General features: G+C 40.6%; 2 protein-coding genes across 7 annotated transcripts; both read right to left on the bottom strand.

Moving 5' to 3' along the window:
* Positions 1-8,333: 8,333 nt before the first annotated feature.
* Positions 8,334-37,175, bottom strand: LOC106608077 (galectin-3). 6 transcript variants are annotated; one of them, XM_014205766.2, is made up of 7 exons: positions 37,094-37,153; positions 36,739-36,811; positions 34,095-34,105; positions 33,113-33,853; positions 32,923-33,011; positions 32,475-32,646; positions 8,334-8,954 (listed from the first exon to the last, which is right to left on the bottom strand). In XM_014205766.2, exons 3-7 carry the CDS (start codon positions 34,098-34,100, stop codon positions 8,796-8,798), a joined length of 1,167 nt encoding a protein of 388 aa, XP_014061241.2. In that variant the 5' UTR covers positions 34,101-34,105; positions 36,739-36,811; positions 37,094-37,153; the 3' UTR covers positions 8,334-8,795. The 6 variants fall into 6 exon arrangements, 4 of the variants coding, with proteins under 4 accessions (XP_014061241.2, XP_014061246.2, XP_014061240.2 ...); XM_014205771.2 differs by having other exon boundaries at positions 33,113-33,805; XM_014205765.2 differs by lacking the exon at positions 36,739-36,811 and having other exon boundaries at positions 37,094-37,172.
* Positions 37,176-49,384: 12,209 nt separating this feature from the next.
* Positions 49,385-50,046, bottom strand: LOC123743335 (galectin-3-like). The gene is made up of 2 exons (XM_045719531.1): positions 49,917-50,046; positions 49,385-49,640 (listed from the first exon to the last, which is right to left on the bottom strand). The coding sequence occupies exons 1-2, from the start codon at positions 49,958-49,960 to the stop codon at positions 49,385-49,387; spliced, it is 300 nt and encodes a 99-aa protein (XP_045575487.1). The 5' UTR covers positions 49,961-50,046.
* Between the last annotated feature and the right edge of the window lie 11,064 nt (positions 50,047-61,110).

Here is a 61,110-nt window from a genome sequence, read left to right as displayed (position 1 = left end):
GATGAGAGGTAGCGGATAACTGAAACCCACCGTGATAGAATTTAGACCTCTATAGTCAATGCACGGACGCAAACCCCCCTCCTTCTTCTTCACAAAAAGAAGCTTGAGGAGACAGGTGATTTGGATGGCCGAATGTATCCCTGCCTCAAGGACTCAGTGACGTATGTCTCCATAGCCACTGTCTCCTCTTGAGACAGGGGATGCACGTGACTCCTGGGAAGCGCAGCGTGAACCTGGAGGTTTATCGCACAATCTCCTCGTCGATGAGGTGGTAATTGAGTCGCCTTCGTTTTACTGAAGGCGATAGCCAAATCGCCTGTATCGACTAGCGCCTAAAGCTGGGAGTGAGGGGAAAACTCAGGAAAGGAAACTAACGCATGCATATGGCCGACAGGGGGCTCTGGGTGAGGCTGGTGCTGACTCACCTGAGATGTCGAAGGAGTGCTCTGCCTGCCCTCTGGACTCCCGGACGAGCTTCTCCAGCACCGGTCAGCAGTTTGCCCTCTGCGACCACAGTGGGTGCAGGAGAAGGCTCCCCCTCCAGTCTTCCTGGCTGCAGCCCCTATCTCCATGGGCGTTGGAGCAGGAGGGCTGGGAGGTGGAATGAACAGGGCCTGGTTCAGACGCCCGCAGCCGGCCAGCAGGTTGTCCAGTCTGATGGACAAATCAATGAGCTGGTCCAGGGTGATGGTGGTATACCGACATGCTAGCTCCCGGTGGACGTCCTCCCTCAGACTACAGCGGTAGTGATCAATCAGGGCCCTCTCATTCCACCCCGCTCCAGCGGCCAGGGTCCGGAACTCCAACGCAAAGTCCTGCACGCTCCTCGTCTCCTGTTTCAGGTGGAACAATCGCTCACCCGCCGCTTTACCCTCCGGTGGATGATCGAATACAGCACGGAAGCGGCGGGTGAACTCCTGGTTGTGGTCCCTGGCCGAGTCCGGACCGTCCCAAATGGCGTTGGCCCATTCCAGGGCTCTACCAGTGAGACACGAGACGAGGACGCTGACGCTCTCCTCTCCCGAGGGAGGGGGGCGAACGGTCGCTAGGTACAGCTCCAGCTGGAGTAGGAACCCCTTACACCCAGCGGCCGTCCCATCGTACTCCCTCGGAGGGCGCGAGTTTAACCCCACTGGTACTGGGTGCTGTCGGCGCTGGTAGGGGCGCAGGCTGTTGAGCAGCCGCGTTAGTGGGGGAGGGAGCGCTTCTCTCCCAGCTCTCCAAACGTGCCAACACCTGGTCCATGGCGGTGCCCAGACGATGGAAGATGGTGGAGTGTTGGGCAAGCCATTCCTCCATGGACGGGGTTGGCGCTTCAGCTCCTGCTGACTCCATTCTGTGGTGCGGGATTCTGTCAGGAACTCAAAGCAGCAGGAGGGGTGAAGTCAGGCGCAGGAGACCAAGATCCGTGAACACACGTTTTAATAGGCAATAGACCAAACTGCCACCAACATGTAAGGCAGGGCGAAAATACAACACAGTAGAGCCCGAAAAAGCAGAGTAGGGGCGTAGCCCAAAACTCGTAGCCTTACTATACAAAAATGCAGAGGGAAATGCCTAAAACCCCAACCTAACCAAACCAGACAAAAACAATCCCGCACAATACCCAAACCTAAACAGAGAGACTAAATACCCCCCCACTAACGATCTAACACAACACAGGTGCACACATGAACCAGACCTCACCAAAAGAAAAAATGAAAAGAGGATCGGTGGCAGCTAGTAGGCCGGCGACGACGACTGCCGAGCGCCGCCCAAACGAGGAGAGGCGCCACCTTCAGTCGACGTTGTGACACTGGTATGGAAAATCTGTATCAATATCACTTGCGTTTTTTCGATCCGATATCAATATCATATCAGTTTGAATGAATAACATTGCAACTGTGTGGACTTTACTTCCACGGCTTAGTGAACTTCATACAACTGTGTGGACTTTACTTCCACGGCTTAGTGAACTTCATACAACTGTGTGGACTTTACTTCCACGGCTTAGTGAACTTCATACAACTGTGTGGACTTTACTTCCATGGCTTTGTAAACTTCATACAACTGTGTGGACTTTACTTCCATGGCTTAGTGAACTACATACAACTGTGTGGACTTTACTTCCATGGCTTAGTGAACTACATACAACTGTGTGGACTTTACTTCCATGGCTTAGTGAACTACATACAACTGTGTGGACTTTACTTCCATGGCTTAGTGAACTTCATTCAACTGTGTGGACTTTACTTCCATGGCTTAGTGAACTTCATACAACTGTGTGGACTTTACTTCCATGTCTTAGTGAACTTCATACAACTGTGTGGACTTTACTTCCACGGCTTAGTGAACTTCATACAACTGTGTGGACTTTACTTCCATGGCTTAGTGAACTTCATACAACTGTGTGGACTTTACTTTCACGGCTTAGTGAACTTCATACAACTGTGTGGACTTTACTTTCACGGCTTAGTGAACTTCATACAACTGTGTGGACTTTACTTCCACGGCTTTGTGAACTTCCTACAACTGTTTGCTGGTTGCCCATTGGGCCAAGTTTGAATGTTCTGGGGGCTTACCCAACAAGTTAGAATACAATGAGAAGCCTGTTGATGGCCCAGTTAAGTATGCTAAGTTGAGAACCTGTGAGAACAGTCATGTATTTAGGAACAGTCATGTATGTATGCTCTTTTACATAATAATGTTGGTTAACAGCAAGGATGAACCGATATCACCACATTCCTTGCTCATATCGATATCAAATCGAATTATTGGTGTGGGTATCCACCACTTTTCAACCTTTTTGTTGTGCCCTATGCAGGTGCAGACTTATCCGTCTGCACAGTATGTTGCCACTAGCTGCTCTGATAAGAACATCAGCGTCTTTGACACTATGTTTGGACCCTCTGGTAACACATCATGCCATACTGTATACTGCACACACACACCACAACACAACATACATACACAGTATGAAAACAGCCAGCTGCCAGCTCAGTATCTCTGAGTATCTCTCTCTTCCTGTTCTCAGAAGTAGTGACTGGGATGAAGTTCACCAACGACTGTAAACATCTCATGTCTGGGGACAGGCATGACCCCCCTGTCATAGTGGCAGGAACATGTGTGTCTTTGTGTCTGTCAAAGCTGTCATGGTGGCTAGATATATCTCCCTGATCGCTGGATCTTTGTGTGGCGTCTGGCTCCAGAGCTGGCAATGAATATGAGAAAAGTCTTTCCCAGCTCAGACAAACCCCCCTCACACCCCTCTGCAACACCTCCACACTCAGGTAAAGGATTGGATATCTCAAGTCTATCCTGGACCTGAGAAAGCTAGACGCCTTCTCCATCACCGGCTCCTCCCATAAAAAAGGCTCTGCCTCAAGGTTCAGAGAGAAGCAGGGAGCACCTCCAGCCTGCACAGGGCCTCTGTGAGTAAAGAGGGAGAGAGAAGCAGGGAGCACCTCCAGCCTGCACGGGGCCTCTGTGAGTAAAGAGGGAGAGAGAAACAGGGAGCACCTCCAGCCTGTACGGGGCCTCTGTGAGTAAAGAGGGAGAGAGAAGCAGGGAGCACCTCCAGCCTGCACGGGGCCTCTGTGAGTAAAGAGGGAGAGAGAAGCAGGGAGCACCTCCAGCCTGCACGGGGCCTCTGTGAGTAAAGAGGGAGAGAGAAGCAGGGAGCACCTCCAGCCTGCACGGGGCCTCTGTGAGTAAAGAGGGAGAGAGAAGCAGGGAGCACCTCCAGCCTGCACGGGGCCTCTGTGAGTAAAGAGGGAGAGAGAAGCAGGGAGCACCTCCAGCCTGCACGGGGCCTCTGTGAGTAAAGAGGGAGAGAGAAGCAGGGAGCACATCTAGCCTGCACGGGGCCTCTGTGAGTTAAGAGGGAGAGAGAGGGGGAGGTACCTTAATAGAGGTCATATCTATAGCCAATAGATCACTAATAGATCCTCAACCCCACTCTGCTGACCCCTAACCCTAACACCCCTAACCCTGACCCTGACCTGGGCTCCCAGGGGACTGATGGAGGTGTGCTGTACCCTGAGGGGAGCGAAGACGCTGCCAGTGGATGGTGCAGGTAATCCACACTCACACATAAGGACACATATATTATGCAGATAAACACACCACTTCTACCTTCAGAATTCCGCCTTTTATTTTCCTCTTTATCTGTCCTCTTGCTGTCTCTGTGTTTCTCTCTATTTTTTGCCCTGCTGTACCAATGTGGTGCCTAAATATTCCTTCTGCCTTTTCGCTGTTCTCTCCTCTCTCAATTCTATTCAATTTAAGGCGTTTTATTGGCATGGGAAACATATGTTAACGTTGCCAAAGCAAGTGAAATAGATAATAAACATAAGTGAAATAAACAATGAAAATGAACAGTAAACATTACACTCACAGAAGTTCCAAAAGAATAAAGACATTTCAAATGTCATATTATGTATATATACAGTGTTGTAATGATGTGCAAATAGTTAAAGTACAAAAAGGGAAAATAAATAAACATAAATATATGTATTTACAATGGTGTTTGTTCTTCAATGGTCGCCATTTTCTTGTGGCAACAGGTTACAAATATTTCTGCTGTGATGGCACACTGTGGTATTTCACCCAGTAGATATGGGAGTTTATCAAAATTGGGTTTGTTTTCAAATTCTTTGTGGGTCTGTGTAATCTGAGGCAAATATGTGTCTCTAATATGGTCATACATTTGGCAGGAGGTTAGGAAGTGCAGCTCAGTTTCCACCTCATTTTGTGGGCAGTGTGCACATAGCCCATCTTCTCTTGAGAGCCAGGTCTGCCTACGGCGGCCTTTCTCAATAGCAAGGCTATGCTCACTGAGTCTGTACACAGCATTCTAGTTTGCTCATTTTGCTCTGTCTGTCTGTCTGTCTGTCTGTCTGTCTGTCTGTCTGTCTGTCTGTCTGTCTGTCTGTCTGTCTGTCTGTCTGTCTGTCTGTCTGTCTGTCTGTCTGTCTGTCTGTCTGTCTGTCTGTCTGTCTGTCTGTCTGTCTGTCTGTCTGTCTGTCTGTCTGTCTGTCTGTCTGTCTGTCTGTCTGTCTGTCTGTCTGTCTGTCTGTCTGTCTGTCTGTCTCTCTCTCTCTCTCTCTCTCTCTCTCTCTCTCTCTCTCTGTCTCTCTGTCTGTTTGTCTGAGTCACCCCATGGCCTGGGTAGGGGGAAACGTTACCCGAAGAGCGAGGACAGCCAGGACAGTGCCTGTTCTGTAGTGCTGGACAGTCATAGCCAGCTAGCTAACATAGCATCCCTCTCTGTTTGAGCTGGGTGTTTGCGTAGGCTAAACTAACTAGCCTTATTCGCTAGATAAGTTAAAAAAATATATATAGTACCAAATGTAGCTATCTTCATTTTAGTCATTTAGCAGACACTCTTATCCAGAGCAATTTACAGTAGTGAATACATACATTTCATGTCATGCATTTTTTTTTGGTACTGGCCCCCCATGGGAATCAAACCCACAACCCTGGCATTGCACACAACATGCTGGCATTGCAAACACCATGCTCTACCAACTGAGCCACAGGGAAGACCACTATCTCTCTCTTTCTCTCTCTTGCTTCTCCTTAATTTTGGAAGAAATACATTTGTTTCAAACTGTTCAACTGTTGTCTTGCTCTCTCTTTGAGTGAGCTACTCACCACATTTGATGCAGTGCTAGCTAGCTATAACTTATTCTTTCAGTACTAGATTCATTCTCTGATCTTTTGATTGGGTGGACAACATGTCAGTTCATGCTGCAGGAGCTCTGATAGGCTGGAGGATGTCATAATGTCTGTGTAAGTCTATGGAAGGGGGTGAGAGCCAGGAGCCTCCTAGGTTTTGTATTGAAGTCATTGTACCCAGATGAGGATAAAAGCTAGCCGTCCTCCGGCTACCTACACCATGGTGCGACCCTACATTGGAAGATAGAAGTGTCTAGTAACGACGAGGCGATGAGGAAAGTCTATGACCCACTAGATGACAGTCACCATGAGACCTTCCTTAACTTGCACTTTCAAAAACTGGCTGAGCCCAGCAATATGGCTAAGAGAGAACACAGGCACACACTCACATTTTGTACGTAGAGGTGATATTTTACCCCTTAAACTATGGGTTGAAATGATTTGCCGCCTCCCCAGCGGAGCACAGCAGAGCTCTCAGTAGCAATATGTCAGCACCATTCCTGGCCAGAAGCTCAAACAACATGTAACGGGACAGACAAGGGATCCTTTAAAGGGAGATTCTCCTACTTACCCAGAGTCAGATCAACTTGTGGATACCATTTTTATGTCTCTACTTGCAGTATGAAGGAATTTAGAGGTAGATTTGTGAGCCAATGCTAACTGGCATTAGCGCAGTGACTGGAAGTCTACTGGTAAGGTAAAATACGCTGTGTCACATTAAGACATTATCACACATACTTCTTGAAGCGCATTTATACTTTCACATGTACGCAACAACAACAATGCTTTTTTTCATTGTCTAGAGTTGCGTTCACACTGCCTAGTACAGAACTGTACACTGTTACCAGGTGATGTTCCACTCTCTACAGGAGAATCCCTCTGTTTGCCAAAGCCCATGAGAGGGAGCAGAGGCCTTTGGTGTCCAAGGTGAGGCCCCTGATCGAGGGGGCACAGGGGAAGGGCCACGAAGACAGGGAGAGGTCCATGTCCCCAGGGAGAAAGCAGAAGGGGAGAAAGTAAGTAGCTATAGAGAGGATAAAAGACTCTTTACACAGGTTATTTGTTTTGTTGTAAAAAAGGTATAATATATTTGTAAAAAAGCATTATACAAAGGAAATGTGATTGATTGCTTGATTGATTGACTGAATTTATTGATATTTAAAAGTAGTAAGCTGCTCCAGCCGGATACATAAAAAAATGATCTAGGATAAAAACACAATAAAGGCTTATTTCCATTGTGGTCCTCATTTTTCAGCAAGATGACAGAAGGGCAAGACCGACACTACACATGCACTCAATGCAACTAAAACAACAACAATAGCAATTTACAACAATGGATTGTTGAAGCTTCTCTCCACGTGTCAGGCTGGAGGTGTGTGCTCCAGAGAGGGGCCCTGTGCTGCGCTTCCACCCCCAGAAGAAGAGGCCTCTTGGGGATCACCTGTGGAGGATGTCAAGCCCCCTGGACAGAGCTCCAGCCTTCCTGGACCGAGAAATGGTGGACTAGAAAAGTCCCAGTCTGCACAGAACCTGGCCACAGAGGGTGTTGCTCAGTTCCTCTGATGTTCAGTACAGCACATACAGTACATTCTACTACTGTAGGTAATAATAACCTAGCCTCAGAGGACGAGTACAACAGCTTCACAAGACACATGATCTTGGAGGTGATATTTGTAAACACCTGTCTAACACTGACATTCTGTCTAATTGACAGTAAGCAGTAAAATCATTGTACTTCTATCTAGCCAGTGTATTTCTACTTTACTGCTGCTCTACCCACCCGTAGCTCCCCGCTCCCCCAACCCCTCCAGTAATAGAGGAGAAAGTTTACATTAACTGACACTTTTGTGCAATGGAGTACTGATACTTTTCTCAACTGATCGTACTATTTGTCTTACTCTACTTGTGTTTCAGAATGGATGCTGAATGTCTATTTCTCCTGATTTTACTGATTTGATTTGATTTACTAGGATCCCTATTAGCCGACGCAAATGGCAACAGCTAGTCTTACTGGGGTCTGACACATAACGAAAAAGACAATACAGACAAAAGACTACAATTTACATAAATGTAAAAACATGAACATGTAGTATGTGTGTGTGCATCTATCAGTTACACGTACCTGCCATTAACGTGTGTGTGTGTGTGTGTGTGTGTGTGTGTGTGTGTGTGTGTGCGCGTGTGTGTGTGTTTTACACATACCTGTGAGTACATACAACAAGTAGGTCACATGGGGAGAGGCGTGGTGCCGTGAGGTGTTGCTTTATTTGTTTTTTGAACCCAGGTTTGCTGTTCACTTGCGCTATATAAGATGTGAGTTCTGTGCGCTCATGGCTCTGAATAATACTGTATGTTTCCTTGAATTTGTTATGTACCTGAGGACTGTGAAAAGACCCCTGGTGGCATGTCTGGTGGGGTAAGTGTGCGTGTCAGTGCTGTGTGTAAGTTGACAATACAAACAATTAGGAATTTCCAAAACAACGTTTGTTATAAAAACAAGAAGTGACGCAGTCAGTCTCCTCGATTCTTAGCCAAGAGAGAGAGGCATACATAGTATTAATATCAGCCTTCTGATTGTAATGGGATGTTAGTTGTGTGCATTGAATCCTGACAGTCAAGTCAGTCTTGATATTGCTGATATTGAGGTCTGATACAATAAAAGATGTAAAACTTCATTCAATTTAATGGTTTTATTTCGTACAATTTTTGTTATTTACTACCCCTGTAGGGCACTGAATGCCCTCATACGTAGACCTTCAGTGAATCAGTGTAATGCACTGTATCTACTGATACCTTGAGTCAGAAAGGCATCATAAGCATAAAGTATGTTTATTTACATAGACGTTCAACAGAAAATAGATATAAAATATTATACACATTTAAATGAAATGGCATTGCTTAATTCTTAGTCCTTCATACCTTGTAAATTTCACACATTTGCAAAAGGATAGTTTTTTTGTAGAGTTAGTGGGCATTAATGCAGTATTATGTTTGCAGCTCGTCACTATCATAATCATCACCATTATCACCATCATAATCAGAAAAAAGTTGCAAAGACTAACTGCAGATTGATGCCATGTTATGCATGTAGCCTATGCTGAGTGTTGTATAATATAGCGATGTCATGGGTATGGTTGTCATGGTATCGTGTCTACGTTGACAGAGGTGATGATGACATCATGGAGGATGTTGATGCGATCGATCTGGTTGAGTTCTCTGATGCGGTGTTTAAACTCAAACAGCTGAGTTCCGTTCACAGCCACCTTAAACTCGCCGGACGTAACCAAAATCTTCATCTGAAACACAGGACAGAAACACTGGTGGCCAGATTGTCTTTGCAAAATAACCTGGTTAGATAAAGGTCTGTGAAAGCTACATCTGACCACCTCTCAGACACTCAACTGTACATGGACTCAACAAAAGCTTTCATCAGAAAAATACAAATGATTGATGTAGAGGATATCAGACAGTGCTGATCTATAACCCACTTTAACTACTTTATCCCTGTATTCACCATTACTAGTAGAGAACTGGCCATTGGTAACATTAACAATAGAGATGTTAGTCAGCACAGTATTGGTTGTTAGTCAGTACAGTATAGGTTAGAATTGTTAGTCAGTACAGTATAGGTTGTTAGTCAGTACAGTATAGGTTAGAGTTGTTAGTCAGTACAGTATAGGTTGTTAGTCAGTACAGTATAGGTTAGAGTTGTTAGTCAGTACATTATAGGTTGTTAGTCAGTACAGTATTGGTTGTTAGTCAGTACAGTATAGGTTAGAGTTGTTAGTCAGTACAGTATAGGTTAGAGTTGTTAGTCAGTACAGTATAGGTTAGAGTTGTTAGTCAGTACAGTATAGGTTAGAGTTGTTAGTCAGTACAGTATAGGTTAGAGATGTTAGTCAGTACAGTATCGGTTAGAGTTGTTAGTCAGTACAGTATTGGATGTTAGTCAGTACAGTATAGGTTAGAGTTGTTAGTCTGAACAGTATAGGTTAGAGTTGTTAGTCAGTACAGTATAGGTTGTTAGTCTGAACAGTATCGGTTAGAGTTGTTAGTCAGTACAGTATAGGTTGTTAGTCAGTACAGTATAGGTTGTTAGTACAGTATAGGTTAGAGATGTTAGTCAGTACAGTATCGGTTAGAGTTGTTAGTCAGTACAGTATAGGTTAGAGTTGTTAGTCAGTACAGTATAGGTTGTTAGTCAGTACAGTATAGGTTGTTAGTCAGTACAGTATAGGTTAGAGATGTTAGTCAGTACAGGTTAGAGTTGTTAGTCAGTACAGTATAGGTTGTTAGTCAGTACAGTATAGGTTGTTAGTCAGTACAGTACAGGTTAGAGTTGTTAGTCAGTACAGTACAGGTTAGAGTTGTTAGTCAGTACAGTATAGGTTGTTCGTCAGTACAGTATCGGTTAGAGTCGTTAGTCAGTACAGTATAGGTTGTTAGGTATAGGTTGTTAGTCTGAACAGTATAGGTTAGGTTGTTAGTCAGTACAGTACAGGTTAGAGTTGTTAGTCAGTACAGTATAGGTTGTTAGTCAGCACAGTATAGGTTAGAGTTGTTAGTAAGTACAGTATAGGTTGATAGTCATAACAGTACAGGATAGAGTTGTTAGTCAGTACAGTATAGGTTAGAGTTGTTAGTCAGTAAAGTATAGGTTGTTAGTCAGTCCAGTATCGGTTAGAGTTGTTAGCCAGTACAGTATAGGTTAGAGTTGTTAGTCAGTACACTATCAGTTAGAGTTGTTAGTCAGTACAGTATAGGTTAGAGTTGTTAGTCAGTACAGTATAGGTTAGAGTTGTTAGTCTGTACAGTATAGGTTGTTAGTCATTACAGTATTGGTTAGAGTTGTTAGTCAGTACAGTACAGGTTGTTAGTCAGTACAGTAAAGGTTGTTAGTCTGAACAGTATCGGTTAGAGTTGTTAGTCAGTACAGTATAGGTTGTTAGTCAGTACAGTATAGGTTGTTAGTACAGTATAGGTTAGAGATGTTAGTCAGTACAGTATCGGTTAGAGTTGTTAGTCAGTACAGTATAGGTTAGAGTTGTTAGTCAGTACAGTATAGGTTGTCAGTCAGTACAGTATAGGTTGTTAGTCAGTACAGTATAGGTTAGAGATGTTAGTCAGTACAGGTTAGAGTTGTTAGTCAGTACAGTATAGGTTGTTAGTCAGTACAGTATAGGTTGTTAGTCAGTACAGTACAGGTTAGAGTTGTTAGGCAGTACAGTACAGGTTAGAGTTGTTAGTCAGTACAGTATAGGTTGTTCGTCAGTACAGTATCGGTTAGAGTCGTTAGTCAGTACAGTATAGGTTGTTAGGTATAGGTTGTTAGTCTGAACAGTATAGGTTAGGTTGTTAGTCAGTACAGTACAGGTTAGAGTTGTTAGTCAGTAGAGTATAGGTTGTTAGTCAGCACAGTATAGGTTAGAGTTGTTAGTAAGTACAGTATAGGTTGATAGTCATAACAGTACAGGATAGAGTTGTTAGTCAGTACAGTATCAGTTAGAGTTCTTAGTCAGTACAGTATAGGTTTGTTAGTCAGTCCAGTATAGGTTAGAGTTGTTAGCCAGTACAGTATAGGTTAGAGTTGTTAGTCAGTACACTATCAGTTAGAGTTGTTAGTCAGTACAGTATAGGTTAGAGTTGTTAGTCAGTACAGTATAGGTTAGAGTTGTTAGTCTGTACAGTATAGGTTGTTAGTCATTACAGTATTGGTTAGAGTTGTTAGTCTGTACAGTATAGGTTGTTAGTCTGAACAGTATAGGTTAGAGTTGTTAGACAGTACAGTACAAGTTGTTAGTCAGTATAGTATAGGTTGTTAGTCAGTATAGTATATGTTGTTAGTCAGTACAGTATAGGTTGTTAGTCAGTACAGTATAGGTTAGAGTTGTTAGTCAGTACAGTATAGGTTGTTAGTCAGTACAGTATAGGTTAGAGTTGTTAGTCAGTACAGTATAGGTTGTTAGTCAGTACAGTATAGGTTGTTAGTCAGCACAGTATCGGTTGTTAGTCAGTACAGTATCGGTTAGAGTTGTTAGTCAGTACAGTACAGGTTGTTACTCAGTACAGTATAGGTTGTTAGTCAGTACAGTATCGGTTAGAGTTGTTAGTCAGTACAGTATAGGTTGTTAGTCAGTATAGTATAGGTTGTTAGTCAGTACAGTATAGGTTGTTAGTCAGTACAGTATAGGTTGTTAGTCTGAATAGTATAGGTTAGAGTTGTTAGTCAGTACAGTATAGGTTGTTAGTCAGTACAGTATAGGTAAGAGTTGTTAGTCAGTACAGTATAGGTTGTTAGTCAGTACAGTATCGGTTAGAGTTGTTAGTCAGTACAGTATAGGTTGTTAGTCAGTACAGTATAGGTTGTTAGTCAGTACAGTATAGGTTGTTAGTCAGTACAGTATCGGTTGATTTTTAGTCAGTACAGTATCGGTTAGAGTTGTTAGTCAGTACAGTATAGGTTGTTAGTCAGTACAGTATAGGTTAGAGTTGTTAGTCAGTACAGTATAGGTTGTTAGTCAGTACAGTATAGGCTGTTAGTCAGTACAGTATAGGTTAGAGTTGTTAGTCAGTACAGTATAGGTTGTTAGTCAGTACAGTATAGGTTGTTAGTCAGTACAGTATAGGTTAGAGTTGTTAGTCAGTACAGTATAGGTTAGAGTTGTTAGTCAGTACAGTATAGGTTGTTAGTCAGTACAGTATAGGTTAGAGTTGTTAGTCAGTACAGTATAGGTTGTTAGTCAGTACACTATAGGTTGTTAGTCAGTACAGTACAGGTTAGAGTTGTTAGTCAGTACAGTATAGGTTAGAGTTCTTAGTCAGTAAAGTATAGGTTGTTAGTCAGTCCAGTATCGGTTAGAGTTGTTAGTCAGTACACTATCGGTTAGAGTTGTTAGTCAGTACAGTATAGGTTAGAGTTGTTAGTCAGTACAGTATAGGTTAGAGTTGTTAGTCAGTACAGTATAGGTTATTAGTCAGTACAATATCGGTTAGAGTTGTTAGTCAGTACAGTACAGGTTGTTAGTCAGTACAGTATAGGTTGTTAGTCAGTACAGTATAGGTTAGAGTTGTTAGTCAGTACAGTATATGATAGAGTTGTTAGTCTGTACAGTATAGGTTGTTAGTCAGTACAGTATTGGTTAGAGTTGTTAGTCAGTACAGTACAGGTTGTTAGTCAGTACAGTAAAGGTTGTTAGTCTGAACAGTATAGGTTAGAGTTGTTAGTCAGTACAGTATAGGTTGTTAGTCAGTACAGTATTGGTTAGAGTTGTTAGTCTGTACAGTATAGGTTGTTAGTCAGTACAGTATCGGTTAGAGTTGTTAGACAGTACAGTACAAGTTGTTAGTCAGTATAGTATAGGTTGTTAGTCAGTATAGTATAGGTTGTTAGTCAGTACAGTATAGGTTGTTAGTCAGTACAGTATAGGTTAGAGTTGTTAGTCAGTACAGTATAGGTTGTTAGTCAGTACAGTATAGGTTAGAGTTGTTAGTCAGTACAGTACTGGTTGTTAGTCAGTACAGTATAGGTTGTTAGTCAATACAGTATCGGTTGTTAGTCAGTACAGTATCGGTTAGAGTTGTTAGTCAGTACAGTACAGTTTGTTAGTCAGTACAGTATAGGTTGTTAGTCAGTATAGTATAGGTTGTTAGTCAGTACAGTATAGGTTGTTAGTCAGTACAGTATAGGTTAGAGTTGTTAGTAAGTACAGTATATGTTAGAGTTGTTAGTCTGTACAGTATAGGTTGTTAGTCAGTACAGTATGGATTAGAGTTGTTAGTCAGTACAGTACAGGTTGTTAGTCAGTACAGTAAAGGTTGTTAGTCTGAACAGTATAGGTTAGAGGTGTTAGTCAGTACAGTATAGGTTGTTAGTCAGTACAGTATTGGTTAGAGTTGTTAGTCTGTACAGTATAGGTTGTTAGTCAGTACAGTATCGGTTAGAGTTGTTAGACAGTACAGTACAAGTTGTTAGTCAGTATAGTATAGGTTGTTAGTCAGTACAGTATAGGTTGTTAGTCAGTACAGTATCGGTTAGAGTTGTTAGTCAGTACAGTATAGGTTGTTAGTCAGTATAGTATAGGTTGTTAGTCAGTACAGTATAGGTTGTTAGTCAGTACAGTATAGGTTGTTAGTCAGTACAGTACAGGTATTTAGTCAGTACAGTATCGGTTGTTAGTCAGTACAGTATCGGTTAGAGTTGTTAGTCAGTACAGTATAGGTTGTTAGTCTGTACACTACAGGGTGTTAGTCAGTACAGTATAGGTATTTAGTCAGTACAGTATCGGTTAGAGTTGTTTGTCAGAACAGTATAGGTTGTTAGTCAGTACAGTATAGGTTAGAGTTGTTAGTCAGTACAGTATAGGTTGTTAGTCAGTACAGTATAGGTTGTTAGTCAGTACAGTATCGGTTAGAGTTGTTAGACAGTACAGTACAAGTTGTTAGTCAGTATAGTATAGGTTGTTAGTCAGTATAGTATATGTTGTTAGTCAGTACAGTATAGGTTGTTAGTCAGTACAGTATAGGTTAGAGTTGTTAGTCAGTACAGTATAGGTTGTTAGTCAGTACAGTATAGGTTAGAGTTGTTAGTCAGTACAGTATAGGTTGTTAGTCAGTACAGTATAGGTTGTTAGTCAGTACAGTATCGGTTGTTAGTCAGTACAGTATCGGTTAGAGTTGTTAGTCAGTACAGTATAGGTTGTTAGTCAGTATAGTATAGGTTGTTAGTCAGTACAGTATAGGTTGTTAGTCAGTACAGTATAGGTTGTTAGTCTGAATAGTATAGGTTAGAGTTGTTAGTCAGTACAGTATAGGTTGTTAGTCAGTACAGTACAGGTATTTAGTCAGTACAGTATAGGTTGTTAGTCAGTACAGTATCGGTTGTTAGTCAGTACAGTATCGGTTAGAGTTGTTAGTCAGTACAGTATAGGTTGTTAGTCAGTACAGTATAGGTTAGAGTTGTTAATCAGCAAAGTATAGGTTGTTAGTCAGTACAGTATAGGTTAGAGTTGTTAGTCAGTACAGTATAGGATGTTAGTCAGTACAGTATAGGTTGTTAGTCAGTACAGTATAGGTTAGAGTTGTTAGTCAGTACAGTATAGGTTAGAGTTGTTAGTCAGTACAGTATAGGTTGTTAGTCAGTACAGTATAGGTTAGAGTTGTTAGTCAGTACAGTATAGGTTGTTAGTCAGTACACTATAGGTTAGAGTTGTTAGTCAGTACAGTATAGGTTAGAGTTGTTAGTCAGTACAGTATAGGTTGTTAGTCAGTACAGTATAGGTTAGAGATGTTAGTCAGTACAGGTTAGAGTTGTTAGTCAGTACAGTATAGGTTGTTAGTCAGTACAGTACAGGTTAGAGTTGTTAGTCAGTACAGTATAGGTTAGAGTTCTTAGTCAGTAAAGTATAGGTTGTTAGTCAGTCCAGTATCGGTTAGAGTTGTTAGTCAGTACACTATCGGTTAGAGTTGTTAGTCAGTACAGTAAAGGTTAGAGTTGTTAGTCAGTACAGTATAGGTTAGAGTTGTTAGTCAGTACAGTATAGGTTATTAGTCAGTACAATATCGGTTAGAGTTGTTAGTCAGTACAGTACAGGTTGTTAGTCAGTACAGTATAGGTTGTTAGTCAGTACAGTATAGGTTAGAGTTGTTAGTCAGTACAGTATAGGTTAGAGTTGTTAGTCTGTACAGTATAGGTTGTTAGTCAGTACAGTATTGGTTAGAGTTGTTAGTCAGTACAGTACAGGTTGTTAGTCAGTACAGTAAAGGTTGTTAGTCTGAACAGTATAGGTTAGAGTTGTTAGTCAGTACAGTATAGGTTGTTAGTCAGTACAGTATTGGTTAGAGTTGTTAGTCTGTACAGTATAGGTTGTTAGTCAGTACAGTATCGGTTAGAGTTGTTAGACAGTACAGTACAAGTTGTTAGTCAGTATAGTACAGGTTGTTAGTCAGTATAGTATAGGTTGTTAGTCAGTACAGTATAGGTTGTTAGTCAGTACAGTATAGGTTAGAGTTGTTAGTCAGTACAGTATAGGTTGTTAGTCAGTACAGTATAGGTTAGAGTTGTTAGTCAGTACAGTACTGGTTGTTAGTCAGTACAGTATAGGTTGTTAGTCAATACAGTATCGGTTGTTAGTCAGTACAGTATCGGTTAGAGTTGTTAGTCAGTACAGTACAGGTTGTTAGTCAGTACAGTATAGGTTGTTAGTCAGTATAGTATAGGTTAGAGATGTTAGTCAGTACAGTATATGTTAGAGTTGTTAGTCTGTACAGTATAGGTTGTTAGTCAGTACAGTATGGGTTAGAGTTGTTAGTTAGTACAGTACAGGTTGTTAGTCAGTACAGTAAAGGTTGTTAGTCTGAACAGTATAGGTTAGAGGTGTTAGTCAGTACAGTATAGGTTGTTAGTCAGTACAGTATTGGTTAGAGTTGTTAGTCTGTACAGTATAGGTTGTTAGTCAGTACAGTATCGGTTAGAGTTGTTAGACAGTACAGTACAAGTTGTTAGTCAGTATAGTATAGGTTGTTAGTCAGTACAGTATAGGTTGTTAGTCAGTACAGTATCGGTTAGAGTTGTTAGTCAGTACAGTATAGGTTGTTAGTCAGTACACTATAGGTTAGAGTTGTTAGTCAGTACAGTATAGGTTAGAGTTGTTAGTCAGTACAGTATAGGTTGTTAGTCAGTACAGTATAGGTTAGAGATGTTAGTCAGTACAGGTTAGAGTTGTTAGTCAGTACAGTATAGGTTGTTAGTCAGTACAGTACAGGTTAGAGTTGTTAGTCAGTACAGTATAGGTTAGAGTTCTTAGTCAGTAAAGTATAGGTTGTTAGTCAGTCCAGTATCGGTTAGAGTTGTTAGTCAGTACACTATCGGTTAGAGTTGTTAGTCAGTACAGTAAAGGTTAGAGTTGTTAGTCAGTACAGTATAGGTTAGAGTTGTTAGTCAGTACAGTATAGGTTATTAGTCAGTACAATATCGGTTAGAGTTGTTAGTCAGTACAGTACAGGTTGTTAGTCAGTACAGTATAGGTTGTTAGTCAGTACAGTATAGGTTAGAGTTGTTAGTCAGTACAGTATAGGTTAGAGTTGTTAGTCTGTACAGTATAGGTTGTTAGTCAGTACAGTATTGGTTAGAGTTGTTAGTCAGTACAGTACAGGTTGTTAGTCAGTACAGTAAAGGTTGTTAGTCTGAACAGTATAGGTTAGAGTTGTTAGTCAGTACAGTATAGGTTGTTAGTCAGTACAGTATTGGTTAGAGTTGTTAGTCTGTACAGTATAGGTTGTTAGTCAGTACAGTATCGGTTAGAGTTGTTAGACAGTACAGTACAAGTTGTTAGTCAGTATAGTATAGGTTGTTAGTCAGTATAGTATAGGTTGTTAGTCAGTACAGTATAGGTTGTTAGTCAGTACAGTATAGGTTAGAGTTGTTAGTCAGTACAGTATAGGTTGTTAGTCAGTACAGTATAGGTTAGAGTTGTTAGTCAGTACAGTACTGGTTGTTAGTCAGTACAGTATAGGTTCTTAGTCAATACAGTATCGGTTGTTAGTCAGTACAGTATCGGTTAGAGTTGTTAGTCAGTACAGTACAGGTTGTTAGTCAGTACAGTATAGGTTGTTAGTCAGTATAGTATAGGTTGTTAGTCAGTACAGTATAGGTTGTTAGTCAGTACAGTATAGGTTAGAGTTGTTAGTCAGTACAGTATATGTTAGAGTTGTTAGTCTGTACAGTATAGGTTGTTAGTCAGTACAGTATGGGTTAGAGTTGTTAGTTAGTACAGTACAGGTTGTTAGTCAGTACAGTAAAGGTTGTTAGTCTGAACAGTATAGGTTAGAGGTGTTAGTCAGTACAGTATAGGTTGTTAGTCAGTACAGTATTGGTTAGAGTTGTTAGTCTGTACAGTATAGGTTGTTAGTCAGTACAGTATCGGTTAGAGTTGTTAGACAGTACAGTACAAGTTGTTAGTCAGTATAGTATAGGTTGTTAGTCAGTACAGTATAGGTTGTTAGTCAGTACAGTATCGGTTAGAGTTGTTAGTCAGTACAGTATAGGTTGTTAGTCAGTAAACTATAGGTTAGAGTTGTTAGTCAGTACAGTATAGGTTAGAGTTGTTAGTCAGTACAGTATAGGTTGTTAGTCAGTACAGTATAGGTTAGAGATGTTAGTCAGTACAGGTTAGAGTTGTTAGTCAGTACAGTATAGGTTGTTAGTCAGTACAGTACAGGTTAGAGTTGTTAGTCAGTACAGTATAGGTTAGAGTTCTTAGTCAGTAAAGTATAGGTTGTTAGTCAGTCCAGTATCGGTTAGAGTTGTTAGTCAGTACACTATCGGTTAGAGTTGTTAGTCAGTACAGTAAAGGTTAGAGTTGTTAGTCAGTACAGTATAGGTTATTAGTCAGTACAATATCGGTTAGAGTTGTTAGTCAGTACAGTATCGGTTGTTAGTCAGTACAGTATAGGTTGTTAGTCAGTACAGTATAGGTTAGAGTTGTTAGTCAGTACAGTATAGGTTAGAGTTGTTAGTCTGTACAGTATAGGTTGTTAGTCAGTACAGTATTGGTTAGAGTTGTTAGTCAGTACAGTACAGGTTGTTAGTCAGTACAGTATTGGTTAGAGTTGTTAGTCTGTACAGTATAGGTTGTTAGTCAGTACAGTATCGGTTAGAGTTGTTAGACAGTACAGTACAAGTTGTTAGTCAGTATAGTATAGGTTGTTAGTCAGTATAGTATAGGTTGTTAGTCAGTACAGTATAGGTTGTTAGTCAGTACAGTATAGGTTGTTAGTCAGTACAGTATAGGTTAGAGTTGTTAGTCAGTACAGTATATGTTAGAGTTGTTAGTCTGTACAGTATAGGTTGTTAGTCAGTACAGTATGGGTTAGAGTTGTTAGACAGTACAGTACAAGTTGTTAGTCAGTATAGTATAGGTTGTTAGTCAGTATAGTATAGGTTGTTAGTCAGTATAGTATAGGTTGTTAGTCAGTACAGTATAGGTTGTTAGTCAGTACAGTATAGGTTAGAGTTGTTAGTCAGTACAGTATAGGTTGTTAGTCAGTACAGTATAGGTTAGAGTTGTTAGTCAGTACAGTACTGGTTGTTAGTCAGTACAGTATAGGTTGTTAGTCAATACAGTATCGGTTGTTAGTCAGTACAGTATCGGTTAGAGTTGTTAGTCAGTACAGTACAGGTTGTTAGTCAGTACAGTATAGGTTGTTAGTCAGTATAGTATAGGTTGTTAGTCAGTACAGTATAGGTTGTTAGTCAGTACAGTATAGGTTAGAGTTGTTAGTCAGTACAGTATATGTTAGAGTTGTTAGTCTGTACAGTATAGGTTGTTAGTCAGTACAGTATGGGTTAGAGTTGTTAGTTAGTACAGTACAGGTTGTTAGTCAGTACAGTAAAGGTTGTTAGTCTGAACAGTATAGGTTAGAGGTGTTAGTCAGTACAGTATAGGTTGTTAGTCAGTACAGTATTGGTTAGAGTTGTTAGTCTGTACAGTATAGGTTGTTAGTCAGTACAGTATCGGTTAGAGTTGTTAGACAGTACAGTACAAGTTGTTAGTCAGTATAGTATAGGTTGTTAGTCAGTACAGTATAGGTTGTTAGTCAGTACAGTATCGGTTAGAGTTGTTAGTCAGTACAGTATAGGTTGTTAGTCAGTATAGTATAGGTTGTTAGTCAGTACAGTATAGGTTGTTAGTCAGTACAGTATAGGTTGTTAGTCAGTACAGTACAGGTATTTAGTCAGTACAGTATCGGTTGTTAGTCAGTACAGTATCGGTTAGAGTTGTTAGTCAGTACAGTATAGGTTGTTAGTCAGTACAGTATAGGGTGTTAGTCAGTACAGTATAGGTATTTAGTCAGTACAGTATCGGTTAGAGTTGTTAGTCAGAACAGTATAGGTTGTTAGTCAGTACAGTATAGGTTGTTAGTCAGTACAGTATAGGTTGTTAGTCAGTACAGTATAGGTTAGAGTTGTTAGTCAGTACAGTATAGGTTAGAGTTGTTAGTCAGTACAGTATAGGTTGTTAGTCAGTACAGTATAGGTTAGAGTTGTTAGTCAGTACAGTATAGGTTGTTAGTCAGTACACTATAGGTTAGAGTTGTTAGTCAGTACAGTATAGGTTAGAGTTGTTAGTCAGTACAGTATAGGTTGTTAGTCAGTACAGTATAGGTTAGAGTTGTTAGTCAGTACAGTATAGGTTGTTAGTCAGTACAGTATTGGTTGTTAGTCAGTACAGTATAGGTTAGAGTTGTTAGTCAGTACAGTATAGGTTAGAGTTGTTAGTCAGTACAGTATAGGTTAGAGTTGTTAGTCAGTACAGTATAGGTTAGAGATGTTAGTCAGTACAGTATAGGTTAGAGATGTTAGTCAGTACAGTATCGGTTAGAGTTGTTAGTCAGTACAGTATTGGATGTTAGTCAGTACAGTATAGGTTAGAGTTGTTAGTCTGAACAGTATAGGTTAGAGTTGTTAGTCAGTACAGTATAGGTTGTTAGTCTGAACAGTATCGGTTAGAGTTGTTAGTCAGTACAGTATAGGTTGTTAGTCAGTACAGTATAGGTTGTTAGTACAGTATAGGTTAGAGATGTTAGTCAGTACAGTATCGGTTAGAGTTGTTAGTCAGTACAGTATAGGTTAGAGTTGTTAGTCAGTACAGTATAGGTTGTTAGTCAGTACAGTATAGGTTGTTAGTCAGTACAGTATAGGTTAGAGATGTTAGTCAGTACAGGTTAGAGTTGTTAGTCAGTACAGTATAGGTTGTTAGTCAGTACAGTATAGGTTGTTAGTCAGTACAGTACAGGTTAGAGTTGTTAGTCAGTACAGTACAGGTTAGAGTTGTTAGTCAGTACAGTATAGGTTGTTCGTCAGTACAGTATCGGTTAGAGTCGTTAGTCAGTACAGTATAGGTTGTTAGGTATAGGTTGTTAGTCTGAACAGTATAGGTTAGGTTGTTAGTCAGTACAGTACAGGTTAGAGTTGTTAGTCAGTACAGTATAGGTTGTTAGTCAGCACAGTATAGGTTAGAGTTGTTAGTAAGTACAGTATAGGTTGATAGTCATAACAGTACAGGATAGAGTTGTTAGTCAGTACAGTATAGGTTAGAGTTGTTAGTCAGTAAAGTATAGGTTAGGTGTTAGTCAGTCCAGTATCGGTTAGAGTTGTTAGCCAGTACAGTATAGGTTAGAGTTGTTAGTCAGTACACTATCAGTTAGAGTTGTTAGTCAGTACAGTATAGGTTAGAGTTGTTAGTCAGTACAGTATAGGTTAGAGTTGTTAGTCTGTACAGTATAGGTTGTTAGTCATTACAGTATTGGTTAGAGTTGTTAGTCAGTACAGTACAGGTTGTTAGTCAGTACAGTAAAGGTTGTTAGTCTGAACAGTATCGGTTAGAGTTGTTAGTCAGTACAGTATAGGTTGTTAGTCAGTACAGTATAGGTTGTTAGTACAGTATAGGTTAGAGATGTTAGTCAGTACAGTATCGGTTAGAGTTGTTAGTCAGTACAGTATAGGTTAGAGTTGTTAGTCAGTACAGTATAGGTTGTCAGTCAGTACAGTATAGGTTGTTAGTCAGTACAGTATAGGTTAGAGATGTTAGTCAGTACAGGTTAGAGTTGTTAGTCAGTACAGTATAGGTTGTTAGTCAGTACAGTATAGGTTGTTAGTCAGTACAGTACAGGTTAGAGTTGTTAGGCAGTACAGTACAGGTTAGAGTTGTTAGTCAGTACAGTATAGGTTGTTCGTCAGTACAGTATCGGTTAGAGTCGTTAGTCAGTACAGTATAGGTTGTTAGGTATAGGTTGTTAGTCTGAACAGTATAGGTTAGGTTGTTAGTCAGTACAGTACAGGTTAGAGTTGTTAGTCAGTACAGTATAGGTTGTTAGTCAGCACAGTATAGGTTAGAGTTGTTAGTAAGTACAGTATAGGTTGATAGTCATAACAGTACAGGATAGAGTTGTTAGTCAGTACAGTATAGGTTAGAGTTCTTAGTCAGTAAAGTATAGGTTGTTAGTCAGTCCAGTATCGGTTAGAGTTGTTAGCCAGTACAGTATAGGTTAGAGTGTTAGTCAGTACACTATCAGTTAGAGTTGTTAGTCAGTACAGTATAGGTTAGAGTTGTTAGTCAGTACAGTATAGGTTAGAGTTGTTAGTCTGTACAGTATAGGTTGTTAGTCATTACAGTATTGGTTAGAGTTGTTAGTCTGTACAGTATAGGTTGTTAGTCAGTACAGTATCGGTTAGAGTTGTTAGACAGTACAGTACAAGTTGTTAGTCAGTATAGTATAGGTTGTTAGTCAGTATAGTATATGTTGTTAGTCAGTACAGTATAGGTTGTTAGTCAGTACAGTATAGGTTAGAGTTGTTAGTCAGTACAGTATAGGTTGTTAGTCAGTACAGTATAGGTTAGAGTTGTTAGTCAGTACAGTATAGGTTGTTAGTCAGTACAGTATAGGTTGTTAGTCAGTACAGTATCGGTTGTTAGTCAGTACAGTATCGGTTAGAGTTGTTAGTCAGTACAGTACAGGTTGTTAGTCAGTACAGTATATGTTGTTAGTCAGTACAGTATCGGTTAGAGTTGTTAGTCAGTACAGTATAGGTTGTTAGTCAGTATAGTATAGGTTGTTAGTCAGTACAGTATAGGTTGTTAGTCAGTACAGTATAGGTTGTTAGTCTGAATAGTATAGGTTAGAGTTGTTAGTCAGTACAGTATAGGTTGTTAGTCAGTACAGTACAGGTATTTAGTCAGTACAGTATAGGTTGTTAGTCAGTACAGTATCGGTTAGAGTTGTTAGTCAGTACAGTATAGGTTGTTAGTCAGTACAGTATAGGTTGTTAGTCAGTACAGTATAGGTTGTTAGTCAGTACAGTATAGGTATTTAGTCAGTACAGTATCGGTTAGAGTTGTTAGTCAGTACAGTATAGGTTGTTAGTCAGTACAGTATAGGTTAGAGTTGTTAGTCAGTACAGTATAGGTTGTTAGTCAGTACAGTATAGGCTGTTAGTCAGTACAGTATAGGTTAGAGTTGTTAGTCAGTACAGTATAGGATGTTAGTCAGTACAGTATAGGTTGTTAGTCAGTACAGTATAGGTTAGAGTTGTTAGTCAGTACAGTATAGGTTAGAGTTGTTAGTCAGTACAGTATAGGTTGTTAGTCAGTACAGTATAGGTTAGAGTTGTTAGTCAGTACAGTATAGGTTGTTAGTCAGTACACTATAGGTTGTTAGTCAGTACAGTACAGGTTAGAGTTGTTAGTCAGTACAGTATAGGTTAGAGTTCTTAGTCAGTAAAGTATAGGTTGTTAGTCAGTCCAGTATCGGTTAGAGTTGTTAGTCAGTACACTATCGGTTAGAGTTGTTAGTCAGTACAGTATAGGTTAGAGTTGTTAGTCAGTACAGTATAGGTTAGAGTTGTTAGTCAGTACAGTATAGGTTATTAGTCAGTACAATATCGGTTAGAGTTGTTAGTCAGTACAGTATAGGTTGTTAGTCAGTACAGTATAGGTTGTTAGTCAGTACAGTATAGGTTAGAGTTGTTAGTCAGTACAGTATATGTTAGAGTTGTTAGTCTGTACAGTATAGGTTGTTAGTCAGTACAGTATTGGTTAGAGTTGTTAGTCAGTACAGTACAGGTTGTTAGTCAGTACAGTAAAGGTTGTTAGTCTGAACAGTATAGGTTAGAGTTGTTAGTCAGTACAGTATAGGTTGTTAGTCAGTACAGTATTGGTTAGAGTTGTTAGTCTGTACAGTATAGGTTGTTAGTCAGTACAGTATCGGTTAGAGTTGTTAGACAGTACAGTACAAGTTGTTAGTCAGTATAGTATAGGTTGTTAGTCAGTATAGTATAGGTTGTTAGTCAGTACAGTATAGGTTGTTAGTCAGTACAGTATAGGTTAGAGTTGTTAGTCAGTACAGTATAGGTTGTTAGTCAGTACAGTATAGGTTAGAGTTGTTAGTCAGTACAGTACTGGTTGTTAGTCAGTACAGTATAGGTTGTTAGTCAATACAGTATCGGTTGTTAGTCAGTACAGTATCGGGTTAGAGTTGTTAGTCAGTACAGTACAGTTTGTTAGTCAGTACAGTATAGGTTGTTAGTCAGTATAGTATAGGTTGTTAGTCAGTACAGTATAGGTTGTTAGTCAGTACAGTATAGGTTAGAGTTGTTAGTCAGTACAGTATATGTTAGAGTTGTTAGTCTGTACAGTATAGGTTGTTAGTCAGTACAGTATGGATTAGAGTTGTTAGTCAGTACAGTACAGGTTGTTAGTCAGTACAGTAAAGGTTGTTAGTCTGAACAGTATAGGTTAGAGGTGTTAGTCAGTACAGTATAGGTTGTTAGTCAGTACAGTATTGGTTAGAGTTGTTAGTCTGTACAGTATAGGTTGTTAGTCAGTACAGTATCGGTTAGAGTTGTTAGACAGTACAGTACAAGTTGTTAGTCAGTATAGTATAGGTTGTTAGTCAGTACAGTATAGGTTGTTAGTCAGTACAGTATCGGTTAGGTTGTTAGTCAGTACAGTATCGGTTAGGTTGTTAGTCAGTATAGTATAGGTTGTTAGTCAGTACAGTATAGGTTGTTAGTCAGTACAGTATAGGTTGTTAGTCAGTACAGTACAGGTTTAGTCAGTACAGTATCGGTTGTTAGTCAGTACAGTATCGGGTTAGGTTGTTAGTCAGTACAGTATAGGTTGTTAGTCTGTACACTACAGGGTGTTAGTCAGTACAGTATAGGTATTTAGTCAGTACAGTATCGGTTAGAGTTGTTTGTCAGAACAGTATAGGTTGTTAGTCAGTACAGTATAGGTTAGAGTTGTTAGTCAGTACAGTATAGGTTGTTAGTCAGTACAGTATAGGTTGTTAGTCAGTACAGTATCGGTTAGAGTTGTTAGACAGTACAGTACAAGTTGTTAGTCAGTATAGTATAGGTTGTTAGTCAGTATAGTATAGGTTGTTAGTCAGTACAGTATAGGTTGTTAGTCAGTACAGTATAGGTTAGAGTTGTTAGTCAGTACAGTATAGGTTGTTAGTCAGTACAGTATAGGTTAGAGTTGTTAGTCAGTACAGTATAGGTTGTTAGTCAGTACAGTATAGGTTGTTAGTCGGTACAGTATCGGTTGTTAGTCAGTACAGTATCGGTTAGAGTTGTTAGTCAGTACAGTATAGGTTGTTAGTCAGTACAGTATAGGTTGTTAGTCAGTACAGTATAGGTTGTTAGTCAGTACAGTATAGGTTGTTAGTCTGAATAGTATAGGTTAGAGTTGTTAGTCAGTACAGTATAGGTTGTTAGTCAGTACAGTACAGGTATTTAGTCAGTACAGTATAGGTTGTTAGTCAGTACAGTATCGGTTGTTAGTCAGTACAGTATCGGTTAGAGTTGTTAGTCAGTACAGTATAGGTTGTTAGTCAGTACAGTATAGGTTAGAGTTGTTAATCAGTACAGTATAGGTTGTTAGTCAGTACAGTATAGGTTAGAGTTGTTAGTCAGTACAGTATAGGATGTTAGTCAGTACAGTATAGGTTGTTAGTCAGTACAGTATAGGTTAGAGTTGTTAGTCAGTACAGTATAGGTTAGAGTTGTTAGTCAGTACAGTATAGGTTGTTAGTCAGTACAGTATAGGTTAGAGTTGTTAGTCAGTACAGTATAGGTTGTTAGTCAGTACACTATAGGTTAGAGTTGTTAGTCAGTACAGTATAGGTTAGAGTTGTTAGTCAGTACAGTATAGGTTGTTAGTCAGTACAGTATAGGTTAGAGATGTTAGTCAGTACAGGTTAGAGTTGTTAATCAGTACAGTATAGGTTGTTAGTCAGTACAGTACAGGTTAGAGTTGTTAGTCAGTACAGTATAGGTTAGAGTTCTTAGTCAGTAAAGTATAGGTTGTTAGTCAGTCCAGTATCGGTTAGAGTTGTTAGTCAGTACACTATCGGTTAGAGTTGTTAGTCAGTACAGTAAAGGTTAGAGTTGTTAGTCAGTACAGTATAGGTTAGAGTTGTTAGTCAGTACAGTATAGGTTCTTAGTCAGTACAATATCGGTTAGAGTTGTTAGTCAGTACAGTACAGGTTGTTAGTCAGTACAGTATAGGTTGTTAGTCAGTACAGTATAGGTTAGAGTTGTTAGTCAGTACAGTATAGGTTAGAGTTGTTAGTCTGTACAGTATAGGTTGTTAGTCAGTACAGTATTGGTTAGAGTTGTTAGTCAGTACAGTACAGGTTGTTAGTCAGTACAGTAAAGGTTGTTAGTCTGAACAGTATAGGTTAGAGTTGTTAGTCAGTACAGTATAGGTTGTTAGTCAGTACAGTATTGGTTAGAGTTGTTAGTCTGTACAGTATAGGTTGTTAGTCAGTACAGTATCGGTTAGAGTTGTTAGACAGTACAGTACAAGTTGTTAGTCAGTATAGTATAGGTTGTTAGTCAGTATAGTATAGGTTGTTAGTCAGTACAGTATAGGTTGTTAGTCAGTACAGTATAGGTTAGAGTTGTTAGTCAGTACAGTATAGGTTGTTAGTCAGTACAGTATAGGTTAGAGTTGTTAGTCAGTACAGTACTGGTTGTTAGTCAGTACAGTATAGGTTGTTAGTCAATACAGTATCGGTTGTTAGTCAGTACAGTATCGGTTAGAGTTGTTAGTCAGTACAGTACAGGTTGTTAGTCAGTACAGTATAGGTTGTTAGTCAGTATAGTATAGGTTAGAGATGTTAGTCAGTACAGTATATGTTAGAGTTGTTAGTCTGTACAGTATAGGTTGTTAGTCAGTACAGTATGGGTTAGAGTTGTTAGTTAGTACAGTACAGGTTGTTAGTCAGTACAGTAAAGGTTGTTAGTCTGAACAGTATAGGTTAGAGTTGTTAGTCAGTACAGTATAGGTTGTTAGTCAGTACAGTATTGGTTAGAGTTGTTAGTCTGTACAGTATAGGTTGTTAGTCAGTACAGTATCGGTTAGAGTTGTTAGACAGTACAGTACAGGTTGTTAGTCAGTATAGTATAGGTTGTTAGTCAGTACAGTATAGGTTGTTAGTCAGTACAGTATCGGTTAGAGTTGTTAGTCAGTACAGTATAGGTTGTTAGTCAGTACACTATAGGTTAGAGTTGTTAGTCAGTACAGTATAGGTTGAGTTGTTAGTCAGTACAGTATAGGTTGTTAGTCAGTACAGTATAGGTTAGAGATGTTAGTCAGTACAGGTTAGAGTTGTTAGTCAGTACAGTATAGGTTGTTAGTCAGTACAGTACAGGTTAGAGTTGTTAGTCAGTACAGTATAGGTTAGAGTTCTTAGTCAGTAAAGTATAGGTTGTTAGTCAGTCCAGTATCGGTTAGAGTTGTTAGTCAGTACACTATCGGTTAGAGTTGTTAGTCAGTACAGTAAAGGTTAGAGTTGTTAGTCAGTACAGTATAGGTTAGAGTTGTTAGTCAGTACAGTATAGGTTATTAGTCAGTACAATATCGGTTAGAGTTGTTAGTCAGTACAGTACAGGTTGTTAGTCAGTACAGTATAGGTTGTTAGTCAGTACAGTATAGGTTAGAGTTGTTAGTCAGTACAGTATAGGTTAGAGTTGTTAGTCTGTACAGTATAGGTTGTTAGTCAGTACAGTATTGGTTAGAGTTGTTAGTCAGTACAGTACAGGTTGTTAGTCAGTACAGTAAAGGTTGTTAGTCTGAACAGTATAGGTTAGAGTTGTTAGTCAGTACAGTATAGGTTGTTAGTCAGTACAGTATTGGTTAGAGTTGTTAGTCTGTACAGTATAGGTTGTTAGTCAGTACAGTATCGGTTAGAGTTGTTAGACAGTACAGTACAAGTTGTTAGTCAGTATAGTATAGGTTGTTAGTCAGTATAGTATAGGTTGTTAGTCAGTACAGTATAGGTTGTTAGTCAGTACAGTATAGGTTAGAGTTGTTAGTCAGTACAGTATAGGTTGTTAGTCAGTACAGTATAGGTTAGAGTTGTTAGTCAGTACAGTACTGGTTGTTAGTCAGTACAGTATAGGTTCTTAGTCAATACAGTATCGGTTGTTAGTCAGTACAGTATCGGTTAGAGTTGTTAGTCAGTACAGTACAGGTTGTTAGTCAGTACAGTATAGGTTGTTAGTCAGTATAGTATAGGTTGTTAGTCAGTACAGTATAGGTTGTTAGTCAGTACAGTATAGGTTAGAGTTGTTAGTCAGTACAGTATATGTTAGAGTTGTTAGTCTGTACAGTATAGGTTGTTAGTCAGTACAGTATGGGTTAGAGTTGTTAGTCAGTACAGTACAGGTTGTTAGTCAGTACAGTAAAGGTTGTTAGTCTGAACAGTATAGGTTAGAGGTGTTAGTCAGTACAGTATAGGTTGTTAGTCGGTACAGTATTGGTTAGAGTTGTTAGTCTGTACAGTATAGGTTGTTAGTCAGTACAGTATCGGTTAGAGTTGTTAGACAGTACAGTACAAGTTGTTAGTCAGTATAGTATAGGTTGTTAGTCAGTACAGTATAGGTTGTTAGTCAGTACAGTATCGGTTAGAGTTGTTAGTCAGTACAGTATAGGTTGTTAGTCAGTACACTATAGGTTAGAGTTGTTAGTCAGTACAGTATAGGTTAGAGTTGTTAGTCAGTACAGTATAGGTTGTTAGTCAGTACAGTATAGGTTAGAGATGTTAGTCAGTACAGGTTAGAGTTGTTAGTCAGTACAGTATAGGTTGTTAGTCAGTACAGTACAGGTTAGAGTTGTTAGTCAGTACAGTATAGGTTAGAGTTCTTAGTCAGTAAAGTATAGGTTGTTAGTCAGTCCAGTATCGGTTAGAGTTGTTAGTCAGTACAGTATCGGTTAGAGTTGTTAGTCAGTACAGTATTGGTTAGAGTTGTTAGTCAGTACAGTATAGGTTGTTAGTCAGTACAGTATCGGTTAGAGTTGTTAGTCAGTACAGTATCGGTTGTTAGTCAGTACAGTATAGGTTGTTAGTCAGTACAGTATAGGTTAGAGTTGTTAGTCAGTACAGTATAGGTTAGTTGTTAGTCAGTACAGTATAGGTTGTTAGTCAGTACAGTATAGGTTAGAGTTGTTAGTCAGTACAGTATATGTTAGAGTTGTTAGTCTGTACAGTATAGGTTGTTAGTCAGTACAGTATGGGTTAGAGTTGTTAGACAGTACAGTACAAGTTGTTAGTCAGTATAGTATAGGTTGTTAGTCAGTATAGTATAGGTTGTTAGTCAGTATAGTATAGGTTGTTAGTCAGTACAGTATAGGTTGTTAGTCAGTACAGTATAGGTTAGAGTTGTTAGTCAGTACAGTATAGGTTGTTAGTCAGTACAGTATAGGTTAGAGTTGTTAGTCAGTACAGTACTGGTTGTTAGTCAGTACAGTATAGGTTGTTAGTCAATACAGTATCGGTTGTTAGTCAGTACAGTATCGGTTAGAGTTGTTAGTCAGTACAGTACAGGTTGTTAGTCAGTACAGTATAGGTTGTTAGTCAGTATAGTATAGGTTGTTAGTCAGTACAGTATAGGTTGTTAGTCAGTACAGTATAGGTTAGAGTTGTTAGTCAGTACAGTATATGTTAGAGTTGTTAGTCTGTACAGTATAGGTTGTTAGTCAGTACAGTATGGGTTAGAGTTGTTAGTCAGTACAGTACAGGTTGTTAGTCAGTACAGTAAAGGTTGTTAGTCTGAACAGTATAGGTTAGAGTTGTTAGTCAGTACAGTATAGGTTGTTAGTCAGTACAGTATTGGTTAGAGTTGTTAGTCTGTACAGTATAGGTTGTTAGTCAGTACAGTATCGGTTAGAGTTGTTAGACAGTACAGTACAAGTTGTTAGTCAGTACAGTATAGGTTGTTAGTCAGTACAGTATAGGTTGTTAGTCAGTACAGTATCGGTTAGAGTTGTTAGTCAGTACAGTATAGGTTGTTAGTCAGTACAGTATAGGTTGTTAGTCAGTACAGTATAGGTTGTTAGTCAGTACAGTATAGGTTGTTAGTCAGTACAGTACAGGTATTTAGTCAGTACAGTATCGGTTGTTAGTCAGTACAGTATCGGTTAGAGTTGTTAGTCAGTACAGTATAGGTTGTTAGTCAGTACAGTATAGGTTGTTAGTCAGTACAGTATAGGTATTTAGTCAGTACAGTATCGGTTAGAGTTGTTAGTCAGAACAGTATAGGTTGTTAGTCAGTACAGTATAGGTTGAGTTAGTCAGTACAGTATAGGTTGTTAGTCAGTACAGTATAGGTTAGAGTTGTTAGTCAGTACAGTATAGGTTAGAGTTGTTAGTCAGTACAGTATAGGTTGTTAGTCAGTACAGTATAGGTTAGGTTGTTAGTCAGTACAGTATAGGTTGTTAGTCAGTACACTATAGGTTAGAGTTGTTAGTCAGTACAGTATAGGTTAGAGTTGTTAGTCAGTACAGTATAGGTTGTTAGTCAGTACAGTATAGGTTAGAGTTGTTAGTCAGTACAGTATAGGTTGTTAGTCAGTACAGTATAGGTTGTTAGTCAGTTCAGTATAGGTTAGAGTTGTTAGTCAGTACAGTATAGGTTGTTAGTCAGTACAGTATAGGTTAGAGTTGTTAGTCAGTACAGTATAGGTTAGAGATGTTAGTCAGTACAGTGTAGGTTAGAGTTGTTAGTCAGTACAGTATAGGTTAGAGTTGTTAGTCAGTACAGTATAGGTTAGAGTTGTTAGTCAGTACAGTATAGGTTGTTAGTCAGTACAGTATAGGTTGTTAGTCAGTACAGTATCGGTTAGAGTTGTTAGACAGTACAAGTTGTTAGTCAGTATAGTATAGGTTGTTAGTCAGTGTAGTATAGGTTGTTAGTCAGTACAGTATAGGTTGTTAGTCAGTACAGTATCGGTTAGAGTTGTTAGTCAGTACAGTATAGGTTGTTAGTCAGTATAGTATAGGTTGTTAGTCAGTACAGTATAGGTTGTTAGTCAGTACAGTATAGGTTGTTAGTCAGTACATTACAGGTATTTAGTCAGTACAGTATCGGTTGTTAGTCAGTACAGTATCGGTTAGAGTTGTTAGTCAGTACAGTATAGGTTGTTAGTCAGTACAGTATAGGTTGTTAGTCAGTACAGTATAGGTATTTAGTCAGTACAGTATCGGTTAGAGTTGTTAGTCAGAACAGTATAGGTTGTTAGTCAGTACAGTATAGGTTAGAGTTGTTAGTCAGTACAGTATAGGTTGTTAGTCAGTACAGTATAGGTTAGAGTTGTTAGTCAGTACAGTATAGGTTGTTAGTCAGTACAGTATAGGTTAGAGTTGTTAGTCAGTACAGTATAGGTTGTTAGTCAGTACAGTATAGGTTGTTAGTCAGTACAGTATAGGTTAGAGTTGTTAGTCAGTACAGTATAGGTTAGAGATGTTAGTCAGTACAGTATAGGTTAGAGTTGTTAGTCAGTACAGTATCGCTTAGAGATGTTAGTCAGTACAGTATAGGTTGGAGTTGTTAGTCAGTACAGTATAGGTTAGAGTTGTTAGTCAGTACAGTATAGGTTAGAGTTGTTAGTCAGTACAGTATAGGTTAGAGTTGTTAGTCAGTACAGTATAGGTTGTTAGTCAGTACAGTATAGGTTGTTAGTCAGTACAGTATAGGTTAGAGTTGTTAGTCAGTACAGTATCGGTTAGAGTTCTTAGTCAGTACAGTATAGGTTAGAGTTGTTTGTCAGTACAGTATAGGTTAGAGATGTTAGTCAGTACAGTATAGGTTAGAGTTGTTAGTCAGTACAGTATAGGTTAGAGTTGTTAGTCAGTACAATATAGGTTAGAGTTGTTAGTCAGTACAGTATTGGTTAGAGTTGTTAGTCAGTACAGTATAGGTTGTTAGTCAGTACAGTATCGGTTAGAGTTGTTAGTCAGTACAGTATAGGTTGATAGTCAATGCAGTATAGGTTAGAGTTGTTAGTCAGTACAGTATAGGTTAGAGATGTTAGTCAGTACAGTATAGGTTGTTAGTCAGTACAGTATAGGTTGTTAGTCAGTACAGTATAGGTTGTTAGTCAGTACAGTACAGGTTAGAGATGTTAGTCAGTACAGTATAGGTTAGAGTTGTTAGTCAGTACAATATAGGTTGTTAGTCAGTACAGTATAGGTTGTTAGTCAGTACAGTATAGGTTGTTAGTCAGTACAGTATAGGTTAGAGATGTTAGTCAGTACAGTATAGGTTAGAGTTGTTAGTCAGTACAGTATAGGTTGTTAGTCAGTACAGTATAGTATAGGTTAGAGTTGTTAGTCAATACAGTATAGGTTGTTAGTCAGTACAGTATAGGTTGTCAGTCAGTACAGTATAGGTTAGAGATGTTATTCAGTACAGTATCGGTTAGAGATGTTATTCAGTACAGTGTCGGTTAGAGTTGTTAGTCAGTACAGTATAGGTTGTTAGTCAGTACAGTATCGGTTAGAGTTGTTAGTCAGTACAGTATAGGTTAGAGTTGTTAGTCAGTACAGTATAGGTTGTTAGTCAGTACAGTATAGGTTGTTAGTCAGTACAGTATAGGTTAGAGTTGTTAGTCAGTACAGTATAGGTTGTTAGTCAGTACAGTATAGGTTAGAGTTGTTAGTCAGTACAGTATAGGTTGTTAGTCAGTACAGTATAGGTTAGAGTTGTTAGTCAGTACAGTATAGGTTGTTAGTCAGTACAGTATAGGTTAGAGTTGTTAGTCAGTACAGTATAGGTTAGAGATGTTAGTCAGTACAGTATAGGTTAGAGTTGTTAGTCAGTACAGTATAGGTTGTTAGTCAGTACAGTATAGGTTAGAGTTGTTAGTCAGTACAGTATAGGTTAGTGTTGTTAGTCAGTACAGTATAGGTTAGAGTTGTTAGTCAATACAGTATAGGTTAGAGTTGCACTGCTATTAAGAATCTTCCCACTGACCTCGAAGGACCGTCCGGCCATGAAGGGGAAGCCTCCATGTGTGTACCTCTCCTCCTTCCCCCAGTGCTCTCCCACCTTGTGGTTCCTCACCACTGCCTGCTTGCCCCCCTCATTGAACCGAGAGTTGAGGTGGAAGGCGATGTCATTACCTCGCAGGAAGTTCACCGTGAACCTAAACAAGTTAGGATAAAAACAGTTTAATTGATCATATTGAAAACACAGGTCAAGACATTAGATAGTGAAAAACTACAGTCATCAGGTTAATAGGCCCACTCTTCCAGGATCGTGATGTATTGAAGGCAGCTGACATTCAATATAGTAAAATGACTTATTACATCAGTTGTATTCAAATAACATACTGTTAATGTGTACTGTACATCCAATGCTTCCCCTGGGTATCTCAGGGATCTTATTAATCCCAGTAGACTATGGTAGTTGATGAACTCACTGCTTAGCGTTTGGTTTGACCTGGCCCTTGATGGAGAGCATCATCTTGTCGTAGAGGCCTCTTTGTAGGTTCAGGTTGTAGGGCACATTCTATACACCAACACAACACACAGACATTTAGGATATGGTGCTATCTTCACACCAACACAATGATTATGCCAATTCCTTTCCTCCCTCCCTAACTCTCTCACCTGTCCAGTTGGTGTCGGATTCCACTGTGTTGTAGGTGTGAAGCCACCTGGGTCCTGATCAGGCCAACTAGACTGTCCACCTGGGTCCTGACCAGGGCCGAATGGCCATCCAGACCCTGGGTTAACGCTTGGGACTGGCCACCCTTGGGGACTGGGCTGGCTGGGGCCCTGGGCCTGGGCTTGAATTGGGGCTGGGGGTTGATAAGGCTGGGGTGCAGGCTGGGGTGCAGGCTGGGGCTGTAATTGGGGAGGCTGGGGCTGGGGTCCAGGCCAGCATGGCTGGCAGGGATGGGTTGGGGCTGGTTGGGTATGTTGTGGTTGAGTACCAGGCCAGTTTTGGGCTGGAGCTGGGGATGGTTGTGATGGTTGAGGACCAGGCCAGTTCCAGTTTTGGGCTGGAGCTGGGGATGGTTGTGATGGCTGTTGCCCAGGCCAGTTTTGGGCCGGACCTGGGGCTTGTTGGGATGGCTGTTGCCCAGGCCAGCAAGGGGTGTTCGGGTGCCCAGGAAAGCAAGGCATGGGCTGAGGTTGAGCTGGGGCTGGTTGGGATGATTGAGGACCAGGCCAGCAGGGGATGCTGGGCTGCTCAGGCCAGCAGGATGGGGGTTGGGGTTGGGTGGGCTGTTGGCTGGGCTGCGTTGGCCAGACAGGACCCACTGGTTGCTGTTGACTGGGCCAGATACTGTTGCTTCCCTGGGGGGTAGAACCAGAGGACGGACAGCCACACAGAGCATCAGAGAGCTGGGGGGGACAAAATAAGTACACACACATACAGTCAAAGATACACACATTCATACATGCACACTGGCACCGACACGTTTGCACACACTCCCATACACACAGACACAGACAAATAACACAGAATGAGACACATACAGAGACAATTTCCACACAATACTTCAAGAATACTGAGCATGTTCCTGTCATTGAGTTCTCAGTTGCTAGTTGTGAGTGTAGAGGTTGAAGGAGGGGAGGTACTTACTTCCATAGTATCTGTAAGTAAAGAGAGAACAGCATCACTACGTTTTTTCATCTTCATCAGAAACGGAAGCATTAGAACCCCTAACAAAACACAAATCACTATAGCAACTCACCCCTGTTGGATCACAGGTTAAGAAGATTTTCACTTTAGGAACTTGTTTGCTCCAGTTTCATCCCTGATTATACCAGCTGATACTGAGGGACATTTGAGAGGGACGGCTGTTCTAGACATGACCACTAGATGGCCCCAGTGAATTACCTCAGCAAATTAAAATCGTCTCACTCCCATGATTATTATAGACCAAGTCCCACACTACTCAGTACTCATACACAGAGTATGATGGTAGAAGGCCATGTCATATGGAACATAATGCATAATAAAGCCCTTCCTAAGGAATGTGTATGGAACTGTGAATCTGTTGTCTGTAAACATTCTGCCACAGTCGCACAAGTGACTGTCTTCTCTTAGCACAGCGGATTGTACAGATACCTATTCACCAATAACATAATTACCTGATTACCTGCCCTCAGTCTGTATAGCCTATATGTTGTGCATGGTCTTTATAGACAATACATGATGACTCTGCAATAGGCCTCCAAACCATACATGTTCTAAGTACCCACTATTAAAAGCAACAATTCGGTGTAACACATTTGCTCTGCATATTTCCTTCTTTGTCATTCAGAATGGAATATTCAAGCCATAATGTCTAAGAGTTCTTAGGCCTAGATTAAATCCGGACTGCGGTAGACTTGCGTTGTGTGATTGACATTTAAAAGCAAATTTTCGATTGCAGAATCCACGAACACAGAAACATTGCCTTTAAAAGTGGGTTGATGTCTAGATGGGATACAGCTTTTGTCCAATTTAACGTCAAATCAAATGCTATTGGTCACATATACATATTTAGCTGATGTTATTGCGGGTGTAGCGAAATGGTTGTAAAACCAAATACTGCAAAGTTGCTTAGGAACTAGAAGCAGAGCTGCCATGTCTGTCGGCGCCATCTTAAACAACCATTGTCAACGGGTTTTTTTTGTGCATTTTAGCTAACCCTAAACCTAACCATTTTCCTGACTTTCATTTCGTTCTAGTAACCTGCTACGTTAATTATTCCAACCTGCTGCGTAAGTTCTCCTAAAACCTGCTAAGAAAAGTCAGTTCTGACAAAAGCTGTATGCTTTCTAGACAGAACCTTCAAAAGGTGCATAGCCCAAAAGGGGTTTGACTAGATGGGATGCAGCTAATGGCAGAAGTGACTTTCAAATCAAATCAAATTTAATTTGTCACATGCTTTGTAAACAGGTGTGGACTAACAGTGAAATGCTTCCTTACGGGCCCTTCCTAACTATGCAGAGAGAAAGAAAATATAGACGTAATAGAAAAGTTAAACAGGTCATAATAAAAGCAGGCACAATGAGCAACGACAACTTGGCTATGTACCAGGAATACCAGTACCAAGTCCATGTGCAGGGGTAATTGAGGCAGAGATGTAGGCTATATAGGGAGAACTATAAATAAATTGACAGAGAGTTAAAAGCAGCAACAGCATACAGTGTGTGATGAGTCAAAAAAAGTGAGTGCAAAAAGGGTCAATGCAGATAGTCTGGGTAGCTATATGGTCAACTATTTATCAGTCTTATGGCTTGGGGGTAGAAGCTGTTCAGGGTCCTGTTGGTTCCAGACTTGGTGCATTGGTACCGCTTGTCGTGAGGTAGCAGAGAGAACAGTCTATGACTTGGGTGGCTGGAGTATTTGACTATTTGTAGGGCCTTCCTCTGACACTGCCTGGTATAGAGGGAAAGGGGGATACCTAGTCAGTTGTATAACTGAATGCATTCAACTGTAATGTGTCTTCCACGCTTAACCCAACACCTCTGAATCAGAGAGGTGCGGGGGCTGCCGTAATCGACAGCTACGTCATCAGCGCCCGGGGAACAATGGGTTAACTGCCTTGTTCAGGGACAGAACGCCACAACAGATTTCTTCCTTGTCAGCTCGGGGATTCCATCCACCAACCTTTTGGTTACTGGGCTAACGCATCTACCCGCCAGGTTACCGGTCCTGGATGGCAGGGAGCTTGGCCCCAGTGATGTACCCTCTGTAGGTTCTGTAGCTCCTCGTTGTGGTCCGATGCCAAGCAGTTGTCATACCAACCGACTTTTCGTCGCAGGTTAGGAGAATTTACACGCCAGGTTAGGATAATTAACATTGCAAATTAGGAGAATTAGATTAAGATTAGGAAAACAATTAGGGATAACTAAAATTGTAAAATTCTCACTGACGTGACTCAAACATGCTACTTTTGACGTCACTTTGACATTAGCTGCATCCCTTCTAGCCATGACCACTGAAAGTGGCGATCAGATTGAATCTAGCTTTCCCTCAGTAAGTGGCCTACTTTTGAACATCCCATAGACCAGCAGTATGCAGAACATGTCAAATCTGTCTCATATAAAATGTAGGTGGATCATCGTACAATTAATTATCCTATTCAGCCAAAATGGAGGTTAGTGGAAGATACACTCTATAAGCCAGGGCTTTTCACACTGCAAAATGTTGGTTTAGCAAATGACCTCTTTTAGACTGCAGCATAGCTAAGAAACATTTAATACTTTCACACTCTAAAGTGCATAACACCAACCTTAGCCCAGGACTAAATTGGCCCTGCTGCAGAGCAGAGTAAGTACCAGCTTTTGGAGGGGGAAGCAGCAAGCCTATGACAGAGATCAGCCAAAATTGTATTTGAATATTCTATGTATCATCAACTATGATCCCAGACAGCTGGAGCTAGATCAAATCAAACTTGATTTAAAGTGCATTTAAAATTGCAACACACAGTAAAGTAAAACAATAAAACAATAAAATAAGGTAAAAGCTCCCTTGTCAAAGAGAAGTCTAACTCACCAATGGGACAATAGAGATTTTCTGGATCTCAGGCTCAATGGAACTAACCTGGATAAATAAGAGCTATATAAATGTATAAAACGTTACATTACCGGTTGTTGTGTTGTTGAGGTGAAAGCTAGACAGCTACAGTAGGAATTCACACACACTCCTTTATGTACTCCTCTATACATTCCCTTCTTTATTTGGCCACTCCTTTATTCCCAACTTTCCTCTACTGGGAAACCACACCCAGGGGGAAAGATTCCCTGCAAAATACTGTCGTAGAGCAGCAGACTGATGTAGTTTTGTTGAACTGTTGGTTGGTTCATAAATTGACTTGGACATACTTGAACAAATGATGGAAGTTTGCAATATCTAAGGGAGGATTATATAGCAATGTCCCTATAATATATATAAAAACACATCTTCCCTGGTGTTTCTGCTCTGAAACTGTCATGGGGGTTCCTGGAATGCAATAACAGTTTGTTTGTTTTTTTTTCGAGAGGGAGAGAGAGAGAGAGAGAGAGAGAGAGAGAGAGAGAGAGAGAGAGAGAGAGATGAGAGAGAAAGAAAGAGAGAAATGGGAGAGGGAGATAGAGGGAGAGATGGGAGAGGAGGAGAGAGAGAGATGGGACAGGGAGAGAGAGAGATGGGACAGGGAGAGAGAGAGAGATGGGACAGGGAGAGAGAGATGGGACAGGGAGAGAGAGAGAGATGGGACAGGGAGAGAGAAAGATGGGACAGGGACAGAGAGATGGGAGAGAGGAGAGAGATGGGAGAGAGAGAGAGATGGGAGAGAGGAGAGAGAGATGGGACAGGGAGAGAGAGAGCTGGGACAGGGATAGAGAGATGGAACAGGGAGAGAGAGATGGAACAGGGAGAGAGAGAGATGAGAGAGATGGGAGAGAGAGAGAGAGAGAGCTGGAACAGGGAGAGAGAAAGATGGGACAGGGAGAGAGAGATGGGAGAGATGAGAGAAAGAGATGGGACAGGGAGAGAGAGATGGGACAGAGAGAGAGAGAGAGAGAGAGAGATGAGAGAGAGAGATGGAAGAGGGAGAGAGAGAGATGGAAGAGGGAGAGAGAGAGATGAGATATGGGAGAGGGAGAGAGAGAGAGAGAGATGGGAGAGAGGAGAGAGAGAGATGGGACGGAGAGAGAGAGATGGGACAGGGAGAGAGAGAGCGATGAGAGAGAGAGAGACAGGTAGAGAGAGAGATGGTAGAGAGAGCGAGAGAGAGAGAGAGAGAGATGGGTCAGGGAGAGAGAGATGGGAGAGAGGAGAGAGAGAGATGGGACAGGGAGAGAGAGAGATGGGACAGAGAGACAGATGGGCGAGATGGGAGAGGAGGAGAGAACAGTGAGAGAAACACAATATTTAAATGTTGCCATAGAAACCAGGGAATCTTGTCTGTGTATGGTTGTGTTGTATGTGTGTATGTGTGTGTGTGTGTGTACGTTTGTGCTTGCGTGTGTGTGTGTGTGCATGCGTGCGTGCGTGTGTGTGCATGTATGTGTGTGTGTGTATGCACATGCGTATTTGTGTGGGTGTTACAAGTGAGAAGGGGTAACCAGGGGGTGCCTAACTCTCAAGCCCAAGGTGTTTCTCAAGACAGCCATGGTTTTCATTTAGCACGAAAGCAACCCGTTTGAGTACGTACCCCCATTTCCAAACACAACGAACACAGTGTGATGGGCTGCTGTTGGTAACGTGGTTGACTTCATTGCTCAGCAGCCAGTCATGAGACTGTCTCTCACAGACGATAACTAACTCCCTGACATGGTCTCTGTGCCAGGGACAGTAATGTCATTAGAACAGACAGACACCTTCGCTGTGTCAGACCTGGGGCTGGTTCCATTGCAGTCAGGGTGAAAGTCTGTAACACACCATGAGAGGGGCCAGTCTAACAGGTCCCCCGGTAACGGTGATAAACATCATCAACTCTGTTTATTCTTCTCTCAAAGTCAAAGTTCCCCCATCTGCTATGACAGTGTTATGACAGTGTTATAACAGTGTTAAGAACTCCTTAACAGCTTCTACCCCCAAGCCATAAGAGTGCTACAACTAGTCCAATGGCCACCCGGGCTATTTGCATTGATCCCCCCTGTAACCTGTACACATTGACTCGGTACCGGTACCCCCTGTAACCTGTACACATTGACTCGGTACCGGTACCCCCTGTAACCTGTACACATTGACTCGGTACCGGTACCCCCTGTAACCTGTACACATTGACTCGGTACCGGTACCCCCTGTAACCTGTACACATTGACACGGTACCGGTACCCCCTGTAACCTGTACACATTGACTCGGTACCGGTACCCCCTGTAACCTGTACACATTGACTCGGTACCGGTACCCCCTGTAACCTGTACACATTGACTCGGTACCGGTACCCCCTGTAACCTGTACACATTGACTCGGTACCGGTACCCCCTGTAACCTGTACACATTGACACGATACCGGTACCCCCTGTAACCTGTACACATTGACTCGGTACCGGTACCCCCTGTAACCTGTACACATTGACTCGGTACCAGTACCCCCTGTAACCTGTACACATTGACTCGGTACCGGTACCCCCTGTAACCTGTACACATTGACTCGGTACCAGTACCCCCTGTAACCTGTACACATTGACTCGGTACCAGTACCCCCTGTAACCTGTACACATTGACTCGGTACCGGTACCCCCTGTAACCTGTACACATTGACTCGGTACCAGTACCCCCTGTAACCTGTACACATTGACTCGGTACCAGTACCCCCTGTATATAGCTTCATTATTGTCATTTTATTGTGTTAATTTTTATTTTTTTACTTTAGTTTATTTAGTAAATATTTTCTTAACTCTGTTTTCTTAAAACTGCATTGTTGGTTAAGGGCTTGTAAGTAAGCATTTCATGGTAATGTAACTTGTTATTTAGCGCATGTGACAAATAAAATTTGATTTGATTTGAAATGTAAACAATGTTCATTTAAAGGAACATTTCAAAAATGTTCAACTACATATTCATTATCTTCAGCACCACCCCAACATCAAATATGTGAAAATTGTGCGTTTCTATGTTTTGTAGTAAAAAACAAATGTCAATGACATCATCGGTGTGCGTTGTGTATTTTTAACCAATTATGAATAGACATTGCCAACTAATTATCTACTAATTGGTTGATGATGTCATTGGAAACACTTACCTTCTATCTTCTCTCCATCCATGATTAGATTATCTGTAGGTATCGAAACTCCTTGCACCTATAATCTCTGACCCTAGCTGTAACCTCTGACCTCTAGCTGTAACCCCTGACCTCTAGCTGTAACCCCTGACCTCTAGCTGTAACCCCTGACCTCTAGCTGTAACCCCTGACCTTTAGCTGTAACCCCTGACCTCTAGCTGTAACCCCTGACCTCTAGCTGTAACCCCTGACCTTTAGCTGTAACCCCTGACCTCTAGCTGTAACCCCTGACCTTTAGCTGTAACCCCTGACCTCTAGCTGTAACCCCTGACCTTTAGCTGTAACCCCTGACCTTTAGCTGTAACCCCTGACCTCTAGCTGTAACCCCTGACCTCTAGCTGTAACCCCTGACCTCTAGCTGTAACCCCTGTCTGTAGGTATGGAAACCTAGCTTGGTACCAGATCTGTTTGTGCTGTCTTGCCACTCGTATGTTGTCACGCCAAACAATGACAATAAGAGTTGGCAAGACAGCACAAACAGATCTGGGATATCCCCTGCATCTAACCTCTGTCGACTAAAATGTGTTTCTCTAATCCAATTCCTAATTACTGTAGATTATATGGTGCTGAGGGGGAGGGTCATGGTCAAACTAACTCTCTGCTATGTCCATGGTAACCACAACACAACCAACACACAATCCCAACATGCACACTTACTACTTATTCAGAGTGGTGAAAGTTAACCAACCTGGTTAGATTCTGAAGACTACCCCCGGAGAGCGCTGAATCCAGTGAAATACAATGACGGCCCAGTCCCAAACTGACCCCTAGACTGTAAACCCTATGTGCTTGGAGACACCTGAGATGATTTGATTGGTATTAGCAATATGGTGAAACTTCCACTTAGCCTATCAGAGGGCAAGTTGGTTACACCAGTCAATTCCTCTTAGATCTCCACAACTGTATACAGTAGGGTTATTCAACTCTTACCCTATGAGGTCCAGAACCTGCAGGTTTTCTGTTCTACCTGATAATTAATTGCACCCACCTGGTGTGCCAGGTCTTAATCAGTCCCTGATTAGAGGGGAACAGTGAAAACAAGCAGTGGAACTGGCTTCGGTGTCCAGAGTTGAGTTTGAGGTATAGGGCATAGGATCTAGGGGTCAATTTGGTATTGGGCCCATTAGTGCACCTAAAGGTTTGTATAAGAGCACTTCATCTACTGATGTCTTCAGTCAGTCATTCAACAGTAAACATGTTTAATTACATATACACTGAGTGTCCAAAACATTAGGAACACCTTCCTAATATTGAGTTGCACTGCTTTTTCCACAGGGACGCTGGCCCATGTTGACTCCAATGCTTCCCACAGTTGAGTCAAGTTGGCTGGATGTCCTTTGAGTGGTGGACCATTCTTTATACACACAGGAAACTGTTAAGTATGAGAAACCCAGCAGAGTTGCAGTTCTTGACACAATCAAAGTGGTGCGCCTGGCACCTGCTACCATACCCCGTTCAAAGGCACTTAAATCTTTTGTCTTGCCCATTCACCCTCTGAGTGGCATACATACACAATCCATGTCTCAATTGTCTGAAGGCTTACAAATCCTTCTTTAACCTGTCTCCTCTCCTTCATCTACACTGATTGAAGTGGATTTAACAAGTGACATCAATAAGGAATCATAGCTTTCACCTGGGTTCACCTGGTCAGTCTGTCATGGAAAGAGCAGGTGTTCCTAATGTTTTGTACACTCCGTGTACATTCAACACATTTTTCTTGCGAAATGCACTAACACCATCAAAACTTTAAATACATACCACAAAATAAAATAACTTTTTCAAAATAGCATAATTTGTCAAAATGCTAAATAAACGAATATCCACAAAACTTAGAATACATCTAACAAAACTTGCTGAATCCATCAAAACAGTATAATTTGTCATCATATTATACATTTGATAATGGCTCCAAAAGTATTAACTATAGCCATCAATAGATCATCCTTTTCTATGAAAAATAGTAAAATGGTATGAGATGGTAATCAAACATTTTAAGTGAGCTATTCTTGTTCTCTGAATTAGGACCAAATACTAAAGCAGAAGGAATTTCACTAAAAGGTCAAATAAAACATGGTTTGGAATTGTTTACGTGTTAAATGCTGTGTATGGTAATGCTGTTTTAAATGTTTTATAATACAGCAAACATAAATCAAATCCAGTCTGTCTAAAGTACTCAGAACCAAGCAGGTAGTTATGGAACTACGAACCAAACACGTTACTGTCAGATACTAAGGCCTACTGTGTAACGCAAGGCTAGGCTTACATGACAAAGACCTCCTACTAGGATGGAGCCACTGCAAAAGAAATATGGAATACAGCAATATTTTTTATTTAACCTTTATTTAACCAGTGATATTGAAAGTAATTACAAGTATGAAACAGAGAAAACACTTTGTTTTTTATAGTAACTGATGAGGTGCTGCTTTTAGTATATGTGTGTCCTTTGTTGTGTTTTATTGTGTATTTATTGATGTTGAATGTATTGGCTGGTGCAATCAAATTTCCTCTTTGGGGCATTAATAAAGTAATATCTTATCTGATCTTAATCACTGTACAAAAGAAGTGACTGAAATGGTTGTTCAATTAAATGTCCTTCCTATGTCTGGAGGCCTTCCATCAGCAAGTGGAAAAACAATCCCGAATAGAAATTAGGAAAGGTGAATACAGAGGAGGAACACAAGTGATATGAATGAACAGGCCTCAACCTACACAAATGCTCTCCAATGGAAGGTCACAATGTTACTTAGAAGTAACCTAACTTTATTCTCTGCATCGTAAAAAAAATGTTTACAAAAAAATGACAACCTTCTCTCTTCTGATGAAAGCAATGTGTTACATTAAAGAACATTGCTTAATTTGTTGTCCTACATACATGCTAAGACCACACGGATTTGCACATGGAGTGGTTATTTTAGTAAGTGGGAATTAATGCGGTATTATGTGTGCAACAGAGAAAGAGCGCAGCTCATCATCATCATCATCTTTATCTTCATCAGCATCATCATAAAACATGTGCAAATAGTTACTTCATGTATGTAGCCTATGATGGTTGTTGTATAATGTATATAAGGATGTCATGTGTGTGGTTGTCATGGTATCGTGTCTACGTTGACAGAGGTGATGATGACATCATGGAGGATGTTGATGCGATCGATCTGGTTGAGTTCTCTGACGCGGTGTTTAAACTCAAACAGCTGAGCTCCGTTTACAGCCACCTTAAACTCCTCAAACATAATCAGAATCTTCATCTGAAACACAGGAGAGGGAGGAAGAGGAGAGAGGGGAGGAGAGGGAGAGCGGATTGAAATAACGTGTCATTTAGCCGCAGACACCCGTAAAGTGTCAATTGCAGTTGATTTGTTAGTCAGTACAGTATCGGTTAGAGTTGTTAGTCAGTACAGTATCGGTTAGAGTTGTTAGTCAGTACAGTATCGGTTAGAGTTGTTAGTCAGTACAGTATCGGTTAGAGTTGTTAGTCAGTACAGTATAGGTTAGAGTTGTTAGTCAGTACAGTATAGGTTAGAGTTGTTAGTCAGTACAGTATAGGTTAGAGTTGTTAGTCAGTACAGTATCGCTTAGAGTTGTTAGTCAGTACAGTACAGGTTGTTAGTCAGTACAGTATAGGTTAGAGTTGTTAGTCAGTACAGTATAGGTTAGAGTTGTTAGTCAGTACAGTATAGGTTAGAGTTGTTAGTCAGTACAGTATAGGTTGTTAGTCAGTACAGTATAGGTTAGAGTTGTTAGTCAGTACAGTATAGGTTAGAGTTGTTAGTCAGTACAGTATAGGTTGTTAGTCAGTACAGTATAGGTTAGAGTTGTTAGTCATTACAGTATAGGTTAGAGTTGTTAGTCAGTACAGTATAGGTTGTTAGTCAGTACAGTATAGGTTAGAGTTGTTAGTCAGTACAGTATAGGTTGTTAGTCAGTACAGAATAGGTTAGAGTTGTTAGTCAGTACAGTATAGGTTAGAGTTGTTAGTCAGTACAGTATAGGTTGTTAGTCAGTACAGTATAGGTTAGAGTTGTTAGTCAGTACAGTATAGGTTAGAGTTGTTAGTCAGTACAGTATAGGTTGTTAGTCAGTACAGTATAGGTAAGAGTTGTTAGTCAGTACAGTATAGGTTAGAGTTGTTAGTCAGTACAGTATAGGTTGTTAGTCAGTACAGTATAGGTTAGAGTTGTTAGTCAGTACAGTATAGGTTAGAGTTGTTAGTCAGTACAGTATAGGTTAGAGTTGTTAGTCAGTACAGTATAGGTTAGAGTTGTTAGTCAGTACAGTACAGGTTGTTAGTCAGAACAGTATTGGTTGTTAGTCAATACAGTATAGGTTAGAGTTGTTAGTCAGTACAGTATAGGTTAGAGTTGTTAGTCAGTACAGTATAGGTTAGAGTTGTTAGTCAGTACAGTACAGTATAGGTTGTTAGTCAGTACAGTATAGGTTGTTAGTCAGTACAGTATAGGTTAGAGTTGTTAGTCAGTACAGTATAGGTTGTTTGTCAGTACAGTATAGGTTGTTAGTCAGTACAGTATAGGTTACAGTTGTTAGTCAGTACAGTATAGGTTGTTAGTCAGTACAGTATAGGTTAGAGTTGTTAGTCAGTACAGTATAGGTTAGGTTGTTAGTCAGTACAGTATAGGTTGTTAGTCAGTACAGTATAGGTTAGAGTTGTTAGTCAGTACAGTATAGGTTGTTAGTCAGTACAGTATAGGTTGTGTTAGTCAGTACAGTATAGGTTAGAGTTGTTAGTCAGTACAGTATAGGTTAGAGTTGTTAGTCAGTACAGTATAGGTTAGTGTTAGTCAGTACAGTATCGGTTAGAGTTGTTAGTCAGTACAGTACAGGTTGTTAGTCAGTACAGTATAGGTTAGAGTTGTTAGTCAGTACAGTATAGGTTAGAGTTGTTAGTCAGTACAGTATAGGTTAGAGTTGTTCGTCAGTACAGTATAGGTTGTTAGTCAGTACAGTATAGGTTGGAGTTGTTAGTCAGTACAGTATAGGTTAGAGTTGTTAGTCAGTACAGTACAGGTTGTTAGTCAGTACAGTATAGGTTAGAGTTGTTAGTCAGTACAGTATAGGTTAGAGTTGTTAGTCAGTACAGTATAGGTTAGAGTTGTTAGTCAGTACAGTATAGGTTAGAGTTGTTAGTCAGTACAGTATAGGTTAGAGTTGTTAGTCAGTACAGTATAGGTTGTTAGTCAGTACAGTATAGGTTAGAGTTGTTAGTCAGTACAGTATAGGTTAGAGTTGTTAGTCAGTACAGTATAGGTTGTTAGTCAGTACAGTATCGGTTAGAGTTGTTAGTCAGTACAGTACAGGTTGTTAGTTAGTACAGTATAGGTTAGAGTTGTTAGTCATTACAGTATAGGTTAGAGTTGTTAGTCAGTACAGTATAGGTTAGAGATGTTAGTCGGTACAGTATAGGTTGTTAGTCAGTACAGTATCGGTTAGAGTTGTTAGTCAGTACAGTATCGGTTAGAGTTGTTAGTCAGTACAGTATCGGTTAGAGTTGTTAGTCAGTACAGTATAGGTTAGAGTTGTTAGTCAGTACAGTATAGGTTAGAGTTGTTAGTCAGTACAGTATAGGTTAGAGTTGTTAGTCAGTACAGTATAGGTTAGAGTTGTTAGTCAGTACAGTATAGGTTAGAGTTGTTAGTCAGTACAGTATAGGTTGTTAGTCAGTACAGTATAGGTTAGAGTTGTTAGTCAGTACAGTATAGGTTAGAGTTGTTAGTCAGTACAGTATAGGTTAGGTTGTTAGTCAGTACAGTATAGGTTAGAGTTGTTAGTCAGTACAGTATAGGTTAGAGTTGTTAGTCAGTACAGTATAGGTTGTTAGTCAGTACAGTATAGGTTAGAGTTGTTAGTCAGTACAGTATAGGTTAGAGTTGTTAGTCAGTACAGTATAGGTTGTTAGTCAGTACAGTATAGGTTAGAGTTGTTAGTCAGTACAGTATAGGTTAGAGTTGTTAGTCAGTACAGTATAGGTTATAAGTCAGTACAGTATAGGTTAGAGTTGTTAGTCAGTACAGTATAGGTTAGAGTTGTTAGTCAGTACAGTATAGGTTAGAGTTGTTAGTCAGTACAGTACAGGTTGTTAGTCAGAACAGTATTGGTTGTTAGTCAATACAGTATAGGTTAGAGTTGTTAGTCAGTACAGTATAGGTTAGAGTTGTTAGTCAGTACAGTACAGTATAGGTTGTTAGTCAGTACAGTATAGGTTGTTAGTCAGTACAGTATAGGTTAGAGTTGTTAGTCAGTACAGTATAGGTTGTTTGTCAGTACAGTATAGGTTGTTAGTCAGTACAGTATAGGTTACAGTTGTTAGTCAGTACAGTATAGGTTGTTAGTCAGTACAGTATAGGTTAGAGTTGTTAGTCAGTACAGTATAGGTTAGAGTTGTTAGTCAGTACAGTATAGGTTGTTAGTCAGTACAGTATAGGTTAGAGTTGTTAGTCAGTACAGTATAGGTTAGAGTTGTTAGTCAGTAGAGTATAGGTTGTTAATCAGTACGGTATCGGTTAGAGTTGTTAGTCAGTACAGTACAGGTTGTTAGTCAGTACAGTATAGGTTAGAGTTGTTAGTCAGTACAGTATAGGTTAGAGTTGTTAGTCAGTACAGTATAGGTTAGAGGTGTTCGTCAGTACAGTATAGGTTGTTAGTCAGTACAGTATAGGTTGGCGTTGTTAGTCAGTACAGTATAGGTTAGAGTTGTTAGTCAGTACAGTACAGGTTGTTAGTCAGTACAGTATAGGTTAGAGTTGTTAGTCAGTACAGTATAGGTTAGAGTTGTTAGTCAGTACAGTATAGGTTAGAGATGTTAGTCAGTACAGTATAGGTTAGAGTTGTTAGTCAGTACAGTATAGGTTAGAGTTGTTAGTCAGTACAGTATAGGTTGTTAGTCAGTACAGTATAGGTTAGAGTTGTTAGTCAGTACAGTATAGGTTAGAGTTGTTAGTCAGTACAGTATAGGTTGTTAGTCAGTACAGTATCGGTTAGAGTTGTTAGTCAGTACAGTACAGGTTGTTAGTCAGTACAGTATAGGTTAGAGTTGTTAGTCATTACAGTATAGGTTAGAGTTGTTAGTCAGTACAGTATAGGTTAGAGATGTTAGTCGGTACAGTATTGGTTGTTAGTCAGTACAGTATCGGTTAGAGTTGTTAGTCAGTACAGTACAGGTTGTTAGTCAGTACAGTATAGGTTAGAGTTGTTAGTCAGTACAGTACAGGTTGTTAGTCAGTACAGTATAGGTTAGAGTTGTTAGTCAGTACAGTATAGGTTGTTAGTCAGTACAGTATAGGTTGTTAGTCAGTACAGTATAGGTTAGAGATGTTAGTCAGTACAGTATACGTTCGAGTTGTTAGTCAGTACAGTATAGGTTAGAGTTGTTAGTCAGTACAGTACAGGTTGTTAGTCAGTACAGTATAGGTTAGAGTTGTTAGTCAGTACAGTATAGGTTAGAGTTGTTTGTCAGTACAGTATAGGTTAGAGTTGTTAGTCAGTACAGTATAGGTTGTTAGTCAGTACAGTATAGGTTAGAGTTGTTAGTCAGTACAGTATAGGTTGTTAGTCAGTACAGTATAGGTTAAATTGTTAGTCAGTACAGTATAGGTTAGAGTTGTTAGTCAGTACAGTATAGGTTAGAGTTGTTAGTCAGTACAGTATAGGTTAGAGTTGTTAGTCAGTACAGTACAGGTTGTTAGTCAGTACAGTATTGGTTGTTAGTCAATACAGTATAGGTTAGAGTTGTTAGTCAGTACAGTATAGGTTAGAGTTGTTAGTCAGTACAGTATAGGTTAGAGTTGTTAGTCAGTACAGTACAGTATAGGTTGTTAGTCAGTACAGTATAGGTTGTTAGTCAGTACAGTATAGGTTAGAGTTGTTAGTCAGTACAGTATAGGTTGTTTGTCAGTACAGTATAGGTTGTTAGTCAGTACAGTATAGGTTAGAGTTGTTAGTCAGTACAGTATAGGTTGTTAGTCAGTACAGTATAGGTTAGAGTTGTTAGTCAGTACAGTATAGGTTAGAGTTGTTAGTCAGTACAGTATAGGTTGTTAGTCAGTACAGTATAGGTTAGAGTTGTTAGTCAGTACAGTATAGGTTATTACTCAGTACAGTATAGGTTAGAGACGTTAGTCAGTACAGTATAGGTTAGAGTTGTTAGTCAGTACAGTATAGGTTAGAGTTGTTAGTCAGTAGAGTATAGGTTGTTAGTCAGTACAGTATCGCTTAGAGTTGTTAGTCAGTACAGTACAGGTTGTTAGTCAGTACAGTATAGGTTAGAGTTGTTAGTCAGTACAGTATAGGTTAGAGTTGTTAGTCAGTACAGTATAGGTTAGAGGTGTTCGTCAGTACAGTATAGGTTGTTAGTCAGTACAGTATAGGTTAGAGTTGTTAGTCAGTACAGTATAGGTTAGAGTTGTTAGTCAGTACAGTACAGGTTGTTAGTCAGTACAGTATAGGTTAGAGTTGTTAGTCAGTACAGTATAGGTTAGAGTTGTTAGTCAGTACAGTATAGGTTAGAGATGTTAGTCAGTACAGTATAGGTTAGAGTTGTTAGTCAGTACAGTATAGGTTAGAGTTGTTAGTCAGTACAGTATAGGTTAGAGTTGTTAGTCAGTACAGTATAGGTTGTTAGTCAGTACAGTATAGGTTAGAGTTGTTAGTCAGTACAGTATAGGTTAGAGTTGTTAGTCAGTACAGTATAGGTTGTTAGTCAGTACAGTATCGGTTAGAGTTGTTAGTCAGTACAGTACAGGTTGTTAGTCAGTACAGTATAGGTTAGAGTTGTTAGTCAGTACAGTATAGGTTAGAGATGTTAGTCGGTACAGTATAGGTTGTTAGTCAGTACAGTATCGGTTAGAGTTGTTAGTCAGTACAGTACAGGTTGTTAGTCAGTACAGTATAGGTTGTTAGTCAGTACAGTATAGGTTGTTAGTCAGTACAGTATAGGTTAGAGATGTTAGTCAGTACAGTATAGGTTAGAGTTGTTAGTCCGTACAGTATAGGTTAGAGTTGTTAGTCAGTACAGTACAGGTTGTTAGTCAGTACAGTATAGGTTGTTAGTCAGTACAGTATAGGTTAGAGTTGTTAGTCAGTACAGTATAGGTTAGAGTTGTTAGTCAGTACAGTAAAGGTTGTTAGTCAGTACAGTATAGGTTAGAGTTGTTAGTCAATACAGTATAGGTTAGAGATGTTAGTCAGTACATTATAGGTTAGAGTTGCACTGCTATTAAGAATATTCCCACTGACCTCGAAGGACCGTCCGGCCATGAAGGGGAAGCCTCCATGTGTGTACCTCTCCTCCTTCCCCCAGTGCTCTCCCACCTTGTGGTTCCTCACCACTGCCTGCTTGCCCCCCTCATTGAACCGAGAGTTGAGGTGGAAGGCGATGTCATTACCTCGCAGGAAGTTCACCGTGAACCTAGACAAGTTAGGATAAAAACAGTTTAATTGATCATATTGAAAACACAGGTCAAGACATTAGATAGTGAAAAACTACAGTCATCAGGTTAATAGGCCCACTCTTCCAGGATCGTGATGTATTAAAGGCAGCTGACATTCAATATAGTAAAATGACTTATTACATCAGTTGTATTCAAATAACATACTGTTAATGTGTACTGTACATCCGATGCTTCAACTGGGTATCTCAGGGATCTTATTAATCCCAGTAGACTATGGTAGTTGATGAACTCACTGCTTAGCGTTTGGTTTGACCTGGCCCTTGATGGAGAGCATCATCTTGTCGTAGAGGCCTCTTTGTAGGTTCAGGTTGTAGGGCACATTCTATACACCAACACAACACACAGACATTTAGGATATGGTGCTATCTTCACACCAACACAATGATTATGCCAATTCCTTTCCTCCCTCCCTAACTCCATCCCTCCATCCAGCCCTCTACCCAGCCCTCCATCCATCCCTTCATCCAGCCCTCCATCCAGCCCTCTATCCATCCATCTCTTCATCCATCCATCCCTCCATCCATCCAGCCCTTCATCCATCCCTCCATCCAGCCCTCCATCCAGCCCTCCATCCAGCCCTCTATCCAGCCCTCCATCCATCCATCCCTCCATCCGCTGAGGCTACACTACAGCTTCTCCAGACCCTTCTCGTTGTCTCTCACCAGATGTCCAGTTTGTGTCGGGTTCCACTGTGGAGCAGGTTTGAAGCCACCTGGGTCCTGACCAGGACTGAAAGGCCATCCAGACCCGCCTCAGTTAAGGCCAGGGTTAAGGCCTGGGTTCTGACCAGGCCAACCAGACTGACCAGGGCTGAACGGCCATCCAGACCCTGGGTTAAGGGCACTAGACTGGTTGGGGACTTCAGAAGAAGCCGGGGCAGGGGCGGGGGCTGGAGCTGGAGATTGAGAAGGCTGGGGTGCAGGCTGGGACAGGGGAGCCTGGGCCTGGTACTGGGGTCCAGGCCAGCATGGCTGGCAGGGATGGGCTGGGGCTGGTTGGAGTGGTTGTGGTTGGAGACCAGGCCAGTTTTGGGCTGGAGCTGGGGATGGTTGGGATGGTTGAGGACCAGGCCAGCAGGGGATGCTGGGCTGCTCAGGCCAGCAGGATGGGGGTTGGGGTTGGGTGGGCTGTTGGCTGGGCTGTGTCGGCCAGACAGGACCCCCTGGTTGCTGTTGACTGGGCCAGATACTGTTGCTTCCCTGGGGGGTAGAACCAGAGGACGGACAGCCACACAGAGCATCAGAGAGCTGGGGGGACAAGATAAGTACACACACATACACAGTAAGAGATACACACACACACACACACACACACACACACACACACACACACACACACACACACACACACACACACACACACACACACACACACACACACACACACACACACACACACACACACACACACACACACACACACACACACACACACACACACACACAAGAAAAACAGGCATACACACACACATTCAGTGTATATACATAGAGGCCTATTCAGACATGACATTCAAGAATTCAAGAAGTATCCCAGAATACTTTAATAACAGTAAATCATTTAAGAATACTGAGCCAGTTCCTGCTATAGAGCTGAGTTCTCAATTGCTAGTTGCCAGTGTAGAGGTTAGAGGAGGGGAGGTACTTACTTCCATAGTATCTGTAAGTACCGAGAGAACAGCATCACTACCATTTTTCAACTTCATCAGAAACGGAAGCATCATTCAAGGCTATAATTGAAAAAAGTATCATTAGGAACTCACCACTATCAGATGGCCCCAGTCCCTAAGTCCTAACCCTAACCTAAACCCTAATTTTAACCCTAACCTTAATCCTAACCTTAACCCCTAACTCTAATGCCTAGCATAGCTAATGTTAGCGTTAGCCAAGCTAGCCACCTAGCTAACGGTAGCTACAACAAATTGGAATTCGTAACATATCAATAAGTTTCAGAAATTCTTAACATATTGTATGAATTGCAATTTGTAACATACCATACTAATTGTAATTCGTAACATATCATATGAAATGGATGATAGACATCCACTAATTAATACGAAACATAAGATGTTATACTAATTTACTTTTACTATGTTACATCTACCACTGAGTCCAGGTTGAAGTATCACTGACATCTTGGACAGTTTGGAAACTTTCCTCAGGGAATTAACATGGGCTCACAAACTCAATGCCACTTGAATTAAAGACCCAAGTCCCACACTACTCATACACTGAGTATGAAGGTTAAAGGTCACCTTAAAGACAATTGTAACCCAAATTGTCATTTGGCACATGATGCACCATAAAGTCCTCAGTAAGGAGTATGTATGAAACAGTGAATATTTTGTCTGTTATCATTCTGCAAAATTCACAGAAGCCTGGGGTTGTCCTCTTCTCTTAGCACAGCAGATTGTATAGATAGCTGCTCACAAATAACATAAATACCTGATTACCTGCCCTCAGACGAGGAAGCATTGTCTTTACCTTATAGAGTACAGTGGAGGCTGCTGAGGGGAGAACAGCTCATAATAATGGCTGGAAAGGAGCGAATGGAATGGAACCCATGTGTTTGATGTATTTGATACCATTCCAATCATTCTACTCCAGCCATTACCACAAGCCTGTCCTCCCCAATTAAGGTGCCACCAACCTCCTGTGATAGAGTACAACATGACTGCAATTATGATATGGATACATAGTATAAGATACTATCTTATAATAGGCCTCCAAACCATAAACACGGTCATGCCCAAATAAGTTGATTACCTGTACACGTGATCTACTATGAGAAGCAACAATTCAGTCTTTAGCTCTGGATATTTCATTGTCTAATTAAATATAAAAGTTAGCACCAACTTTATGGGGGTCAAGCCCATCACAGAGATCAGCAATCACTTAATAAGAATATCCTATGTCTCATCAAATAAGATTCCACAACGCTTGAGTTTGAATAAGTAAATCAAATCAACTTTATTTAAAATCGCTGCACGCTTAAGAGTAAATCAATAAAATAAGGTAAGAGCTCCCTTGACAGATGTCTAACTGACCAATGGGACAATACATATTTTCTGGATCTCAAAGGGACTAACCTTGATAAATAAAAGTTGAATTAATTGAGAAAATGTTACGTTACCTGTTATTTGCTGCACTCCTCAGATGTAACTGTAGACCCAGAGGGTTGTTGTGATGTTGAGGTGACAGCTAGACAGCTATAGCAGGAACTTTATGTACGCCTTTATACATTCCCTTCTTTATTTGGCCACTCCTTTATTCCCAACAATTAAAAAAATATATATATTTTACCTTTATTTAACTAGGCAAGTCATTTAAGACAAATTCTTATTTACAATGACCAAAAGGCAAAAGGCATCCTGCGGGGACGGGGGCTGGGATTAAAAATAAAAAATAAAATAAAAATATAGGACAAAACACACATCACGACAAGAGAGACACCACAACACTACATAAAGAGAGACCTAAGACAACAACATAGCATGAACTATCCTCTACTGGGAAAACCACACCCAGGGGGAAAAATGCCACAACATTTCCCTTATCAAACTATGTTCTTCATTCTTAATAAGAGTACATCAATATATATAAATGTTCTGTCTTAAATGAAAATCCATCAATCGGATATAGGATAAAAGACTGGTGACAGTTTGTGAAAATATACTTTAGCAAACTACTGTTGTAGTGCAGCAGAATGATGTGGTTTTGTTGAACTGTTGGTTGGTTCATAAGTTGACTTGGACAAACTTAAAGGAATGATGGAAGTTCAATCTGAAAAAGGTCTAGATAAAATATCTAAGGATTGTCATGAGCGTGGCTGGAATGTACCCTTTTTCTCCACCTCCACCAGAACACAGTTAGAGAGAGGGAGGAGAGAGAGAGACACAGACAAAGAGAGAGAGAGTGCCCACAACACATGACACAAGGTTTAAATGTTGCCATTGAAACCAGGACATCTTGTCTGTGTATGGTTGTGTTGTGTGTGTGTGTGTGTGCATGCGTGTGTGAACACATGCGTGTGTGAATGTGAGAAGGGGAAACCAGGGGGTGTTAAGACATGTCCAAGGTGTCTCACTCCTCCCCAACTCTACTCCTAACCTCACAAACACACACAGTGTGATGGGCTCTGAGGCTGCTGTTGGTAACGTGGTTGACTTCATTGCTCAGCAGCCAGTCATGAGACTGTGTCTCACAGACGATAACTAACTCCCTGACATGGTCTCTGTGCCAGGGACAGTAATGTCATTACAACAGACAGATACAATACCTCCGCTGTAGCTGTAAACCTGAGAGGAGCTCTGGAGTGGAGTCAGGCTGACGGTTGGTTCCCTGTCCTGGTGGAAAGTCTGTCTCACTGCATTGAGTCTGTCCCTGATTCCAAATGGCACCCTATTCCCTTTATAGCGCACTACTTTTGACCAGGGGGTCAGAAGAACCAGTCTAACAGTTCTCCAAACGGTAATGAACATCATCAACTCTGTTGATCCATCTCTCAAAGCAAAAGTTTCCCCATCTGTTATGTCATCGTTGTAACAGTGTTATGACAGTTTATTTTACCTTTATTTCACCAGGTAAGTTGACTGAGAACACATTCTCATTTACAGCAACGACCTGGGGAATAGTTACAGGGGAGAGGAGGGGGATGAATGAGCCAACAGAGCGTTAGAGTAAATTGTAGCTAACCATCCCAGCGAGCTGTAAAGCGGAATGTAATTGATAACTAAAACATAAACAATGTCAAATTAATTGATTATCTCCCAGATTGATCTTGGTCCTAATTGTCAATTCTAATTTGTTTTAATTGACTGTTTTGTATGTCAATGTGTATTTAATGTGTATATTGTGTATATTTTATCTATACTTGCCTATTGATGTGTTTGTTTTTGTATTGTGAAGGGCTCATTTGCCAAAGAGACTTTAGTCTCAACATGACTTCCCTGTTGAAATAAAGGTAAATAAAACAAATATAATCCTCTCCATCTGTGATCAGATTATGATCTCTGTAATCTCTTTCTGTAGGTAGGATATGCATGGTCTACCGTCAGATGGTGTCATTCTAACGCGACAAGCGGGAGACGATCTTAGGTATTTAAACCCCCTGACACATAGCTGTAACTTTTACCGTATCTGGAGGTATGGAACCCCCCTGCACCTTTAACCTCTGACCCCTAGTTGTAACGGTGTGTAGCAGGGTCGCCCCTAGTTACCACAGCCACAAAGTCATAAACCCGCCTATTTCTACTATCGTCTGATTTTAAACCTAACCCTAACCTTCAGCCTAACCGTAACACACTGCTAAAGTTATGCCTAACCCTAACCTTAAATTAAGACCAAAAAGCAAAAATAAATAAATACATCTATTTTTACAATATAGCCAATATTCAAATCAAGTCAGATTTTATTAGTCACATGCGCCAAATACAACAGGTGTAGACCTTACAGTGAAATGCTTACTTACGAGCCCCTAACCAACCATGCAATTAAAAAATATATAAAAAATACGGATAAGAATAAGAAATAATAAGTAATAAGTAATTAAAGAGCAGCAGTAAAATAACAATAGCGAGACTATATTCAGGGGGGTACCGGTACAGAGTCAATGTGCGGGGGCACATTGGCTTGGGTAGCTAGAGACAACCCTGTATCAGAGGAGGCTGGTGGGAGGAGCTATTGGAGGACAGGCTCATTGTAATGGCTGGATGCTTGATGTGTTTGATGCTGTTCCATTAATACCATTCCAGACATTACAAAGAGCCCATCCTCCTATAGCGCCTCACACCAACCTCCTCTGGTCAGTAAGTATAAAAATGTAGCCTTGTACCAGTTGTCTATGTTGTCACGTCAAACAATGACCATAGTTGGCAAGACAGCACAAACAGATCTGGGATATCCCCTGCATCTAACCTCTGTCGACTAAAATGTGTTTCGCTAATCCAGTTCCTAATTACTGTAGATTATATGGTGCTGAGGGGGAGGGTCATGGTCAAACTAAACTCTCTGATAAACAAATCAATGGCGTCCACAGTAACAACAACACAACAAACAAACAATCCCAACCGGCCACACTCACCATGTTGGTTCCCTTTTAGCTGTAATTTGAGTTGAGAAACGTTAGACATTTCAATGGGATGTGAATAGAATTAGAAAAGCCATGGAGTTGGTCTATCTACATGAATACCTCAACTCCTGTACTATTTTACACGGTAGACATTCAACAAAGCTAAGCATTCTGGTATAGTCACTCTATGATATGACACTACTTTGCTAGCAACTGAGATCCTGACAGAATGCACTGTGACCCTTTGGAAAACTGGGTCAATACATTCAAGCGTAGAATGGATAACTCACATGCACTTTGGCGATCTTCATGAATTAAGAAAAACCTACTTTTCTGCATGGAAAAGGAGACTTGTAGTACATCCACTAAACCACTAGATGGCACTGGCACATTTACTGCAGATAGTAGCATTCTGGGTATAAAGCTAAAGTAAATATGAAAATATCTCCGCCAATCAAGAACTTTTACCAGGAGTCACTTAGGCCTGTATCACATGACAACATGACAACCGGTGTGGAATGTTCAGGTTGAACACGTGTTGTCCCTATGGTGAGACAATGCACAGATAAACAGATTGCGATTGCAACATGCTTGAGTTTTTCATGCTCTATCTACCTCTGAAAGGAGAATACCCTTTTTTTGTGTGGAAAAAACAGATAGTTACAAAGTAGTCCTCTCATTCAAATAGACATTTGTCAATGAAGAGGAACAACATATTTTCATGGTAATACAGTATGGTATAGGTCAATGCTGTTATTGAGTATTGATTTAGCTCTGTGCATGAATTAATGTATTAGTCATTTTCTGGGCTTTGTTTTGAATGAACCACTTGTTTCATTGTCTGTGGCCACCAGAGGGCCAGCCACACAAATGTAAAATACAGACGGCATATCTAAACTGGACACTTGACATTTTTTTTACATTTTAGTCATTTAGCAGACGCTCTTATCCAGAGCGACTTACAGTAGTGAATGCATACATTTCATACATTTTTTTCTCCGTACTGGCCCCCCGTGGGAATTGAACCCACAACCCTGGTGTTGCAAACGCCATGCTCTACCAACTGAGCCACCCACCACTTGAATCCAAAATGTTGAAAAAAATTGTTGGATCAAAAACCCGTTGGATCAAGACCCCAGATTGGGGTCTTGATCGTTTGTATGTAAAGAATGAATAATGAGACCGATGGTGAATCAGATCTTCCGAATTTAGGGCCCCGGGTCACCAACCCCCCCCCCCAAATATACATATAATTTTATCCCGATTTCTGTTGAGGGGGAGGAGGGGGGATCAGCTAACTTACTGCATTTCAACACATGGTGCAGAGAGAAAAATGTGCAGTTTTATAATGCTATTCTACAAATTTTATCATGCAGTTTTAAAGCACATTTCCTGCAATTCTACACTTTTTGCCATGAGGCTGAGAGAAAAGTGTGCAGTTTCAGAGACTATTTCCTGCAATTCTACACATTTTTCTATCATATGCTATCCAGGGTGCCCGTTCGGTAATCCACCAAGGCTGCTTTGGAGTTGACACACACAATACACACACACACACACACACACACACACACACACACACACACACACACACACACACACACAGCGCATTCGAAAAGTATTCAGACCCCTTGGCTTTTGCCACATTTTGTTACGTTATAGCCTTATGCTAAAATTGATTAAATTGTTTTTTTCCCCCTCATCAATCTACATACAATACCCCATAATGACAAACTAAAAACAGGTAAAAAAATATCACATTTACATAAGTATTCAGACCCTTTACTCAGTACTTTGTTGAAGCACCTTTGGCAGCGATTACAGCCTTGAGTCTTCTTGGGTATGACGCTGCAAGCTTGGCACATCTGTATTTGGGAAGTTTCTCCCATTCTCCTCTGCAGATCCTTTCAAGCTCTGTCAGGTTGGATGGGGAGCGTCGCTGCACAGCTACAGTATTTTCTCTCCAGAGATGTTAGATCGGGTTCAAGTCCAGGCTCTAGCTGGGCCACTCAAGGACATTCAGAGTCCCGAAGCCACACCTGTGTAGTCTTGGCTGTGTGCTTAAAGTCATTGTCCTGTTGGAAGGTGAACCTTTGCCCCAGTCTAAGGTCCTGAGCGCTCTGGAGCAGGTTTTCATCAAGGATCCTCTGTACTTTGTTCCGTTCATCTTTCCCTCGGTCCTGACTAGTCTCCCAGTCCCTGTGCCTGAAAAAAATCCCCACAGCATGATTCTGCCACCACTGTGCTTCACCGTAGGGATGGTATTGGCCAGGTGATGAGCGGTGCCTGGTTTCCTCCAGACGTGATGCTTGGTATTCAGGCCAAAGAATTCAATCTTGGTTTCATCAAACCAGAGAATCTTAATCAATTTTAGAAGAAGGCTGTAATGTGACAAAATGTGGAAAAAGTCAAGGGGTCTGAATACTTTCTGAATGCACTTTACACATACACACACAGTCCTTTGGAGCTGGCAGACCCTGATCCTCCCAGGATTTTCTCTTCTGCCTAACAGCAGCCCACCTCACATTGCCTTTTTTTTAAGCCCTGCCATTGGCTGAGAACAGGGAAGAGAGATTTTACACGAGTGACATCACAGGTCACAGGATCACCTTTAATGGCAATTTAGGTACTTACATGACTTTATGTGACTACACATTTAGGTGAATAGATAGAAACAAACACACGCACAGGCATGCACGCACGTGGGCGCGCACACACACATGCACACACATGCACACACACACAGTATATAGCCATACAGACCATAAGTGGCAGGAAGGACCAAGGACAGTGCCCTGATACTTATAGTGCTACCTGCCAAACAACCTCCCATGATCCTGCAGGGCCGTTGCTCTCCATCCTCTGGTCAGACCATAATGAGGTCACCACCACACAACACAACAGCGTTTATGTTTCTACAACACATACAGTGAGGGGGAAAAGTATTTGATCCCCTGCTGATTTTGTACGTTTGCCCACTGACAAAGAAATGATCAGTCTATAATTTTAATGGTAGGTTTATTTGAACAGTGAGAGACAGAATAACAACAACAAAAATCCAGAAAAACGCATGTCAAAAATGTTATAAATTGATTTGCTTTTTAATGAGGGAAATAAGTATTTGACCCTCTCTCAATCAGAAAGATTTCTGGCTCCCAGGTGTCTTTTATACAGGTAACGAGCTGAGATTAGGAGCACACTCTTAAAGGGAGTGCTCCTAATCTCAGTTTGTTACCTGTATAAAAGACACCTGTCCACAGAAGAAATCAATCAATCAGATTCCAAACTCTCCACCATGGCCAAGACCAAAGAGCTCTCCAAGGATGTCAGGGACAAGATTGTAGACCTACACAAGGCTGGCATGGGCTACAAGACCATCGCCAAGCAGCTTGGTGAGAAGGTGACAACAGTTGCGATTATTTGCAAATGGAAGAAACACAAAAGAACTGTCAATCTCCCTCGGCCTGGGGCTCCATGCAAGATCTCACCTCGTGGAGTTGCAATGATCATGAGAACGGTGAGGAATCAGCCCAGAACTACACGGGAGGATCTTGTCAATGATCTCAAGGCAGCTGGGACCATAGTCACCAAGAAAACAATTGGTAACACACTACGCCGTGAAGGACTGAAATCCTGCAGCGCCCGCAAGGTCCCCCCTGCTCAAGAATACATATACATGCCCGTCTGAAGTTTGCCAATGAACATCAGAATGATTCAGAGGACAACTGGGTGAAAGTGTTGTGGTCAGATGAGACCAAAATGGAGCTCTTTGGCATCAGCTCAACTCGCCGTGTTTGGAGGAGGAGGAATGCTGCCTATGACCCCAAGAATACCATCCCCACCGTCAAACATGGAGGGGGAAACATTATGCTTTGGGGGTGTTTTTCTGCTAATGGGACAGGACAACTTCACCGCATCAAAGGGACGATGGACGGGGCCATGTACCGTCAAATCTTGGGTGAGAACCTCCTTCCCTCAGCCAGGGCATTGAAAATTGGTCGTGGATGGGTATTCCAGCATGACAATGACCCAAAACACACGGCCAAGGCAACAAAGGAGTGGCTCAAGAAGAAGCACATTAAGGTCCTGGAGTGGCCTAGCCAGTCTCCAGACCTTAATCCCATAGAAAATCTGTGGAGGGAGCTGAAGGTTCGAGTTGCCAAACGTCAGCCTTGAAACCTTAATGACTTGGAGAAGATCTGCAAAGAGGAGTGGGACAAAATCCCTCCTGAGATGTGTGCAAACCTGGTGGCCAACTACAAGAAACGTCTGACCTCTGTGATTGCCAACAAGGGTTTTGCCACCAAGTACTATGTCATGTTTTGCAGAGGGGTCAAATACTTATTTCCCTCAATAAAATGCAAATCAATTTATAACATTTGGGGATTTTTTGTTGTAGTTATTCTGTCTCTCACTGTTCAAATAAACCTACCATTAAAATTATGGACTGATAATTTCTTTGTCAGTGGGCAAACGTACAAAATCAGCAGGGGATCAAATATTTTTTTCCCTCACTGTATATGCACCACTCACACTGTAGGAAAAGAAAGGAAATTATAGGATAGGATAGAAAATGATAGGATAGTAAATGATAGGATAGGATAGGAAATGATAGGATAGGAAAGGAAATTATAGGAGAGGGTAGGAAATGATAGGATAGGAAATAATAGGATTTGATAGGATAGGTAATGATAAGATAGGTTAGGAAATGATAGAATAGGAAATGATAGGATAGGAAATGATAGGATAGGAAATGAGGAAAGGAAATGATAGGATATGATAGGAAATGATAGGAAAGGATAGGAAATAATAGGATAGGAAATGATAGGATAGGAAATGATAGGATAGGATAGGAAATAATAGGATAGGAAAGGAAATTATAGGATAGGAAAGGAAATTACAGGATAGGAAAGGAAAGGAAATGATAGGATTGGATAGGAAATGATAGGAAATGATAGGATAGGTAAGGAAATTATAGGATAGGATAGGAAATGATAGGATAGGAAATGATAGGATAGGAAATTATAGGAAATGATAGGATAGGAAAGGAAATGATAGGATAGGATAGGAAATGATATGATATGACAGGATAGGAAATGATACGATAGGATAGGAAATGATAGGATAGGAAATGATAGGATAGGAAAGGAAATGATAGGATAGGAAAGGAAATGATAGGATAGGAAATGGTAGGATAGGAAATGATAGGATAGGAAATGATCGGATAGGAAAGGATAGTTGAGAATAGAATAGTTATATCTGCTGAGCTCTGCATCCTTCTCCAGAGCTCTGTGTGTCTTGACATAGTCTACTGCGCACCACTGCTCCTCTTCTCACCTCCAGCTACACCTAGCAGGGAGG

The sequence above is a fragment of the Salmo salar genome, chromosome ssa06, assembly GCF_905237065.1.
Source record: "Salmo salar chromosome ssa06, Ssal_v3.1, whole genome shotgun sequence".
NCBI lineage: Eukaryota > Metazoa > Chordata > Actinopteri > Salmoniformes > Salmonidae > Salmo > Salmo salar.
This window is presented reverse-complemented; position numbering and strand designations above follow the sequence as displayed.

Bases quoted from the DNA above. Each gene is read 5' to 3' on its own strand.
- LOC106608077 (XM_014205765.2), bottom strand. The intron at 32,647-32,922 runs GTGAGTTCATCA...TAACTTGTTTAG, and splicing joins GTCAAACCAAACGCTAAGCA to GTTCACGGTGAACTTCCTGC. The intron at 8,955-32,474 runs GTCAGTGGGAAG...CCTGTGTTTCAG, and splicing joins TGGCCGGACGGTCCTTCGAG to ATGAAGATTTTGGTTACGTC.
- LOC123743335 (XM_045719531.1), bottom strand. From the start codon at position 49,960: ATGATGCTCTCCATCAAGGGCCAGGTCAAACCAAACGCTAAGCA. The intron at 49,641-49,916 runs GTGAGTTCATCA...TAACTTGTCTAG, and splicing joins GTCAAACCAAACGCTAAGCA to GTTCACGGTGAACTTCCTGC.